Raw genomic sequence first — 72089 nt, forward strand, 5'->3', positions numbered from 1 at the left:
AGCATTTCCAATCAACCTTTCCTAGCTGTGAGTAATTAAAAGGAAAGTATACCACAACCACAGATTTGACCTTAATGATAGTCACTCAGTATTGACTTCCCTTTGCTAATTTTCTTCTTCTTCTTCTTCTTCTTCTTCTTCTTCTTCTTCTTCTTCTTCTTCTTCTTCTTCTTCTTCTTCCTCCTCTTCCTCTTCTTCCTCTTCCTCTTCCTGCTTTACCTTTGTCCCTCTCCTCCCCTCTTCTCCTCCCCTCATTCCTCCTTCTCCTCCTCTCCTACCCTCTCCTCCTCCCCTCATTCCTCCTTCTCCTCCTCTCCTCCCCTCTCCTCCTCCTCTCCCATCCTCCCCTCCCCTCCTCCACTTTCTTCCTCCTCCTCCCCTTCCCTTCTCCCCCTCCTCTCTTCTCCTCCTCCTCTCTCTTCCTCCCCTCTCCTCCTCCCCTCCCTTCCTCCCCCTCCTCTCTTCTCCTCCTCCTCTCTCTTCCTCCCCTCTCCTCCTCCCCTCCCCTCCTCCCCCTCCTCTCTTCTCCTCCTCCTCTCTCTTCCTCCCCTCTCCTCCTCCCCTCCTCCTTCTTGCCAGCCTCTTTCTACTCCTCCTCTCTCCATTCATCGTCCTTTAATGCTGGCTTTTCTCAGTACAATCACTTCTTGAGTCCATCAAGATGTGCTGACTGGAAGAGTTTGTAATCATGTACAACTGGAGGTTGAAAGTGCAGCTCCCCCTGGTTCTGGAAAGACTCGGTGCAGCAGTATAGGGGAATACCAGAACAGGGAGGTGGAAAGGGGTAGATGGAGGAACAGGGGGAGGGAAGAGGGCTTATGGGACTTGCGGAGAGTGGGGACCCAGAAAAGGGGAAATCATTTGAAATGTAAATAAAAATTTTTTTAAAAAAGAAAGTGCAGCTCTTTTGGGGAGTGCTCACAGCTTGCATTCATGTTCTTATTTAATACTGTATCTAGGGATTCAAAGGATGTTGTGTTAAGGGGCTCCATTTCCTGAAATATGGAATGACTTGATTATACAATTTTTTTTCATTGAGACAATAATAGTTTTCCCCCGAAATGGCATTAAGTGTGCCTCTTACATTTGTCAATCTATGTTACAATTTCACATTTCTAATTTCCATTCCGTTGGATGCTCTGGGGAAAAGATGAATTCTCATTGTTGTTGTTGTTGTTGTTGTTCCTCATGCAGTCAGCCTAAGGGTTTTGTTTGTTTGTTTGTTTTCATAACTTACTATTTGTTAAACCTTCTCTCTAAGCTACACAGATCACACGCTATGTACATACTCAGGATCCTCCTAAGTTGCTTTTCTATTGCCATGAAATAGCACTCTGACAAATCATTCTGGGGAAGGAAGGGTTTACTTGGCTGACAAATTCCCACCCATCATCCAGCATGAGCCCAGTGCCAGAAATTGAAGCAGAAATCAGTGAAGAATGTTTCATGCCGGCTTGGTGCCAGGCTCACATTGTACCACCTTTCTCATATAGCCTTGTTACCTATGCCCAAAGATGGCACTACCCATAAACATACCCATAGACCTGACCAATCAAGAAACTATCCAACTAGGGTGCCTATTTCTGGGTGTGTTAGGATAACAGCAATAATAACCAAAGCACATATTTTCACTGCACTAAATTATACAATCACTGGTATTAATCGCAAAATCAAACATATATAATATATAATGATTAAATGTAAAAGAAGGCACATGGTACCATAAAGTTAATTAAATCTAACTGGCGGTGGCAGTGTGGGGTGGCCAGAAACAAATTCTTTGAGCCAACTAGCTTCTGAGATAAAAAGCAACTCAAGAGTTCCTGGCTGGTGAGATGGCTCAGTGGGTGAAGGGCTGTAATCTGAGTTCCTACCATGCAACTCTCAGAAGGAGAGAATCAGCTGCACAAAATCCTCCAACCTATAACATGTGTGCCTCCTACACACATTCATGATGCACACACATACACACTCAGTAATAATGAATAATAGAAAAGGTGACAAAGATTTAATTAGCTAGTTAGCTAGTTCATCGGGTAGGGGTGGAGTTAGAAACTGGGCCTACCAGCAAACAAATCAGAATGCTCAAATTATTGTCAAGAGCTGGAGAAGACAAAGTCACTTTCCCTTGGCTGAAGAAGGATGAGGAAGAGAGTAACAGGGTTAAAGTCCCATAGAGAAGTATGGAATGAATTCATGTAAGGCAGAGAAGCCAGGAGGAGCATGCTAGCTCTTAATGTAGGAAGGAAAATCCAGTGAAGAGTTTTTATCATGGGACCCATGTAATCCTTTATTGGAAATTGTTCTGGCTCTAGCAAACAGAGTAAATCAGAAGATCCCACTGAATAAAATCCCACTTACGATTTCATAAGGTGGCTGCAGCAGCAAGGCAGGTGAGAAATGCTCTAGTTTAAGATGGGAAGGGGACATTCTGACTGGTGTAAGATGAAATCTCAGGGTTGTTTTGATTTGCATTTCCCTAATGACTAATGAAGTTGAGCATTTTTTAAGATGCTTCTCTGCCATCCGAAGTTCTTCAGGTGAGAATTCTTTGTTTAACTCTGTACCCCATTTTTTAATAGGGTTGTTCCGTTTTCTGGAGTCTAACTTCTTGAGTTCTTTATATATATAGGATATTAGCCCTCTATCTGATGTAGGATTGGTGAAGATCTTTTCCCAATTTGTTGGTTGCCAATTTGTCCTCTTGATGGTATCCTTTGCGTTACAGAAACTTTGTAATTTTATGAGGAACCATTTGTCAATTCTTGATCTTAAAGCATACGCTATTGGTGTTCTGTTCAGAAACTTTATCCCTATACCGATGTCCTCAAGGGTCTTCCCCAGTTTCTTTTCTATTAGCTTCAGAGTGTCTGGCTTTATGTGGAGGTCCTTGATCCATTTGGATTTGAGCTTAGTACAAGGAGACAAGGATGGATCAATTCAGGAGACAGCAGGTGTTGGAGAGGGTGTGGAGAAAGAGGAACACTCCTCCACTGCTGGTGGGGTTGCAAATTGGTACAACCACTCTGGAAATCAGTCTGGGGGTTCCTCCGAAAACTGGGCACCTCACTTCCAGAAGATCCTGCTATACCACTCCTGGGCATATACCCAGAGGATTCCCCACCATGTAATAAGGATACATGCTCTACTATGTTCATAGCAGCTCTATTTATAATTGCCAGATGCTGGAAAGAACCCAGGTATCCCTCAACAGAAGAGTGGATGCAAAAAATGTGGTATATATACACAATGGAGTACTATTCAGCCATTAGAAACAATGAATTCATGAAATTCTTAGGCAAATGGATGGAGCTAGAGAACATCATACTAAGTGAGGTAACCCAGACTCAAAAGGTGAATCATGGTATGCACTCACTAATAAGTGGATATTAACCTAGAAAACTGGAATACCCAAAACATAATCCACACATCAAATGAGGTACAAGAAGAACGGAGGAGTGGCCCCTGGTTCTGGAAAGACTCAGTGAAGCAGTATTCGGCAAAACCAGACCGGGGAAGTGGGAAGGGGTGGGTGGGAGGACAGGGGGAGAGAAGGGGGCTTGAGGGACTTTTGGGGAGTGGGGGGCTAGAAAAGGGGAAATCATTTGAAATGTAAATAAATTATATCGAATAAAAAAATTAAAAAAAAAAAAGATGGGAAGGGGACAATGGAGCTGGAGTAGGTCTTGCCAGCCTGACAAGATGGAGTTAGTTGCTTAGAATTCTTTCACTGTGTCATGGTCTCCATTGTCTTCAGAACGTGGTGCACACAGGGCACATTGTAAGTGCTTCATACAGATCTGTTCAAAGAGAACAAGAGAAATTGAGAAGCAAATTATTCTTTCCAGGTGTTAAGTTGGAAAGATATAAAATGTATTTGGAGGCTGGAGAGATTTCACAGAAGTTAAGAACACTCACTAATCTTAGAAGGGACCCCGTTTCGATTCCTTGCGCCCATGTGGCAACTCACAATGTTTTGTACCTCCAGTTCCATGGACTCTCATACCATCTTTTGGTTTCCATGGATACTGCACTCATGTGCTTCAGAGATATACATACAGCCAAGACTTATAAAATGAAAAAATAAACCAACCTTCTTTAAGGCCTATTTCAGTAGGGAGTATACACCACTGGTGAATTGAAATTCAAAGGCCCTCTGCTAATCTTTGAGAGAATGTAATATTAAAATTGAATGCGGTTTAATTGTTCATTTGTTTATTGCCTTACAGAGTAGCTACATCCAGTTGACAAGTTTTAAAAACATGCCGAGACCTGCTCTGGGCTCAATGGGGCGGAGAGTTCTGTCTCTTCAATTCATTTCGCATTGGTTACAGTTGAAAAAGGGAGTAGAATGAGCACTGCTGTGCAGATGCCCTTCACTGTGATGGAAATACTTTTCAGGTGTTTGCATAGTTTCGTACATATTTTTTCTTTTGTTAATACCAGCTTAGCCTTGCATTGTGTGTACTCAGACCACACACACTTTGTCTGAAGTGGAATCATAGTTAAGAAGTATGTAATGGTTTGGTCTATACAAGGGATCTTCTTTTGATGACCAATCTGTCAAATTCACTATTTGTAATGCACTTAAGAGACAAATGGTTAGCTCCCATGCCCGTGGAAATGATAGACTCAGAGGCCTCTGACCTTTGCTGCTCTCCAGATGTACCATTTTATGAATGAGATCAATGTCTATTTTTCTCATCTGTCTCCAACTATCGACCCCTCTGTCCCTTTCCAGCAGCTCTATATCTTTTAATTCTAGACCGATCAGAACTGTCTACTTCATCAATAATCTGACCTGCATTCTTTTCTCTTTAGTGTTCTGATTCTGAATTGAGGTTCAGATTCTGTAGCCGCCAGCAGCTACATGTAAACCGGGTTACCTGTTGAGAGAATTTTGGGGTCATAGGGAAGAGCGGCGAAAAGAACGTACGGCTAAGTCAATGTTCACTGATCAAAGCCGTAAACTTTAATGGCGCCGGACCTTTTAACAGTTTGGGCAAACCCTCCCCCCAGACTCCAGGCTGAGTTCCGGTGGAAGTTGTCTAGCTTCTCTTGGAGGTCTTCGTCTTGACTGCTCCGGCAGCTGGGTGGGTCACCTGTTTAATTCAGGAATCCCTATACCAGGAAGAACAATGAACTTAACCTTTACTACGTGCACTCCACCCTAGGTGGAGCAGGATCCTGGCTAACTGGGAGAAGTTAACCTTGACCAAAGTCAAACTCTGACCAAGTGCAAGACTGCCCCAATATGGCTCTGTACATGTCCTCCCTTTTTTTATTAATTTGAACACGAGGAGGTAGAAAACAAGTGGATAAATATCCTTCATAAGAAGGCGGGCCTTAACCAGGAGGGGAAGCATTGACCGTAATTCCTCTTAAATATTGTATAACGTCTTTTTCAGAGGAGGGGTAATAGGCTCCCTTATTATTTTAAGGACAGCCTCTCGACGTTAACCCCTATGCAATTAGGTGTACTTCCTGGGGACTCAGAAGCAGAAATTCACCTCCCCATGCAGTGCTTTGCCTCGCACGTCTCGCTGGTACCCATGTTTGTTCAAAAACAAACACACATAGATCTGAGTTCTATGTGGCTCCCTCTTTGGAGATCCACTTGTGTAAGTTTTGAAGCCAGGGGGGTCTGCAAGTGTCTTTAACAGACATGTAATCTCTCCATCCAGGTGAGCCTGGGTGGAGACAGCCAGTCTGCTTAACAGACAAGGTCAAGAGTTAAAGGTGGAATAGGATTAACTTGTCCCAGAAGTATCCAATTCAGTTGTAAATTAACAACTTTAAGGACCCAAGGCTTGGCCTCTGAGATGGGAGAGGTAGCCTTGTGAATCAAGAGATATGCTGTTACTTCTCAGGAAAAGTGGAGACTATATGTTAAATTAACACAGCTGGCTGAAGATTGTTAGCCATCTTCAAAATTGGAATCTTCAAAATTGGAATTATTTCTAGACCAGTCTATGGTTGAGTCAGCTGAGCACAATAAGGAGAAGAGTCATTTTAACTCTTCTAATTAATTTTTCCTAAGCTAGCATAACAGTCTCCATGTTCTGCCCCACAAAGTCTAAAAGCTTGAAGCTAGGCAATTTATCTAACCTGGGACATTTAACAATTGAGGTAAGTCAAGAACATATATCCAATATAGCTCTTATGTTACCATGGTCTGGGCATTCAGCAAGCACACAGTCAGCATATCTTCTGCAGCATTCTGTGGAAAAAACAGAGGACATGCCTTCTCCCCCAATATTAAATCAGGATCATGGCATATGTTAGTAAGTGAATTCCTTCATTTCACCTAGACATCAATATGTCTAATTACAAGATGTCATATACATTTAGCAAGGAGTTTCTTGGCATCTAAATTTTAAAATTTTAAAATTTTCTTAAAAACATGTAAGCATAATTTAAATTATATGCACAGGGACACAATTTCCCCTCTCTTCTTTCTTCCAAGAAGATATTGTTTTATTAATTTAAGTTGGAACACAAAGTATAAACCATAACATAGGCAATAACTATGTAATTATATAAAATATAGTTGCTTTTTCTGTTAGAGCAGTTGCAACTAGACAGCCTAAAAATGAATCATTAGTCACATGTACATATTTTTTTAATCTTTTAAATTAGAAATATGAATATCATTTATCTGTAATAACTAAGTCCTCTAGGATTAACACCATTACGTGGTAGAGGTAGAAATTGAGGACATCAAGAACAAATCTTTATAATTTGATGTGTACAAAATATAAAATTATTTCAAATACCTAAAGGACAGTCATTTAGAGAACATATCTTTTGTTCTTAGAAATTTGAATCACATTTGTACAAACTGAAGAAATTAAGAATTAGCAGTATTAAAAATGGACCAATTTTAAGCAATTATAAACCATGAGCTATGTATATCTACTATTATTAAAAGCTTGACCTTTAACATCTTAAAAATAGCTGCTATAGCACCCAATTCAGGTATCTGTGTTGAAGCAGGGAGAAACTTAAAGGAATAAACATGTGATCTGATAGTACAAATTATCTTTTGGATAACAATTATTAATTTTGCCTAAAAATGCTTGCCATGTAATAGATCAACCATTAATAATAAATTTGATTGTTGCTTGAAGCAAGGAACAAACGTTTCCTACCTTGAAAACAGAGGTTTAAGACCTTCTGTGGCAAGCTTAAAATGAGGTAAATATAAGATAAAGCCAATTAATATATCTTAACAACCTTTGAAAGCCATTTACCTAAAAATTCTAAAAGTCTATAGGAGCAAGGGCCTGTAACAAACATTCTATGAACATTATACACTGAAATTTTTAAGATCTTAACTTCTAGTATTGAAACAGAGACAAAACACTTTTTCTCACAAGACATAAGGCTGTTAGCCATTCCTTGAGGCAAAACTTTCTAATGAAATTGTTTTGTTGTCTCTTTAAAATTAGAAGCAAATGCTTTTATAATTATCAGAATGTAAAGCAAAAAACCAACCCTTTAAATTTACAATAATTTTATAGGGAGTAGACAGGCCAAATGTTAATGCTTTTATAGCCTCCTTGACCTTTCATAGATTTGAACTGCATTTTAACCCACACCTGGATAAGTCAAAAACTTTTTTTTTTTTTTAAGCCAAACACTCCCTAGGTGGGGCCGGTAAGGCAGAAACAATTTCTCAAAACTTCCTCACTAGCTTCCCCTGAGGCAGCTCTAAGCTTTGCATTAACTCAAATGTAAATTTTTTTATCTGCCCTAGGATCCACCTTGAGTCCTTGGCAAGGACATTGTATGAGATTCCTCAAATGTAAATATCTTCTAATCTGAGCCTTTTATCTAAGACCAGACCCAAACCTACAAGGACAATTTAAGGATTAAACAAAAGAAACCTGTAATTTCATGGTCAAAGGAACCTACTTGATATCAAATACATTTCTACAGAGATCTCCTTTTTAATCTTGGAGGGTTAAATTTTGCTCCTACCATTGTAGCCTATAAACTTGTGGAAAAGAGGCAATGGGCCTCTAAAACCCATAGCTGTATCACTCTCAAAATTATCTTAATTACAAAATGTTAACAATTACGAGCCTGCAAACTGAAAACTGTAGCCAATGACACACTGATTTTTATTGTAACTCAATGTTTTCTTGCAATATTAGAGCACAATTGTAATTTTGGAAGCAAATCTCAATTTTAAACAATCTATTTTCTTTAAAATTAATGGCAAACACATATTTACAGCACAAGGTTTGTATGCCAGTTCTTATGTTCAAGTGTATAACAGTGTAACTTATTAAAGAGACAATATTTTAAATCTTAATCTTCATTAAGTCTAATCTCCAGGCCAAGATTCACATGAAACACCATGCCAATTTAGGAGCGTCCCAAAGGCCTGTATTTCCTGGATTGCGTCATGCCACGTGGTGTTCTTCAAAATGGCGACTACCCTAAACTAAAAGCCTTAACCATCATGCCACGTGTTCAAAATGGCGACTACCCTAAACTACCAGCCTTAACCTAACTTTTGTTAATAACATTATACCTTTTAAATCATGTGCAGTGACTTAAGCCAATACTCTATAGTCAAGACATGCAAAATATACCTTTAAATCCAATTATAAACAAGAACAAAGCATGAGTGGCGTTAGGCCACGTGTAGTTAGTTAAGATAGCTCTAACACTGAATCACCAGTTTTTAAACTAACCTTTTCTTAATAACACTATACCTTTTACATAATAACCAATTAATTTATAACTCTTTAGTCAAGAAATGTAAAGCCTTATATCATTAAAACCAATTAGAAACATGTATAAAGCGACTACATGAATTTCACAAGCCAAACCAAGGTCTTCCCAAATCTCGAGGTTTCTGGGCTTTTAAGAGCGGCTTTTTCCCCAGCCATGTTTCTGTCTTGGGTGAGTGAGCTACGCTGCCGCGGCGTGGCTTTGAATCAATCCCCACACAAACTGTGGCTAGCTCAAGAGGTTACCAGCAGATGTAATCTTTACCAATTTTTTCTTTTTAACATGAAACAGTCATTCACACAAAGACACAGAGAGGACATAAACATACACATAGACAGACAGTCGGTGCACCGGGACAAACACGGAAAGATACACAGAAAGTTAAGCATGCTTGTTAAGCAATTGCATCCATTTTCCTCTTTAAACAGCTCTTAGAAGCTGTGGACATATGCCTATTTTTAAAAACCCCTTTCTTTTCGCCGAAATCAGCTCTTACGAGCTTTGGGCAAATGCCTACCAAATTCCTTCCCCATATTTCCCTATCTTATCAACCCAAGCAGTCCCTGCGCTGGGTCCACGCAGTATGCTTGAAAAACTGTATCCATTCCTTGCACTCACAACCATAGACACGAATTCACTAGCGCTAGTTTTGCCCTCTATGTTGCTTACCGTGCGGACACCATTAATTTTCACCTTTTCCGCGAAGCTTCGCTGGATAGGGCTACCTCAAGAAATTCTCTCGTGCCAGGTCGTCCCACGTTCAGGCGCCACTATGTAGCCGCCAGCAGCTACATGTAAACCGGGTTACCTGTTGAGAGAATTTTGGGGTCATAGGGAAGAGCGGCGAAAAGAACGTACGGCTAAGTCAATGTTCACTGATCAAAGCCGTAAACTTTAATGGCGCCGGACCTTTTAACAGTTTGGGCAAACCCTCCCCCCAGACTCCAGGCTGAGTTCCGGTGGAAGTTGTCTAGCTTCTCTTGGAGGTCTTCGTCTTGACTGCTCCGGCAGCTGGGTGGGTCACCTGTTTAATTCAGGAATCCCTATACCAGGAAGAACAATGAACTTAACCTTTACTACGTGCGCTCCACCCTAGGTGGAGCAGGATCCTGGCTAACTGGGAGAAGTTAACCTTGACCAAAGTCAAACTCTGACCAAGTGCAAGACTGCCCCAATATGGCTCTGTACAAGATTCATTTATTGTGATTGCAAAATTCTCCTCATCAGTGTTCACAAAGAGGTTTTTTAGAAACATTAATTGTATTAATTGTTAATGTGTGTGTGTGTGTGTGTGTGTGTGTGTGTGCATGTACATATGTATGTCTGTGTGTATGCAGGTACCTAGGTGGCCAGAAGACTTGGAGTTCATGGACTTGGAGTTACCCAATATATGTCCTGGGATTCAAAAGTTCTCAGCACATAGACTCTCTCTTGTTTCATGAAAAAGTATATTTGAAATCTTGAGCGCTAACCATGTATTTATTCTGATGGATAAATCCTATCAACATAGCTAAAATGGAGAGCTAATTCTTTCTGTTATTAAGAGATGACAGTAACTGCCTTCAGATTCCTCACTGCAAGAAGACTAAGAAGTGGCATGCAAAGCTAATCCCATTGGCCCCTGCATGCAGAAACTCACCAGGAAATCCCAAGACAAAGCATTAAGCCCTTGGCAGACTTAATTTGCTCTGCTACAACAATGCTGAGGGCCAAGTGATGAAATCTTCAGCAAGGATATGTCATCATATTGTTTCTGTCTAGTAATATAATTGGTGTCGCACAGTCTAGAAGAGTGAATTGCTGAAAATTTATTTGCATAAGAAATGGCAAAAAATATACAATGAAATATAAAATAAAATAATTGTATTAGTGACTTCTGGTACTTATTTATAGTGTGTTACTCTTTTCTTCATGCCACAGTGGGAGACATTATCCTTTCTGAACCTTACAATTAGGCTAGACTATGAAATCAGTCCCTGGAAAATATTGTGAGAAGTGATATTCTAACCTGCTCTTCCAGCCTACAGCATTTAATTACTGCTGTTCTGTGTTCTCTTTTCCTGATGCAATGAGAAAGTGCTCAGTACAAATGTTAGAGAAGGGTGAATACCAACCCATCTAAGACCACCATGACAGCATAAAAAACACCTGCTCTGGAAAAGAATCGACAGACATCTTTACCAAAACAAATATATATAGTATATATATATATATATAATATCATATAAATATACATATATGTATGTATATAACACTTTTTATATTTTATATAAAATATTTTATATTTTATAATTATATATATATATATATATATATATATATATGTTTTCTATAAAACCACTGAGTTTTGCAGTGTAGCACCATAGAGTCCCTGTTCCATCCTGATGTATATAATGACCTTGAGAATTTAATTTTCTTAAAATAAATTAATGATGACAATGCATGATTATGCCTCATATTAAAGATTAACTGGCAATAAAAAGAAGTGATTATAAAATCACATCTATTTCTCTAGTCATGGCTGTGTTTAGCCCAAATGAATTTGGGTTTTGAATAAGCTATATCCTGTGTGAGGATTCTTTTAAATACAGGCATTTATTATTTGATAGTCATTTATTCAGCATGTGTGCATGAATGTGCAGTTACCTATGCGGTAGTGTGTACACAAAGGTCAGAGAAAAACTGGCTGGGTCGGTTCTTTCCTTCTCACATAGGCTCTGGCGGTCAAACTTAGGTCATCAGGCTTGGAGGCTCACTTTTACCCTCTGATGTGATTCCTGCAACAGTTCTAAAACCAGAGAAGCTTAGTTGGAAATAAAACAGTGTTAAAAAATTGTAAGGCCTTTGACAAGTGTGTATTCCTCAACGTTTCTCGAGCTTTGAGCATAACAGTGGGCATTAAGAGTACACACAGCCCTGATGACTAAGGTTTCTTTAGGTGCTTCTCCATCATTTGATATTCCTCAGGTGAAAATTTTTTGTTTAGCTCTGTACCCCATTTTTAATAGGGTTATTTGGCTGTCTGGAGTGTACCTTCTTGAGTTCTTTGTATATCTTGGATATAAGCCCTCTGTTGTATGTAGGGTTGGTAAAGAACTTGTCCCAATTTGGTTGCCATTTTGTCCTTTTGACAATGTCCTTTGTCTTGCAGAAGCTATAAGGTAACCCAATCACAAAAGAACACTCATGGTATGCACTCACTGATAAGTGGATATTAGCCCAGAAGCTTGGAATACCCAAGAAACAATTCACATATCAAATAATGCCCAAGAAGAAGGAAGAAGATGCCCCTGGTCCTAGAGAAGTTCAATGCAGTGGTGTATGGGAATATCAGGACAGGGAAATGGGAAGGGGTGGATTGGAGAACAGGGGGAAGGAAGAGGGGCTTATGGGACTTTCAGGAAGGGGGGGGGGAATCCAGGAAAAGGAAATCATTTGAAATGCAAATGAAGAATATATGGAATAAAAAATATAAAAAAAAAGAGTACACATAGCCTCATGTACTTTTTTTGTACATAGAGCAGAACTTCTCATCAATGTAATCACGGGGACCTTCTCACGATATTCTCTCCTGTCTGCCTCCTCTCTACTTCAGTGGCCAACTTGCAACAGCTTGTAGCTGGAAGACTCAAACCAGTTACCGATTATTAGAAAGTATTTACATTTACTTCTTATTTAGAACACTTTTTAAATTTCCTCTTAAAATTTTGATACCCAACCTTTCTCCCTTAATTAATAAAACATGTTATCACAGGCCCTTTCTAGGTTTGACAATTGCTGCCTCACTTTGGTAAACAACCAACCAGAGTTCTGACTAATACTTCCATTGAAAATTTCATATGATGTTTGTGCTTTTGCTCATTCTTTCAAGAGTTAGAAGTAGATAAATTCAGATTCCTTTTCAATACATCACCAATAACATTTACAATAGAAATGTATTATATTTATTATTCATGAACACTTAACAATAAAAATAATTGCAATTGGAGTTGATAAGTTTAAGATGTTAATCATCAAACTCCATCCTAAAAGTACATTTAAGAATTAGTATTACATATGAAGATCAGAAGAAAATTTTATCTTGTAGAATTTACTATCTTTAAGTCTTTGTTATAAGCCTGCTTTTATGGGGGACATTTCTGTTTGTTAATAGTGTTTTTACACTAAAAAGGTACAAAATACTGTACTCAATCCTTTCTATTAACTGTATAGTGATACAATTAAATTCTTACTTGATGTCAACGTAATTTGTTTTGTCTATTGTCAATATGCTTTAACACATACTAATAGTAAATAATGATTCTGAGGAACAGAATACAATGATATTACACTGTGGGGAGCAGGCAATGCGGCCAGTCTAAAATGGTGCCTGGGCTGGTTGCCAAGTTACGTCACTCAGCAACGCTCCTCCCCCCCTTCCCCTTTAAGAGTCACGTATGCACTGGAGAAGTGCGCATGCGCCCTTTGACGTCATATTAGGCCACGCCCGGGCCATCATCTCGATCCTATCACGAGCCTCTACGTAGCGGTCGCTGATTGGTGCAGGCTGGGATATATAACTGGGGCACCGGGCTAGGATCAGAAGCTTCCTGAAGTAACGTTCCTGAATAAACTGCCTTGAGAAGAGTCTCCTGTGTGGTCTCCCTTATTCGGCTGGACTGATTTGGTAGCGACATTACACCCAAAGGCAATAATGACACACTAGGAGATAAAATGTGTTTCGTTGAGAGTCAATAAGATCTCCAAAGATCATGCATTTCCTTTCTGAACAGAGAAGAAGGAATTAGAGTCTATTTGGTTCAGGACATTGACATTAGGACATTGATGTCTTTAGGTATAAGATTAAAGAGGATGTGAAATGGAAGCCAGGACAGCAATAGTCTTCTTTATTGAGCACTTACAGTGTGATGAACTTGCTATTCAAGCTCCATATACATTAACTCTTGTATCCTTATAGCATCTAATCAGACTGAAACTAACAGGATTCCCATTGTAGCAGGGTCTCAGAGCCTGGAAATGGCAGGATCGGATTGGGGTTGTATTCTGGCCTAAAGAAACAACTTTTGATTACCTATGTTTGGGTGTTTTTTACTAAAACAGTATTAACAAAGACATATGCTTAACTGTTATTTTTAAGTTCCTAAGAATACTGAATATTTCTACATCAATAGCAGTATTGTTCTTTTTGTTTTCCATACAGAACCTAACAGTTGTAAGAATTCATAGCTGGTGTTTAAATTTTTAAGAATAAAGAACTTTCCTTGCAATTTTATTTCACACACATTATACATACACACACAAATGCACATACATGCAAACACACACACACACACAAACACACACATAAACATTACCCCATTCAGTCCTATTACAAAAGGAATTCATTTTGTCCTGTTTTCTTCTTTCCAAGTGAAATATGTGAAATGTGTAATTTTTTTTCTGTTCTTGAGCATGAAGACAGATAAATGGGAGACCTTGTTGTGAACTAAATGTTTTCCTTGTCACTTGGTGAGGGAATGTAGACTAGCCATCTAAAGCCATTACCTATAAGCTAAGAAAGTGCTCCATTTTCTATACTTCATGCCCGAGTAAAATAAAACATTTTTATCATGCTTCAAAGGCTTTAATCGTATCCAAATAAAAAACATATGTGAATGTTTTCACTTTTCACTCTTAAGGTAATTTCTAATAGTCCAGTTTCGGATAGTTAAGATGGATCTGTGAAGAGCACTCTGAACCTGGGGACATTTGGCAATGTTGGGAGGCCTTTTTGTTGACCAGTTAGAAGATGTGCTATTAGCATTTTGAGGTTGAGGCAAGAGATTTAACGAAACATGTTTAGTGACAAAGGTGATCTCCTAAATGAAAGCATTACCTAGACCTAAATGTCAACGTTGACTTGACTGAGAAACACAGGTCCACCTGAAGCACTAATTGACACAGTCACAACATAAAGTGACTGCTGAGACTATTGATACAAGTTAAGGTAAGAACATACTTCTCAAAATACGTTTTCAGAGCATTAAATGTCAAAAACAAAAAAAAAAGACTTACTTTTCAATTTTCTAGATGCCCAAGTTAAATTCAACTGCTTATAGAGCTAAAGAGTAGCCCGACTGACACAGACCTGCACTTGAAACCCATGGACTTGACCTGATGTCTAGAGATGCCTCTAGCAGAGACACCATTTAGCAGAGATAAAGAAGTCAAGGGTCTGGGGAGGAGATCAATATGAATCATTCAAACTTGTCCCTGAGTTCAATGGCAGAAATCATACTTAGAAAATATGAGACGCCATGTGAAGTCAGAAGAAGAAATTGGAATTATGAAGTCACAAGCCAAGGAACATGGAGAACTACCAAGAGTTGAGCAGCACAAGGAAAGATTCTCCATGAGAGTCTGTATCTGGAGCACTTTGCTGTCAGCACTCTGATTCACACGTTGGCCTCGGAACCATAAAAGGATGGTGTTCTATCATCGGCAGATACCAGTTTTCAGTCTTTTGTTATAAGAGTCCTAGGAAACTAGTAATCCACTGAAGTTGTCTGATTTAAAAAAAGAGAGAGAGAGAGAGAAGGATAAAGAAGTCTTCAGGGACTCAGTTCTGGAATAGCTGAGAAGAACAGAGTGGACCTGTCTGGCTGTTTGTCTCTGCCAACAGAGGGAGCCAAAAAGACCATCGGGCCAACTCAGTCTCCTGGGGAGCCCTCTACTGGACATAGTGTCCAGCCAGCCTGAACTGGCTGAGAGGGATAAGCCTTATATAGACAAGAACCCTAAAGCCAAAGCCAGAATTGAAATACACGTAGAAGGTCGATGTCAGGAAGGTGGCGTTAGCTATGACATTTGCTCCAAGGCTGTCTTCTCATCCAGAGGGGGACGATCACAGTAGGGAACAGAGTGCACTAAGACATACATGATCCCATGATGTGAGAACTCCTGAAGTGTTCTGCTTTCCTTTTCTTCATTGTTAAGAACACCAGAAACCTGAATCTGCTTGCAAAGCCTACTAAACCCAAGACTCGCTGGCTCAGCAAATATCTTTTGGGCTTCCTGTTTCAGATTGTCCATCAAACAACTACAAGGGTTACTTTACCTTTGGAACTGATGAAAATTAAATCAAAACAAAACAAACAAACAAAAATAAATGGATTTGTTGGTAGTGATTGCCTCAAACATGGGCTGTCAGAGTTCTGTAGAGCTTGGTGCAATTTCTTGAACATGATAAATGTTATATTAACACTCTCATTAGAATATGACTCTCTTGGGGTGAGAAGCTGATGGTTATCTTTAAGCAGTATATTTGAAGTAATGGTATTTTATAAAATGTACTCTTTGCCCTAACAACTTGACTCTGGCATGGACACTTTAAAAATTCCTCACTGGCATTGGAGAGCTGGCTCAGCAGGTAAGGGCAGAGGTCATGCAGAGAACCTGGATTTAATTATAACAGTCAAAAAAGGACTAACAAATATCTGTAACTCCAATTCAAGGGAATCTGGTTGCTGGGCAGTGGTGGTGCACGCCTTTAATGCCCGCATTTGGGAGGCAGAGGCAGGTGGATTTCTGAGTTTGAGGATAGCCTGGACTATAGAGTGAGTTCCAGGATGCCAGGGCTATACAGAGAAACCCTGTCTCAAAAAAAATAATAAAATAAAATAAAATAACCATAATTGCAATAGTGGTGTGGTTGAGCTGGAGATAACCAACCATTTTCTGATTGTATTTAAGTCTCAGTCTCCTGAAGGAAACATACACCTAGTAAATCTGGCCAGGAGCCCATGATTCCAAAGTTTACACTCCATTGGGATAAAACGTTTGCTAATGGACATAGTATCAAACTGCCATCTGAATTTTTTTATCTCTGTATTCATAAGTTAGTGCAGCTATCAGATATCAGCTGAGAAATCTCTTTGTACAGTAGGTAACAGTGAACTCAGAAGTTCATAACTTGTCAGAGTGTCTGTGGAGAGCTCTTCTACAAATGTGACATCTATCACACTCTCAGGGACCCTGAGAGAGGCAGGGTCAAAGATTGTAAGAGGCAGAAGGCTCACAGTATTGGAACAGAACAGCATCTTCTAGATATGACAGGACCACTACCCTCATGAACTCATAGGAGCCATGATTGCCCATACAAGACCTGCACAAAATCAATTCTGGTGTGAATTGACGAAGATACCACGAGCCCTTACACACAGATGACTCATTATTAAGAGTTGATGGCTTCTAGAGGAATTACAGTCAGTTTTACTTAGGGGTGTGGCCTTTGGGACGTTAAACATGCTTCATTGGATGGTCCCACACCACACCCATGAATATACTGGTCCATTAAACCCCACTAAAGTGAGAAAAGGAGAAGAGAACACAAAAAAACTGGAGGGCTGAGGGAAATGGGAGTAAGAGAGGTTAGAAGGGAGGAATCATGGTGAATGTGATCAAAATATAGTATATGAACGTAAGAGATTCTCGAAGGATTAATGAAATATATTTAATTGAAAAATTAAAACCCTATTCCAATCTTCTGTGAAGTTATTTGCCTTAATTTTTTTCTATGCCTTATATCCAAACACAGTAGGCTTGCTGCTCATAGGATGCTTTGCATTATTTGCAGAAATCGTGCCCACGTATTTAAATTATCGAGGAATGAATACTTTATCTGCTACCTTTCCACTTCTTTCCCTATTGCTTGCATTGGACTGAGTCTATTTCATTCTATTTCATGTCTATCCTTAGCCCTGTGTTAACTCCAGGAGGTAGGCAGGGAAAAGAACTAAGGGATAACTTGGGTAGCTTTACCACCAATTTAACGATATACACGTTGAAAGGGAACTAAATTCATTGGCTAACACAGAAAGCCATCTCTAGATGAATTTAGCCCATGGCTCATCTGCTCCAATACTTGACTGTAGTGAAAAAAAAAAGCCTTAATGTGCAGTTTAGTTTTGGAAAGCTGCCTCTTGGGGTTAAGGGACTGTCCTGGCAGGCCCTAGTGCATTTGTGGGCAAGCTAGGAAGCTGCTTCCCGGTAATACAATGGTGGGAAATCAACACTGTTGTCCCACTTCAAGAATTCCTTCCAAGTCTCTAAAATGTGTTTCAACCTCATTTGCAGGACGAAAATAATAGATGCTGAATCATAGTGCTCTGCTCAGACAACTCGGCCTGATGTCGATGTCTGCTGGGCAGTAATTCATTCTGTTTCCAAAGCCATAGTTCTAATACAAATAAGTATTACTCCAGCTCATTAGAAAGAGAGAGAGTTGGATTCTATTTGCAAATGTTAATTAGAAAAACCTGGAGTTCTAGGTCAGTCCTTGGACCTCCTTGTAGCAATGATCTCCTTGTAGCAGGGTCTCTGTATAAATTATTTATATGGACCAGAGGAGATTATAGAGACAAACAAGTATGATCAACTATGCTCTGTGTGTGTGTGTGTGTGTGTGCGTCTCTGTGTGTGTGTTGGTGTGTGTGTTGGTGTGTTTGTTTGTGTGTGTGTGTTGGTGTGTGTGTTGGTGTGTTTGTTTGTGTGTGTGTGTTAGTGTGTGTGTGTATGTGTGTGTGTGTGTGTGTGTGTGTGTTTCTGAAAGTTCAAAATAAAATCCTTTATTTGATATGTTACTCAAAAATTAAAAAGTATGGTTTGGCTATTTCACACTTTTATACTTACTTGTAAAGATGAATATGGATCATAACAGCCAAATAAATCATTACATGTTGAGGCTGTAGTTTCTTCTAGCGCACAGATAAGATCCTCCTCAACCATTGCAGGCAGCTTTTATCTGTTCAGCTGTGAGGGTTGGTGTACTATCCAGATCTTCACTTTAGTTGGCCTCTGAGAAAATGGAGGATTTCATGTGAGATCAATGTAAGGTGATTTTGTCTAATACAATACTGAGGACAAATTCATAGCAAAGATTCATCTGAAACTCAACTCTAAATGGGATTTTCTGTATCCTTATCCCTAAACTTAGCTGTCATCATGCTCTACATATTGAGTCAACTTAATTCCAAACTTCTGTTTTCTGTGTCTGCTTGTCTGTGTATGTGCACGTGTCCATGTGTGCATCTGTACATGTATGTGAGTTTTACAGATTGCCTTTCATGTGGTTCATCCATACTCCACCGAGCCATTCTGGCTAGTTGGTAATTTCCTTTTCTTCTATCTCTGGCGATTGCAAACCCGTTATTCTAAAAGTAACTTTTAAGGGATGAATGACTCTCTTCTGTGCTTTTGCCAAGCATAGAATGCAAGTTTGGTGATAATTTGATTCACAAATTCAGAATATACTTTGATAACAATGATCAAAGCAGACTGAAGTGCACCCTTGGCCTGACATGACAGGGTCATAGAGAGTAGGACATTTCTCTTCCCAGCTGCATGTAGGGGTTCTTTGCATTTTGACTTCCATCAACTTTTCAACTAATATCCACTCAGCAATAGCTTTCTACATATTGCAAAACTTCCTAGTGGCTCAAGGCTTCAAATCCATTAATCTCGATCTCATTGAGTTTATCATCCAGTAGGAGAAAACAGCAGAAACAGCAAAGCTTTTAATCTTAATGCTTGGGGAGGTAGACACAGGCAGATTTCTGGGCCTCACTAGCCAGGCCATGGCCTAAGTGGTGAGCCCCAGAACCCTGTGAGAAAACCTGTCTCAAAACACCAAGGTGAATGGTCCCTGAGGGTAACACCTTGGCTCCACTGGTGTGTGTGTGCACTCAAGAGAGAATGTATGCACACACACACACACACACACACACATTAAAAAAGAAATAAGTAAGGACTGATATCACTTAAAGTGAAGTAAGGATCTTCAACACTTATCTGAAGACTACTTTGTAAAGTGTGTATTTGGAGGGCCTGGGGTGGGGTGGGGTGGGGTGAGTGGGGGCTGTGTTTCAGATTTTCTTCCATGTAGCTCATCTGTCCTGTGCCTAGCCATTCTGCCGAGTTGCTAATTTCTTTCTGTCTCTGTGGGTTCCATATCACCCAACGAAATGGATTCAGATGATGACTTACTAAGAGCAAAAATTAGCCTGTGTGCAGGTCTAAGGGACTCTTCTCTAAGAAAAGAACCTGAGCTTTTGCATGTGATTTCTATTTTGAGCTCTCAGAGGCCTTTCCCCACCTTGCTTCCTTGGTTCAGCTGTGTTCCCGGTACTTGAGGTTATGGGAGAGACAAACCTCACTGTAAGCAAGTGGTTTTTTTCTAAATGTAGTTCCTGACTTTTGGAAACTAATGAGAATTTGGCAATGCCTGGCTATCAATAGCTTGTCAGTACTAAGCAGTGAGCAAAAGCGGCCTCAATTTTAATCATCGCCTTCAGCTCAGGAGGAACTGGCCAGTTTATTCAGGGAGGACATGTGGCCATTGCCATCCAATGTAGGTTACAGTTCTCCCACGGGAGCCCTCCTTTAGGATTGCCCAATAAAATATAGAACAAGCCATTACTTTGAATTTATATAAGCAATGGCTAAGTTTTAGTGTGGATATATCTAATGTAACATTGTGGATACATTTAACTTAAAAATTGTGCTTTATTTATCTGAAATTCAAGTTTAATTGTGCATTCTATATTTTTAATTACCTAAACTTAGTGAAAATAGCTCTGATTTTCCTAGGTGTTCAGTGACTTCGATTAAGCCTTCTGTTCGCCTCCCTTTCCTTCATTTCTCCTAAGCCACATGCTGGCCAGACCGGCTTAGTTAAGTTGAATTGGCTTCATCTCCTGCTTGGGCTTAGTCCAATGTTCTATACAATAAGGCATGTTTATGTGGTGTGAAAATTAATTTGAAATAAATGTCTTACGATAGAAATAGCACCCTATTCTGTACCAACTTAACTGATGCTAACATATGTGTGTATAGTGTATTTTCATGAGATAGTGGTATATTTGGATGAGAGACTGAATATATGATAATGGTGCTTTAAAATTATGTTGCTGAATGGTATCAGAGCCCTTAGGTTTTGTGGAGGCACTCCGTGATGTACACACAATGGCAGAACTCCCCAACAGCACATTTCTCACAATATATTTTTGTTTAAAAGTGATCACAACCACACTAACACATAGTTTCATATATACATACATATATATATATATATATATATATATATATATATATATATATATATATATATATATAATGTAGCAGCTGCAACTAAAAATCAACTTCCCTTAATTTTAATGCTCTTCCCTAAATTTTTTAGCAAGAAACTATTTATAAAGTTTCCAGTAAATGATTTTGTTTCTGAATCATGGCGGAGATTACCTAAAGCATAATTTTTACTGCTTTAAAGCTGTGGCCAATAACATTAATCTCTTAATTCTCTTCAAGCTGCCACTGAAAGGGCCAAGAACATCATGGTCCCCCATCTCCTTTTCCCCATGATAATGCCAATGACGATGCATTTTAGAAGCTTCTATATTATTATTGGATGATTTAGGTTTTTTCTTTGCTATAGATGTTATTTCCGACTTATTCTCATAAGACTTTTAAAAAGTACACACTCTAGAGTTTATCTAAAATTACAATTCTACCCACAACCCCACTATTTTAGGACTTGGGGAAATCCCTTAAATGTTCTAAGCATCAGCTCAAGTATCAGAGTAAACGTTAGAAGGTAACTCACACTTTATGAAGATGAACTGAAGGAGTACAGATGAAGAATCAGGCCTTAAGCAACACCTACCTTATAAATGTCATTATGATGTGTAGTTGGATTAGTCATCAAATTATTTGACAATTGACCTTAGCTTCTTGTATTAAAGTCTGGACTTTGGCGTATAAGCCTTTTTCTTTTCTTCTACATATTATAGGGTGTCTTAAATAATTCATCAATCCTCAAAATATAGTATATTCTTTATTTGTTACTAAAAGCTCATAGCCATTTATGGAGAAAATGATCCCCCCTTTGGTCTCCATCTAACAGGTTAATTATCAAACAATAGAAAACATTTGCATCCCTAGATGTTTCCTTTGAAAATAATAGCTACTAATTTTTCTTCATTACTTTTAGGATAACATTCATGTAATACTCTGTTGAGTATAGTTCTTCTGTGGAGAATGGGGAACAATTTAGTAAAAAACTTGTATAGAGATTTTTTGTGTCCTTCTGCTTGAGATTTCATTGCTAATTATTAGGAATTAATTTTTCCCACTGTTAAAATTGTTTGATGGTTTCATGCATTTATGTAAAGGATTTTTAGCCATCTCTCAATTCTTTCAAGCTGCATTGAAACTCCTTCACCCTCCTCCATCACCAGTCTGGCTCCCACTAGCACCTCTCTTCCCTGTAAGATCCTCTCCTACCTCTACATTTTCTTTTTGTGTATGGCCCATTGGGTATAATTAGATACTAGATAGGGTGGCTTTGCTAAACACCAAACTTTACTCAACTTTACAAACATTACTTAGATCCAAGATAAAATGTTTAAATTAGCTAAGGTTCCCTATGATTGTTAAATAAATAAAACATCACATTTACATAGACCAAGAGGAAGTAAAAATAATAATTTCCAATGCAGAAAAACAAAAACAAACCCCACCCAAAAAACCCCCTAAACATACAATGTCTTACTTTTTATGGTAATAATAAAATGCCATGATCAAAAGCAACTTGGGAAGAAAAGGTTTACCTCATCCTACATTCCTACATCAATGTCCATAACAGAAGGAAATCAGGGCAGGAAGTCAGGGCAGGGACCTGGAGGCAGGAATTGAAGTGGCCCTGAATGAATCCTGCCCAGTGGCTTGTTCCTCATGGCTTGTCAGCCAGCACTCATTTTGGTTTTTTGTTTGTTTGTCTGTTTGTTTTGAGGGAGTGGTCCTTTCCTGTTTTTGATGTCGTTGATTTGGGTTGGTTTGGTTTACTGAGACATGGTTTGTCTGTGTAGCTCTACTTGTCCTGGAACTCACTCTGCAGACCAGGCTGGCTTCTAACCCAGAGTTCTACCTGCCTCTGCCTCCCAAGTACTGGGACCACAGGTGTGCACTACCACCCTCCCAACCTCCCCCACTAAGCTCACCCCCACATTGAGGCTGCTTTCTTATACGAAAGACCACCTGTCTAAGGGTGGCAACACACATACTGAGCCAGGCCCTCTCCTACAATCATTGATGAAAAATGTTCATTCCTACATTCTTGACATAGACCAATCTGGTGGGGCCACTTTCTCCACTGAATGTCCCTCATGTCACATGGTTGTAATGCATACCCACTAGAGAAAGAAAAACAAAAAAAGAAAAGAAAGGAAAAGGAAGAAATGAAAAAAATAAAACCAGCATAAACATTTATTTGGCAGAAAAGAATGCTAGATACGACTAATAGCCTTATGTAAAAAATTCTAGGTTTAATAAATTAATATTGAACTAACATTCTTTTAATTCACATTATATAAACTCAAATATAAAAGCATTACTTTAAAAGTATTTTAAAGAGAAAATGAATCAGTCTATCTACAGCAACAGTACTTTGTCCCCACAATACAGAAGCCAGTGCTAACAGTGAACTATATGCCCTGGTGCTAATGCTCTCACCTGCAATACTTTTTTAAGTCTTAATTCATGGATTTCAATATCCCCAAATGTTTTGTGAGTTTTGTTTCATGTTGAGATTGAAGATATCACAACTCCAACATTTTAAAATAGGTACTTGTCTTAGTTTATATGTGCTCCTGTAAATCTGAGCCTTAGAAGTTCATGAACAAGACTTGACTACCTCGACACTGAAAAAGTTAAGAAGTTCACAACAGGGGCTGGAGAGATGGATCAGTGGTTAAGAGCACTTCCAGAGGTCCTGAGTTCAATTCCCAGCAACCATCTATAATAGGATCCAATGCCCTCTACTGGGGGTGTCTGAGGTCAGCTACAGTGTACTCACATATATAAAATAAATAAATAAACCAATTTAAAAAAAAAAAAGCCGGGCAGTGGTGATGCATACCTGTAATCCCAGCACTTGGGAGGCAGAGGCAGGCAGATTTCTGAGTTCGAGACCAGCCTGGTCTACAGAGTGAGTTCCAGGACAGCCAGGGCTACACTGGGAAACTCTGTCTCAAAAAACCAAAAAACAAACCAAACCAACAACCAAACAGCAACAAAAAAAGAAGTTCGCAACCAAAGAGCCAGCATGCTAACTGGTTGAGGAGAGCCTGTTCCATTTGGGACTGTCTTTCCTTTGTGATATTCTCACATGGTGGAAGGGGGAAAGCTCAAAAGAAATACTCATTGGCTCCTCCCATGAAGGAAAAGGTAGATAATAAAGTACAACATGAAGCCACTTCATGAGACTGTTGATCTTCTAGTTTAGTCGCCTCCTAAATATTCCACTTCTTACTACTATGACAATGAGGTTGAAGTTCCAATGTAACTGTTAGAAGCCATACACACATGGGCCGTAATGTGTCTTTTACTAATATTAGGGATCATAGTGGGCAGTTGTTTACATAAACAACAATGTCCGGCCGCAATCCATCTCACATAGTAGTTCAGCCATTCTGATGTGCTGCAGGTAGGACAGCATATTGCCAAACACAGAAGGAGCAGGAGAGACAGGAGAATACTGGCCTAAAGAGAAGTCTTTCCCAATCCAGTAGTCCAGAGCGATCAGGAGTGTCTAGTGGGGGAAAAGGTTAGTAGGTATGTGTGCACTGTGCTACTAACTAAGGAAAGAAAAGCAAATAGCCCTAATTGACAGATAAATTAAATGACCCATTAAACAAGGTGGTATATTATAAACCTAACCAAAATTGCTCTAGGATCCCTGGTCAAGTATCCCAGAGAAGGAGCAGTGTTTGAATCACAGCGAAGCATGGCAGATTCTCCAGAGAGGGAGACGAAATGTCTTACATTTTAGGTAGCACCAGTATCAGCAGGAATGATCGGAAGCTACTATTTCCCATGTGGCATAAAAGCAAAAAGGATGGTGATGAAAATAGACCCTCACATGTAAGTTGCCATGGTGATAGACCCTGGACTAACAAGATCTCAGGCCTCCAGCTTCTAGAGGTGACTCAGGATGTGAGATAGTCACTACTCTAACCATCGGCACTTGGGCAGCATTGACACTGGGAGGATTAGTCAAGCCTGACAGAGACAGGGCATCCTTCCTACTCCCCAGTGACCTTGCACCTTTGGTCACCCAGGCATCTTTCACTAACACATTACATGGGAGAGTTTCCTTGTGGTCATGACAGCAGTGGCCATGGAAACAGTATTTTAACTCTTGAACATTTCCTCTGTGGATCCAAGGTTCAAGACAGGAGAGTCTTGGCTCACTAGTCATGGCAGCCAGATGAAGAAGTAGCCCCTGCAGATGTCAGAAACATTAGGTAGAAAAACTGAAAATCACTTCTGTCAGTTAAACTATAAAGTGGCTCCAAAATAAAATAAAATAAAATAAAGGCACTAATGTAAACAGGTGAATCTCTGTCCTCACTGGTGGATGGAATTCACAACACTCAGGTTTTACTTAAATTTGCAATCTCACATACATATTTATTAATGTGACTGAGAGGCATTCACTGAACATTCTCAAGGTGTGAGACATTCTGGGATTTGCTGTGCACACATTAGAGACAAAACAGACATGGTCTCTAATTTCCCTTTGTGGAATTTTGAGTTTGGTTACTGCATCTCTTCAAAGAAATTTGAGTTGAAAAAAAAACATGTTTTTTTAAAAATCTGAAACATTTAAACCAAGTTATATATATAAAAATGTAGAAATGTGTATGTACAATAATTATGTAAAAATGAAATCCTGGAAAACGGGAATAATGGTTAGACATAGAAATAATTTTGTGTATGCAGAAATAATGATTGTAGCAATTGCATTCTAACATTTGTCAGGAACATCTGTATGTATGTATATATATATGTGTGTGTGTGTGTGATATATGTGTATATATGATATGTGTATATATGATATGTGTATATACATGTGATATATATGTGTGTGTGTGTGTGTGTGTGTGTGTGTGCTTGCATACCACAAGGGGGATAGTTGCATCACACACATACACACACATACACACACACACCCTATGTGTGTATGTGTGTGTATGTGTAAAGTTTACGTATCTGTGTGTGTATTATATATATAATTTATATGTAGAGAATATATGTATTCTATAAATTTTCTTCACTACAGAATGGATTTTTCCTCTGAATGAGGCTCTCATCCTCTCATTTGCATTCCATAATTTCAGCATCCAGTAATGAAAGTGCCTCATGTCTGTACCATCTAGATGAAATAAATCCATCCCACCAATCAGGTAGAGGGTAGATATTGCAGCTGTCCGATCATTCTCAAAAACTGACACATATTTTTAATTCAGAGAAGTGAGGTAAAATAGTTATATATGTTCTGACATAATAAAAATGGCCATCATGTTGTTATGATAAATATATTTTCTCAGAATATCAACATTCAGCCTGAAATCCAGCTTGGTCATTTGGTTGTGGTGTCATTGGTATTACGGACATAGCAACACCTGCCACGATAGGCAGATGTAATGAGTCAAATAAGATAAATGGTTGTTTGTACTTAAGAATTGTTAATTTTCTTTTGTCCCATCAAAAAGAAAAATAGTGTGTCTATAGATTATGGTTCCGGCTTTAGGACAAACGGTTGCAATCTTTTAAGGAAAGTAAAATTAAATACTACAAGGATGTGGTTGATAATATGCTGAAGGCTGGAAGTGCTGCTAAGGGCGTCCATCGGGAGAAGTAGGTTTCACTTGTCCCTAACCCGAGTGACGGTGGGTGCTTAACACCTACTAGTTAACTCAGGAAATCCCAGGCAGGAGGAAGTGCAGAACTTGTTATGAACTTGAGGGATTTGCAGAGAACTAAGTAGGCTCCACGGGATTCAAATGAAATAAAATCATTCAAAGAGTAGATACTTTAGGGAAGCTTTAAACGTGAGTGAGAGCTATTTTGTGGGCAGCGCGGAATAAGCCGTGACCTGCTTCTGTATAGGAAAGCATGCGCTTTAATCAACAGCTGTAGAGGAATTAATCTGACAGCTGTGCAAAGATTTGAGGTAAGAAGGACAAGACAGGGAGACCATTAAGACAGCTAGGCGCTGGTCAATGGTGAATCATTGCACCATACATAAAACTGCGGGATTACCTGGAGGAGATTTATTGTGGTGAGTGGATTAGAGTGCAGGTAGGGAAAACATAATTAAATGAAAAGACTCCAGGAGACTGAGCAGGCTTGAGGAGAGTGAGGAGTTTGGGAAGTTTAAGTGAAGAAGATAAAAGCCTGTTGTAAGATCCTGGGCAACACAATGTTTTGTGTTGAGAAAAAAAAAATGCTTTTGGAAACGTGGTTAATATGTTATAATTAGAGGGACTTAAGAGAAATTATTAGCAGTGCCCTGACTCTCACTGACCTATAGCACACTGGAAAAATATACACATTATGAAGCAATGTTTAGAGAAAATGGAGTATGAGGTCACTGTAAGTCCCTATATCCACAAACAGGTCATTATCAGAGATCATCTCTAGATCAAAATGTGAAAAATGTACTATGTCCAAATTAGCATGCAAAATAAAACATCATTGCCAAGCAAATGATGTGATTATGCCATGAATAATTCATCAGCGCTGGCAATACAATTAGCTGCTTATAATATAATGAAATAACTATTACATTCATGTACAGTAAGTCTGACCCAAATTGTACTAATAGTAAGACCAATCCCAACATGCAAAAGAAAGCCTCCACTGTCTCTAACTAAATGCCACACAATGGTATTTCTTGTTTGTAGGACAAAGACATAGTAAGTGGGCAAAGCTCATTCATGGTTAAAATCGGTTACATAAAAATGGGATAATTTCATATTATAGGCATTTTATAAGATCTTGAATAAAGTTACTTATGCCAGTATTGTGATCTAGTTGATCTGTTTAAATATATATATATATATATATATATATATATATATATATACATGTGTATATGTACACATATATGTATATATGTACATATATAAATAATATATATAAATATATATATATTTCTTGGCCAACAGTAAGATTTTTACATAAAAAGCACATAGACAAAAAAGGTGTCTAGAATTTTTTTTGTGTTTTATTTTGTGTACAGATCTTTAGCTTGCATAGGTATCTTATGTGTATGTGGTGCCTATGCAGGTCAGAAGAGAGTCTGGATGCTTGGCCCTGGAGGCAGAGAAAAATGAGTGCCAGCCCGTGGGTGCTCTGGATAGAGTGGAGGCCCTCGGGAAAGGCAACCAGTTCTCTCTTCCTTTTAAGTTAGATATTTTCTTTATGTACATTTCAAGTGTTATCCCCTTTCCTCATTTCCCTTCTGGAATCCCCCTAAACCATCCGCCCTCTACCTGCTCACCAACCCACCCACTCCTGCTTCCCTGTCTTGTTAATCTCCTACACTGGAGCATTGAGCCTTCACAGGACCAAGGGCCTCTCCTCTCATGATGTCTGACAAGGCCATCCTTTGCTATATATGTGGCTGGAGCCATGGGTCCCTCCATGTGTACTTTTTGTTTGGTGGTTTAGTCCCTGGGAGCTCTGGGGGTACTGGTTGGTTCATATTGTTGTTCCTAAAACCCACAGCAACCAGTTCTCTTCAGCACCAAAACATTGCTCCAGCACCTACTCTTTTTTTTTTAATATTTTTATTTTCTATATTCTTTGTTTACATTCCAAGTGATTTCCCCTTTCCTGGATCCCCCCTCTCCATATGTCCCATAAACCTTCTTTTCTCCATCCCTTCTCCAATCACCTCCCTCCATTTTCTCTGTCCTTATATTCCCTTCCCATGCTAGATCAATCCTTTCCAAGATCAGGACCCTCTCCATACTTCTTCTCATTTAATTTCATTTATCAGTCTATCTGTTCATCTGTCTGTCTGTCTGTGTGTGTGCTCGTGCATACAATACAATGCACATGTACAAGTGTGGGCACACGTGTGTGAAAGTCCAAGCATGGCTTAGTTTTTTATTTTTTGACATTCTAGCCCTTTTAATGTGCTAGAATCTCACTGACTGTTCTGAATGAGAAGCATTTTCGCTATAATGAATCAACCCTTAGCCTTTCTATAGAGCAAAATCACAAGGTCGAGCAGACATTTCAGATGGTCAATGCTTGGCCTGGATCAATAAAGAAATGGTGTCTATGGTCAACTTGCATAAAAACTTTCTGGAGATTCTATCCACTTAGCTTACTTCGGTAGTCTTCGTGATGAAATTTGTTCTCTCTTGGCCTGCGATTCTGTTGGCTTAAGGCCGAGTTTACCCATGACTAGTCACTATGGGGTTTTACTTGGAATTTAAATTCCATGGTCTTTAAGTGCTGCCAACTCTTACAACAAAGGCCCCACCTGGGCACAGCGGTTCCAGGTTACTGCTAGTAAGGTTTGCTTTACTACCAATTAAAGGGCAGCAGTGGCATACAGCCAAGCAGAATGCTCCCTTCTAAAACCCATGATCCTATCACCTGATTGTTGTCATGCCAGCGAGGACCCTATATGAGAGATACCAATATGGTTCTGCATCATGGGCAGGATTTCTTTTTTACAGAGCATCCCTACAAGAACAGTTCAGAATCTGTCACCACACTTCTTGATTATGTTACCTGTGTGTACATGAATGTACATTATTGATTGTTACCTTGAATGTACATATTGATTATGTTACCTGTATGTGCATGAATGTACATTATTATGTTACCTTGTATGTACATATTGATTATTTACTTGTATGTACATGAATGTACATTATTGATTATGTTACCTTGTATGTACATTATTATGTTACCTTGTATGTACATATTGATTGTTACCTTGTATGTACATATTGATTGTTACCTTGTATGTACATATTGATTATGTTACCTGTATGTACATTATTGATTGTTACCTTGTATGTACATATTGATTATGTTACCTGTATTTATATGAATGTACATTTCTTTCACATCCCATCTGTGTATGTATATGACACCTGTTATGTCAAAATATGTTCATAGGAAAAAAAAGCCTTATCTTATGATTTTCCTATGCATGAACTCTTTTTAATGCACACACCCTTCCACACACGAAACCAACTTACAAGTGCAACTACCTGTTGTGGATAGACATCGAAATCCTGCAAAACCTGTTACAGATTGAGAAACATTTGAAACGACGAATAAAATATGCGAGCACATGCAGACATGCCCGCACTTACATTGCTGGGTCAGCTTGATTAAGCCCAAGCGTAAATCCAGGACGAGGAGGGTGGTCAGAGATGCATGTGTATTCTAGAACTGTGTGAAGTGGAGGTCTGAGACCTACAGACCACATGTAGCTTGAGAACATAAACTGTGGGCTTCCTAATGTGTCCCCAACCCACACATAAAACTACAATTTCAAAATGTTCCTCTATGAAAGGCTTGGGAACAAAATCAGTGGCTGACATACAAAGGTTGTCATGGAGGGAAGCAGACACTTCCCTGCTTGATGTAGGGTGAAAGCAAAACTAAACAGTAAACAAAATAATAAAGCAATATAGCAAGACATGGCTCAATATGTCCAAATCAAAGATCCCTCTACACAGTAACAAAGGGCAATACACAAAGAAAATGACACCCCCTCTTTTATTTTTATACGAAACATTAAAAAGAACAAAATACTTAGGAAGACATTTAAGCAAAGAGACAACAAACATTACACTACAAAAATGCCAATGAAAAAGTACATAAGGTATCAATCCTCAGAGAAACCTATTTTGTTTCTGAATTAGAAGATACTATTGGGAAGATGACAATGATACCCTAAGTCATCTGTGAGTTCTATCAAAAACGTGTGCTTGAATGTTTATGACAGCCTTCTTTCCAATAGTTGCAAAGTACAAAGATGAGGATCTGGCTCAGTGTAGATTAATTGCCTCACACATATAAGGGTTTGATCTCTACTACCCTACCTGGAAGCAGAAATTAGATTGTAACAGTAAATGCTGTGTGATTTCATTTTATAGACAACATCCAGAACAGGCAATTCTATAGGTGTAGAAGGTGCTTTAGGGTAGATAGGTGCAGAAGGGACTAGAGAGAGTGGATAGTGGGAAAAAAACCTCTGCCACTCTGCAAAGGGTTTCCGTTTACAGTTGGGAAGAGATCCTGGAAGTGTATTCAGATGGTGGTGACACTTCCATATGGCTGACTTACAAAATTCCACTGAGTGTATTCTTAAGTGGTTAATTTCCTATTACAGAAAATTTACCTTGATTTAGAAAAAACACGAAACAGAATACAAAACAAACTAACATGTCAAAAAAACCCTATTTCTCCAAAGGGATTTCGAACCCATGTTGACCCTGATTTGGGTCTGTACTCTGAATTTATTTTGCCAGCTGATTGGCTGTGCCAGCTGGTGGGTGACATTCTCTGGAGAAGGACTCTCTCAGTCTAGGACTCAGAATAGCCCCCATAGAAGTCTCATCAAGCCTAACCTCAGAAGAACAAGAAAAAGTTTAAAATGCATCAGGAAATAAAACCACCAAGCCCAATAAAAAGCACACATTCCAAAAGGAAGCACATACTCGCAAGGACTATAGATAGAAGAATTACTGAATTTAGCATGTAATAAGAATGCCCCATATAGAGAGCTTCTTTTTAAAGAAAGGCATCTAGTAATGAATATGGGCTGCAAAAATTGACCAGACATAATTTATTTTAAATTTAAAAATTGCAAGCACAGTTGGTCTGGGAGTTCTGTGTCAACTTGGCACAAGCCAGAGTCATTTGGGAAGAAGAAAAGTCAACGGAGATTATGCCACCACTGGAGACTGGTTTGTGGGGAAGCCTCTGCAACATGCTCTTGATTGATGACAAATGTGGGTGGCCCCAGCCCTCTGTGCGCAGTGTCACCTCGGGGCTGGTGGTCCTGAATGCTGTAAGAATGGCGGCAGAGCGAGTGGTGAACAACACGCTGGTAGCACTTCTCCATGGCCTCAGCATGAATTTCTGCCTCTAGGTTTTTGACATGAGTTCTGTCCCGACTTCCCTCGGTAATGGAGTATGGCCTGGAAGCTGTAAGCTAAACTAATCCCTTTACTTCCCAAGTTGCTTTTTGCCTTGGTGTTTCATCATGACAACAGAAATCTTAATAAACACAATACTTAAAATGGAAAGATGGGACTTTTGAAATTTGCTAGTAGAAGTTAAAACAACAAACACAGCTAAGGAGACAATCCACAACTGGAAAATACAGTGGAAGAAATGACTCAGAATTCAATCTGAGTAGAGGTTAGGAAATATTAAACTTACAGGGTCTGGCTTATGTCTTATTACTGTATCATAAGAAAATTCAGATGCTAGAGAAAGACATAATGGGTGAGAAGTTTTCAGAATTGATGATAGTATAGAAGCAAGTTATGCAAGAAAAGCTGTGACCTTTATAGAAACCTGTGATGTAGAAACTATTGTACATACCCTCTAAACCAGATAATGTTAAGTGAGAAAGTAACCCTTAATATCTAGGCCTGTATGTCACAAAGCCCAGCATGTCTTCTGTGTATGCTTCTGTAGTAAAAACATCCGCACTAGGAATTCTATCTTTTTTTCTAGCTCTGAAGGTTGGAAAGTCTAACGTAACTTGATGCCAGACAAGGCCATCCTCTGCTACATATGTAGCTGGAGCCCTGGGTTGCTCCATGTGTACTCTTTGATTGGTAGTTTAGTCCCTGGGAGCTCTAGGGTCTTCTGGTTGGTTGATATTGTCCTTCCTATGGGATTGCAAAGCCCTTCAGCTCCTTCAGTCCTTCCCCTTACTTCTCCATTGGGAACTCCCTGCTCAGTCCAATGGTTGGTGACAAGATACAGATCGGTGAGGTTCCGGCTGTGCCTCTCATGAGCCGTCCATATGAGGCTCCTGTAAGCAAGCGCTTCTGGCATCAGCAATAGTGTCTGGGATTGCTGTCTGCATGAGGGATAGATCTCCAGGTGGGGAAGCCTCTGGATGGCCTTTCCTTGAGTCCCTGCTCCACTCTTTGCCCCTGTATTTTCTTTAGACATGAGTAATTCTGGGTTAAAATTTTGAGAAGGGTGGGTGGCCTCATCCCTCACTGGGGGCTGTGCCTAACTTCTGGATATGGTCTCTACAGGTTCTCTCTTCCCTCAGCTAATGTCGTCCCCATGGGGATTCTGGGATCCTCTGGCTCTCCTGACATCTGTGACTTTCTGCTGGATACTCCCAGTTCTCCATGCCCCATTACTACACACCTCTGTTCAATTTTCTGACCCTCTGTACAACCACTCTGGAAATCAATCTGGCAGTTCCTCAGAATATTGGACATAGTACTACCTGAGGACCCAGCTATACCACTCCTGTGCATACTACACCCAAAAGATACTCCAACATATAACAAGGACACATGCTCCACTATGTTCATAGCAGCCTTATTTATAACTACCAGAAGCTGGAAAGAACCCAGAAGTTCCTCAACAGAGGAATGGATACAGAAAATGTGGTACATTTACACAATGGAGTACTACTTCGCTATTAAAAACAATGACTTCATGAAATTCTTAGGCAAGTGAATGGAACTAGAAAATATCATCCTGAGTGAGGTAATCCAGTCACAAAAGAACACACATGGTATGAGCTCGGAATACCCAAGAAGCAATTCACAGACCACATGAAGCTCAAGAAAAAGGAAGACCAAAGTGTGGATGCTTCAGCACTTCTTAGAAGGGGGAACAAAATAATCACGGGGAGTAGTAGGTGGGTGGGACTTGGGAGGGGGAGAGGAAAAAAGATAGGAGTCAGCATCAGGTGTGGGAGGAGACAGGGAAGATGTTCCCTCTTCTTTCAAAATCATCAATATTGAATTATGACGACTCCATCCTGATAATATTTTCTGTTCATAGTTAATCCCTGGATTCCACCTCCAAACAACATGGCACAATTAGGTTTCAATCAACTTAATAGCTCACAAGAATAAAATCCACAACATGGATTTCAGAAACAACACGCTATTCCTCACATCCTAGTAAACCTCATCTCCAGGGGGCAGTCACATTCAGTGTAGGAGCTGAGGCCAAGAGCATTGGGTCTACTGTCCCTGTCTGTCCCAAGGCAGGTTTGTGTACAGACGCTATGGATGAGTTCATCCTATTTATTCCTCAATTAAAGAGGAAGTTTGATGCTGGGTATGCCTCTCTCTCCGCTCCAAATTCTCCCTCAGCGGTTGCATCTTCTCAGTTCTGTGCCTCAAAGAGCAAGCCTCAGCAATTGCTCTCTGGCCAGAGGTTACTGATTACTTTTGGCCCCGGGGATAAATTGGCAGATGATCAATGGACTGGAGGTACGAGAAGCCACGATATTAATTTTCTGTTCCTCCTCTGTGTTAGTTCCTGCTCCGTGTGGCTGCTTTAAACCTCCAAAGCTGCACCTGGAAATTCCTTTCTCCATCACACTTCTAACAATGTTCCAACACCGGTAATGTTCCCTCCTTGCCTCCTCGCCCCTTCATCTAAGAGGTGGCCGATGTCGCTAGAGTCAGGGTAAGTCTTGAAACTGTACGCAGGACTCTGTCAAGAGTGTTGCCGTTAAGAGTTCTTCATTTAAAGCTTACAAAGAGTGAATTCCATTTCTTTGAGTCAAGGGATTTGGCTAGCTTTACTTAAATTTTGCTTTCATTTTAAATTTCAGTTGTGTGGGCACTCCAGTCTCCATTTATATTTAGTGGGGGAGGGTAGTTCATAGACAATCATCAGAACTAGCAGTGAAACAAGAAAAGGAGGAGAAATGCGAGAAGAATTAGTTACAGATCTGCATTAAGACATTGTCCCTTACACCTTTCGAACCCCTCTCAATTGTCAAGGGATCTCATAGGAGCACTACATAGACAAGTTGAACGTCATTACCCAAGATCTTCCCCTTGCTTTAATGGAGAGGTTATGGGGAGATTAGTCCTTTTCTTCCCCATGACTCTCTTTTTCAGCTTCCCTACTTTGGAATGAGAAGTGGCCATTTTCAGAACTTGGGTTTAAAATAGTTCATTTCCCTCTTGTCTTGTCCGAGAAGCCTGACTTCCTTAAAACTGGGTGACTAGGTTTATTCGCAGAGTCGCTTTAAGCAATGTGACTGAGTTCCAACTCAGTCCTGTCCTCATAGCTTTAGAAACAAATCCTGAAGTTGTGAAGGCAGCAGGTCACACTGAGTCACACATATCTGGAGGTCCAGATGCTCTAATAGAAGGAGCCAAGAAGGAAGAGCGGAGACAGGAGGTAAGTGGACAGAACAGTGTTCTCAGCATACAGAGTGAAATTTGTCCTCAGAGAAGTGTAACACTGAAAGTTTATTGACTGCAAAAGCATCCCCATGTTGGATTTGTTGGGTCCCTTCATTCACAAGACTTACCTTAGAAAAGGTAGCCACAAGGACATCAAACCAGGCCATGCTGGAGTCTGTCACAGTGTGTGTTGGTAAAGTTTGGCTTGAAGATGAGACAAAAGCTCTTTTAGAAGGAAGAGGAAGAAGAGATGGAGAAGAGGAGAAGGAGGAATAGGAAGATGAGAAAGAAAGAGGGAGAAGGGAAGAGAGAAGAGGGAGGAGGAAAACTAGCTATGTTTCATAGCTATAATCTGTCCTGAGAAAATATGTCTAAACTCACCCTGCAAAATGCTGACTATAACACCATTGGAGTCAAATGGGCTCTTTTCTTTCTTTCTTTCTTTCTTTCTTTCTTTCTTTCTTTCTTTCTTTCTTTCTTTCTTTCTTTCTTTCTTTCTTTCTTTCTTCTCTCTCTCTCTCTCTCTCTCTCTCTCTCTCTCTCTCTCTTTCTTTCTTTCTTTCTTTTTTACCCCTGTTACTTTTATTTTTAAATAGGGAAATTCACAGAGGCTAGTTGTGGTATGCAGGGCAGGCAGCCAGGTACACCTAAGAGGAAGCTTGCCTTGTGCTCTGCTCACCAAGAATGATGATATGGGAATGACAAAGGGAGATACTGGAGAATGTCAAGTCAAACAAATCATAGCTCTTCTCTGGTGGCTCCTTTGACCTTGTTCTGAGGTAAGGCACACAGGCAGGAGGGACATTCAGGATAAGCAATGTTTGTCATCAGAGGTTTCTATCTGCTCCAAAAGGAACTCTAAATCTCTCTTATGGAGGCATTGACATTTAGTTTGGCACATTTTCAGATACTAGGAAAAAAAAACATGACTTGACAAGAAAAAAATTCTAGTTACTACATAGCAGGAGGCCATTATTTCAATAGTTCTGAAGCTAATTTACATAAAAGCACCGAACACGCAGGCTTACAGATACCAGAATTTGCTTTGTTTTTGTTTTTTTCTGTCACTGAGTCAAGAAAGATAACTGTCGCTTGTACAAATCCCAAAGCAAGTAAAATGGGGCACCCTTGTCACATCCAGAATCCTTTGTTTCTTTGTTTCTTTCTTTGTTTCTTTGCTTCTTTTGTTCTTTCTTTTTTCTTCCTTCCTCCCTTCCTTTCTTCCTTCCATCCTTCCTTTCCCTTCCTTTCTTTCCCTCCCTCCCCCCTTTCTTCCTTCCTTCCTCTCTCTCTCTCTCTCTCTCTCTCTCTCTCTCTCTCACTCTCTCTCTCTCTCTCTCTGTCTCTTTCTTTCTTCCTGTGCTTATTTTCAGTCATATGAGGTTTGGTTTAAAAAGTCTCTGAGTTGTTCTGTCTTACATTAAGCTTTATTTAATGCAGAGATGAAGGAGGCGGTCTTCCAGAAAAGCATCAACATTCATTGTAGGGTGGTTATAAATCTTAAGTCTGGCACGTGCTTATCTGATGAACCTCACTATACATGGTCCAAGTTTCAATTAAATCCCTCGTGGGGTAGGGTAAAAAATTGTAGATTAGAGGGATATTATTTTATACGATAAACTGACCCAGTTGTTTTCCCAAATTAAAACCTAAGGACTCCTGAGGGACTATGTTCACACACATGCCTTCAAAGATAGAGATAGACTTTATACTCCATATGCTTGCTTAAAAGTTTATTTTTGTCCCACTGTTTCATGGAAAGCCTAATTCTGCCCCACCCACCCAACACACACACACACACACACACACACACACACACACACACACACTGCTCTGCTTTTCTCCAGCTTGGACATCCTGTGACTTCAGTCATCCTGACATTTTAAGGTGGTATTTGATCCTTGCAAATCTTTGAAGATCATTTTCTGCAGACTCTTCACCGTGCCACCTTTAAAGATAAAAGGCCAGTCTGTGAAGGAGATCGGGTCGAGAAAGTTCAGTTTTGTAATCCAGCCACAGGACACTTCCCCCACTGACTGCCTCCCACACATCAGTTATTTGAGACAGATTTTTTTTTTCTTTTTTAGAAGAAAAAGAGGCCTGGTGTCAAAAGTGCTCCCACAGCATGCCCAAATCACACAGTCTCCTCAACTCCAACAGGTTAAGAAAAGACAGCCTGCCTTCTAACTTCAGCTTTCCTTATTAACTGTGACCTCAGCCCTTTCTCAGTCAGCTGCTTACACGTGCATTTCATACCGGAGAGGTGAAGAAAATTCCAGAAGAAAAGCAAGCAGCACGAAAATGACTTTTTACAGAAAGTTCAACAACCTCCAGAGAGATGGAGTATGGCATGCTGAAGCAGCTGACTTCATGTATTAAATGCACTTCCCGATGTGTTAAGTAACTCTTTCTTCTAAGTGCACAGGGTTTGTGAGGCTGTCCCTCTCAGCTGCCCCCTTCCCCTCTGCACAATTTATGACGTTCTCCTGACAGGCTCCATATGCCTGAGGCCCATTAGGTAGGACAGAGGTTTGCCTCTTCTGAGTCCTGAAGTCATCCTGAGGAAGTGCTTTTACTTAACAGTGTCCCTGCAAAACTGCCAAACAAGCACAGACGGTGTCACTTGGAACAGAAACTCTTTCTGTCAAGGGTTGCTCTTCCTCCAGAGTTTTCTTCTCTGCAGACTTATTATTACTATTGTTATTATTATTATTATTATTATTATTACTACTACTACTACTACTATTACTACTAGTAGTTTTAGTTTTAGTTTAGTTTTAGTTTTGCTGATTTGACTATGCTCAACGGAAGGTTGTAACCAACTGATATGAAATAGGAAATATTGTTACTTGCAAAATAGTGTCAAAGACCGACAGAAAAACCTTCAAATTCATCTGCACCACATGTCAATTAGATGCTGTCCAGAAAACAGTCCAATCAGCACAATCTCTTCCTTGGTTCAAACTGCCAGACCACTTTAGTTTAGTCCCAGAATGTGTTTCAGGTCTGAGGTACCAGCCCTACTTCATTTCTTTCACAGATTCTTCTGGAGAAGAGCAGCTGACTGGATCCACTTCAGCTCTGGAGGTCACTAGATGCCACCACACACTAGATTGTTGACCATGAATGACACTGAGAAGCATGCAGTTTCACACACCCTCATGCCCCAAACTTCCCACAGCTAAATCTAGACTTTTTGGCAAAGAATACAGGCCTGCAATTGCCCTAATGGCTTCAAAGCTTAACTTCACAAGTAATTGGTGTCACTTGGAACACCAAAGCTTAACTTCACAAGAAAGCTAGTTATGTTCTCTATGCACAACTTAACTCATTCACACTAAAACAATTAGTGTAACAGTGTCATGAGTCTGTGAGGATTATAGAGTTCACACGAAGCTACTTAGGAACATATACGCATTCATGTATGCATAATTATGTATTAATGTTCTTTGTATTCTCATTATTCTTATTGTACAAATGTAACTTTCTCTCTTCATATCATGCAGAATTGACACAGCAACATTAACATGATTTAATTGATTTATAAAACCTGGCCCTGCCCGTGTGATAAACTGAGGCCACTTTTGGGAACCCAGAGAAAGAAGATATCTTGCTGTGAAATATGGTTTCCTGAATGGGGATAGAGAGATGTTGGTAGAAGTGGAAGTTTCTGGCATTGTCTGAGAATAGTTCCCACTGTCATATCAAGTTGTGTATAAAACAGACCCCAGGAAACCAGAGCTGCTATAGGACTGGGCATAAGCCAAGTGTCTGAATAATTTCCGGTGCCTGAACTTCTTTCCTGTTGAGCTTGGTGACTGTACTCACTTAGGGACACCACTGCCACTCCTAGGAGCATGGTCATGAAGCACGGTTCCTGCTAGCACAGACATTTAACAAGGAGTGGTTGATTTGAAAGCAGGATTGGTACTTAGATTTAGTCTACCAGCGTTTTGCTCAAATGCCTTTAAAATGAGACTATAAGTCCATCTACTCTTTTTCTTTCCTTGAATAGATTTTTTTTAAATAGATCAAAAACTACCAAAAGCCAGGTCAAGTATGACACAAGATAATTTATGACTTTAGTGCCTATAAAAGACAGAGACATCTGAGGATCTCCTACTTAAAAGGAGTAACTATAGTTCTTAAAGGTATGAAAGCACTAGTTACTGATCCCTACCTATCCTGAGACCTCATTGCTACCACATGAGCTCAGATGAAATCTAAATTTGCTATTACCAGCCCTTTGCTGTGTTGATCATGTGAGATAAAAATGGCATAGTTTTGAGTCTTTGGAAACTGCCGCACTTAACTCCCAAACTGTTGCTTTTTTAAAAAGGCTAATTTGGGGTTGGGTACATTGGTGTCTCTGTCTTATAAAACAGCAAGCTAAAAAGAAAATAAAAAGAAAAAGAAAAGAAAGAGAAAATGGCAGCAGAGACATTTTTTCTGGTCGATGTCAGCACAGAAGAGTGACTCGGTTGTTTCATCTCCCAACAGCTGCATGCTTTCATTGACATTTGGTGACCTTTCTTTGTGCACCCAGCCTAACCTCTTAGGTTATTTCCTGGCCTCCCTTCTGTGACCTATGACCGAGACTGACCTTTAGCTGGAGAATGTGACATTTTGTTCTCCTCTAGCTGACATGTGATGCTCTCATTATTCAAAGGTATGTGAAAATAACGACCCGGAGTGACCTGTGAGTTTCTTTCCATTTATTGGTTGTTTTTGGTGCTTGTTCAGCATGTAGTGGCCTTGGATGAAAGGGGGTGAGGCTGAGAGGTGGAGGAGGAGAGGGAAGTCAATGTCTTTTTGTAAAACTCACAATTCTATCTGCTTTCCTGCCAGACCGACCACTCTAACATGCAAGGGCACGTTAGTATTTCCTGTTTCTGGATTTAGGAACAAGGTTGGCCTTCAAACAACAGGTCTTCTTGTGGGATGTAAACACTTTAAAGTAGTGAATAGAGCTACTTGTTTATTTATTTCCTTCCAACTAATGAGTTCCCTACATCTCCGTAGGGAATTTTTATACATTCGTTTTTTGTAGATGCAGGAGGAATAATATACACACAAAAGTAATATATGTCAAAATTAATAATTGAGAAACTTGTCATTTACTTTCTATATATATGCTCCAGGTGGGTTTTGAAAGTGTCTTCTCTCTATAGACAACATTTTTGTTTCCATCATATACTCCAATAAATTTGATTATGCATATGGCATTAACTCAATTAGTCTAAGACCACATGTATAGTAGTATGTAAATGTACATACATAGCAGGTACATAATATAAAAAATAAAATTAAATCTGGGTACTGGTGAAGTAATTGTCATAAATTACTTATGTATTTTAGAATCAACATAGAAGGTATTTACCCATAAGAATTAGATATTGAGAATAATATTTATCTCAAAGTATCCCATTAAATAATTTATGACTTCTGATATTATACTTTTAACAAGGTAAAGTAGAATCCACTTTAAGAAACATATAGGTCAGGAACCCCAATTCCTTTTATGAGGTGTGTATCTGTTTCTGTTTGCTCACCATCAGTTCTGTCTCAGGCAACCATCTCTGGAACAGTTCCAACCAGAGCAGAAGATGGAAGACAGAAGTTTAGATTGCTTCACCAAGATGTAAATGTTGTCATCTATTTGGAGATTTCATAACTTTACAAAGAAAGATGCTGAGGTCTCACTGGGGTCACCAGTGGTCCTCTTAATTGCAGCAACTCTTCATTTCAGCAAAAACATTGGGCCTCTTAATGCAGGTTCAGATACGGTTCCTCTTTCTGAAGCCATCATTTTTTCTCCTCCTCCTGATTCTTGAAAAACAGTAGTTTCGCCATTATAGTGTTTTGTTATTTTTTAGTATAGTTGAAAAATAAAATAACATCTTGGTTCCTGGGGATCTTTTCTCATGTATGACTTAGTCAACTGTTTAAGCTTGCGACAAGCTGATATCCTCCAAATTTGTTGAAATAACTATGAGCTCATCATGTCTGTGAGTAATTTCAAAGGGGCTGGGGCAGATGTTGGTGATGTACAAAATGTGTCGTTTATGAACCAAGGAGCTGTGTGTGACTCCTCCTAGGTGCTGCCTTCCTGGGGGGGAGGGGTCATTGGTAAAACATAGCCATACGGGGTATAGGTTCAACAAATATTTGAATGGAAGTTTTATATGGGAAACTCCAGCAATGATAAAACAAATTGTGTCCCACCCATGGCCTTCAAGGAAGATGTGTTCTTCCTTCAACCACTCTACAGTGTCTAACTCCTACATGAAAGTCTTAGAGTTTGACAAGATATGGTGGCTTGCTGGGCAGTGGTGGTGCACACCTTTAATCTTAGCGCTTAGAAGGCAAGGCAGGCAGATTTCTGAGTTCAAGACCAGCCTGGTCTACAAAGTGAGTTCCAAGACAGCCAGGGCTACACAGAGAAACCCTGTCTCGGAGAGGGGGGCGGGGGGAAGGTGGCTTTCGTGTGCAATGCCAGGTCTTAGGAGGCTGAGGCAAAAGGATAGTTTTAAGTTCAGGGCTGACTTGAGCTAGATAGTGGGGTTCTAACTCAAAACAAAATCTGTGTGGTTCAGAACAAAATATGAAGAGCTTCAGTATCAATATATGTTTTCATAATTTTAATAGATCTGCCCAATAAATTCTCATGTTCAGTTCACAGAAAAGTTTTTGGCTTATAGGCAAAATATATTTCATGTACCATTTTTATGACTAATTGGTATATAATATCCATTGAACAACAAAACAAACTTAACAAGTCATTAAATATAGGCCCATTAACTCCAGTAGCATGAAAGATACTGTGAAAGCCAGAGCCCTGGTACCCAAACAACAACAGGAAGTCATAATTGAAGGTTTCCTTGCATCAAACACACTAAAGAGGCAATGAAATGAGAGATTTAGTCCACTTAATTAATGTGACCAAGAATCACAACAGAAAAAAATGTAGCATATGTTCAGAATAGCTTTGGTCTTACTATCCACATTTAGCATAAGTGTTTGCTTCTTGATGTAACTCTTCATTCTAACACTGAAAATGTACTCTTTAGACAACAAACCAAAACAGAAACCCAATGCAAACTAAAGTGGTTACTTTAGCCTGCTTGGGGTTTAGCCTTAATAAACAGAAGATAAAAATAATAATAATAAAATAAAATATAAAATAAAACAAACAAAAAAAGAGTAATGCAGCCAGTGGATTTGATGCAAATGACACTGGATGGATAATTTTGGTCATTACAGTTTCTAAAGGGAAGAGCCGTCTTGCGCTATTTTTAGGTCTTTACATCGGAATTGCTACATAGACCTGAAAGACATCTCGAGCTTCCTGGCTCAGGACTGCCCTGTGCTCTCATCCCTCCTAGGCATTTGGGCTTTATTTTTGGGAGCAAGAGTAGAAAGCTGTTTTTGCACTTAGCTCATTCTGTTCTCTGTAAAGATCCTGATTTGTCAGGCATTTAATCATGGTTAAAAACAAATGTTTTCACTTGTTTAAAAAAAGTTTTCCATGATTATGATATAAGACTTTCTGCATGGGACTCCTTTCATAGACAAAGAGTCTTTATGTGTCTTGTGTCTACTAGTAACGGTGTTATACATGAAGGAGGAGTTAAAGCTCCTTCTCCAGACCCTAATAACCTCATGTGGAGGAGATCCAAGGTCTAGTTGCTACTTTCTGGCGTTCCCTGACTGTTGCTTAAAGGTCTTCAGCTATAAAGACCCTGTGTTTTATAGATAGACTCCTAATAGCCACAAATCTATGCCTCCTTGGCCAAACAGGGCTTTTCCACGTATGTTTTCTTAAGCGCCAGTGATATGCACATAAGAAGAGTAAGAATTATTTTTGCCTGGTTTGCTGCTAATTCCCATGTCTTTATAGAGCTATTACCTAATTTTGCCCATGATTCCACATCAGTACAAATTCAAAAAGGAAAAGCATTGCAAGTGGGGAAGCCAAAGTCCTCATAGCTCAAAAAAGAAAGGGAAATTTTCGTTTGTGCATGTGTTGAGTTATTGCACATGGGTCCTTTCATTGCATACGACAAAATAATTTCCCCTATGATTCTTTATAGAATCATAACTTTGTTTGTTACCTCCATGGTGAGATCCATCATAACGCTTGCTAGCGTCACTGAATTCTCAGATGCTTCTTGAGAAACAGTCTGGAAATAGTTTTGTGTGATGATTGACTCTACTGCGCATACATTTTTTCTCTCCTTGAAGGATCATTTTCTCTAATTCTTAATATACAAACTTAAAACTCTTTTTATCTTAGATCCATTAATTTCGAGGTTGATTATTTGTTTACTTCAGAGCAAGGGAAAAGATGATAAATAAAGGAAGCTGGAGAGGACCCTGTAGATGGGATTTCTATTTTGTGTAGTAAAAAAGAAACCAAGGGTCTATCACATTCACCACATCACTCCAATGAACTATCTCACTGGGAAAGAAAGAATAAGAATGTGTTTTAGGTATCAGATTTTTAACCTCTCAAGTCCAATTGACTTGAGAAATTATATTTTACTTATGTAATTGAACATGAATTCCTTTAGGTCAAGGACATATTTTAAAATATTATTTTTAAGCTAATAATAAAGTCTTGGGTCTTAGATATCACAAACCAATAAATTACCTCACAAGACACACAAATGCAATATCTATTTTTAAATAAAATTGAAACACCCTCCATATACATAAAATCTGCAAAGAAATTTATTTCAGCAGGACACTAGTTAATTTATAGTGTTAAGTTCAAAAAGGCAGAAGATGATAACAACCCAATTTAGGCAAAGGCATAGCACATGCACGCCGGAGAAAAATAAATGTCACATAGAAACCATATCTGGAATTCAGATCACATTCTGATGCACCCAAGAACATTAAGAGCTGTGTAGGGTGCTATTGTGTTCCAATTAAATGTCCTTTGCTCACATCCATCAGCCCTGGCTTGAAAGTTAATCATAAGATTTACAGGGCTGTTAGAGGAGGACAAGGCAGGGCAGCCATGACAGGGACACGGGACAGCTAATATAACATTCTAAGAAAACCATGCATTATAAAGTTTAGTGTGGGGTGGAGTAAGGGTAGGTTAAAGGAAAGTCATTTAAAAAATGAACGTGTTTACATTTTCTCTTACATGAGAGAGGGAGAGAGACAGAGACAGAGACAGCAAAGGAGGGAGACAGGGAGATCAGAAAGCTAGAGAAAGAATCCCAAATCCTCACAGAATCCATAAAGTGACACCATAGGTTTCTTAAGGGTTGGGGCTGTTTGTCAGGAGTTTCTTCCTGGGGACAGTTTGGTGCTGGACACACCAGTGTTGCATTTGTGGTAGGTTAGTCCAGATCCCAGCAGATCCATTTCCATTGTGGAAAACTCAGAGATGGTGGCATCCTTTTGTTCTAAGCACTAACTGTGGGAACATGAAGGGCTGGTAAAATCCCTTAAACATAGACCAGAAAGAGCATCTCATATGATGAGTGAGACCCTTCCAAAGGAAAATAATGTAAGTCTGAAGTGCAATATATAAATTAGATTTTTTTGAAGCAGAATCACATGTGTTCTTTGTCCTCCTCCAAGGCCTTCCATATGTGTGCAGTGCTGATGAACCCAGTCTTATAAAATCATGATGGATTATAGTTGACTCTGTAAATGTTGAAAAGGACACAGAAAACTTACATATGTATAGATATGAGGATGATAACTAGAGACAGCTATGTGAGCTATGTGACAGACATTCAAGACACTAGTAATGCCTTTTCTAAAACATTCATGTTTCTTTTGGAGTTTTCTTTATGTTGCATATACAACTTGGTCCACTAGAGTAAGGACTAAGAAAATATCATGAAAAGAAATTCAGGAGACTTAGGTGACTGTGTTTATTGGAATGGTGCTGTCACAGCCTTAGTGTTTACTATCTGTTCATGCCAATGCTACTGCATATTCTAGCCCTGTGGATCTTAAGATAATGAATATAATAATGAGAGATCATAAGATGTTATTGGCAACAAAAACAGAAAGGAATATCTAGACCACATGATGTAAATACACATGTAATTATGCATCTTTTCATAATGCAGATGACCTAGATTTAAATTGAGTTATGTTAGAAAATTGATCACTGATATGATAAACTATTATCAGTGTTTGGATCTGCTGTGAAAAGAAAAAATTTTGAAATGCACACTGCTCTACAATAAAAAAAAATCTTAGGAAAAATACAACTTTCTGCATGCTGAATAACTACTATTCAACATTATATATCTTGGCCAAAAAATACATTTTAAAATTAGGAAACATTTAAACTCTACAGGATTTGTGCGTGTGTTTGTAGTAGTAGATATTGACACCAGGGCCCTACACATGCTAAGTAAGTGCTGTACCACTGAGATATATCCTTCAACTTAAACAATTAAAAAAAGACAAAGTTTGCTGAGGTGACCATGCTCTTCTATTTGATTTGTACCTAGTCAGGTCTTCCACTTATTGTCCTTCTGCCTCAACCACTGAGATTACAGACCTGTACCATGAGTCCTACCTGGTCCTGATTCCTTAAAGAGCTCTATAACATTTATATATGAAAGCCAAAATTAGAAAATGTCCTCTCATTATCAATGACTGGTGAGGGATCTTGATCTACAGGACCCATTTTTGAGTGTACTGTAAATGCCTTGAGTACAGGAACTGGAATATATTTTAGAACACTGGAATGCTTTTCTTGGTGAATGAGGAATGAGTGAAAACTTCTCAACCCAAACAAAAAGACTTCGTACAGGCATAACTTCTTAGACTCTTGACTTCCCTGAAATAAGGACCCCCAGTAAGGCCCAAATGAGAGGCGGTTGTTAGTCACATTCCATTCTTTAACCATGCCACAGCTAACCTCTAGCAATGACCAAATGACAGTCTAAAAATAAAAATTTTAAATCTCCTTTCCACTGCACTTCCTCTGAAACCCATTAGCAAAGGACTCCTACTCTTCCACGTGAGCCAGATCTCTCCTGCTCTCTCCATACTGCCATCTATGTATATGTCTGTGGTGTTCATATTTCTTCTAATAAATGTCTTATAACCATTACAATGCTCTCAGTGCTTCCCCTAAGTCCCACACCTGAAATGTTTCAGAGTGTCTGAGAATCATAAACATTTTAAAAGTTGGAAGATAGCACTTAAAATTAAAGTGACTATACTCTGAAATCAATGTTATGTTCGCTCAAGTTTAATAGAATTGAAAGAGTTTGGAGATTATTTTTGCTGTGGTATACACATGCCACAGGTCCTTATCCTTGCATACACTAGACAAGCACTGTCTTGCTTATTTCTACCCTCAACCCCTGTCTCTGATTTTATTACTATTATTTATTTTGCATTATTGCTAATGTAATTATATAATGCATTATTACTATTATTTATTTTGATGCAAAGTTTACCTAAGTTGCTAAGGCTGACATTGAGTTTGTAATTCCCTTATCTTAATGCCTCCCCACTACTGGGTATGTACTGCCAATCTTAGTGAAGAAGTTGAGATAACTATTTCTTTAAACTGATTCTCTTTCTTCTAATTCAGTCTTTCAGTTCTCCTTTATAGGTGCATCACTCTTTATCCTTATATATTCCTTATATGTCTGATAAATTGAACAGATTCCCTTACTGCAGAGGGCAATTGTTCCTGTCGATCATGTTCTTGCTTTGGTTAAAGTTCCACGGTAATGAGACCATAGAAATTGATTCTCTCTTATCCTGCCACAGTCTCTAAGGACTCCAGTGGAGACACTGGAAAAAGTTAGGAGAATCTAAAGTTCAGGAAGAAAAGAGACTTGAGTGATCCTATATAGAAGTCACTGTTTCACAGAAAGACTGTTTGGGTGATGATCCCTTGCCAGTCAGTCAGAATAACATGATATTTTTATTATTATTAAGGAATGCATAAAGGCCAGGCTGCCCTGAGAGAGCTGTTCCTCCTCTGCACCCTCCTCCTTACCCACCAAATGCAGTGAGGGAATAGAGGTTAAAGTTGTGACATTCTCTATCAGTAAAAACAAACAAACAAAAAAACCTCTGAATCATCACAAATAGATCTCTATGAGTTCATTTCAACAGGTCAATATCCTAAGTTCAAACCTGTTTTTAAGGGTAGGTGAACTCCAAAAGATGCCTGTGCTTCTCTGGAGCCAAGATAAATACCTTGTGCTGGGTAAATGTTTGCACTAGTCTAAGATTCTCTCACTAGTGTTTAAAGCAGCCCTGGGCCCCCAGCTGGCATGAGTACCAGGGTGGGAAGCATGACTGAGCTATCTTTCTCAGGTCACTGAACTCCGTAATTACTGAAGGATCAACATCCGTGCCAGCAGTCATGACCTCTCTTGGGGTCCCATGGCCATGTGCTGTTTTACTGCCATTTTTCTTGCCACCTGCTCTACACATAATCAGCTGCCTTTGTGTTCGTGTGTGTGTGTGTGTGTGTGTGTGTGTGTGTGTATTGCTCTCTTTGTCAGAATATCGTTTTGTGTTTTGAATGTTAATAAGCCAATAAAATTATTTTAAGCCTACAAGCATCTCAAGCATTTCAGATGGTCAAGATAAAAAAGAATTTGACCTGATATAGCTGTCACCTGGGAGGTTCTGCCAGTGCATGGCAAACCATGCATAGAGGGGGACGCTTTCAGCCAACAAGGGTCCTCAATAGAGGAGCTACAGAAAGGACCCAAGGAGCTGAAGGGGTTTGCAGCATCATAGGAGGAAAAGCAATATGAGCCATCCAGTAGTCCCTGAGCTTCCAGGTACAAAACCATCAACCAAAGAGTACACATGGAGTTACCCATGGCTCCAGACGCATAGGCAGCAGAGGATGGCCTTGTTAGACATCAAAGGGAGGAGAGGCTCTTGGTCCTGGAAAGGCTCGATGTCGCAGTGTAGAGGAATACCAGGACAGGGAAGTGGGAGTGGGTGAATTTATGAGCAGGGGGAGAGGAGATGGGTTAGGGGATTTTGCGGGGTGGGGGTGGGGGGACCCAGGAAAGGTGATAACATTTGAAATGTAAATAAAGAACCCCAGGGAACCAAATAACCCTATTAAAAATGGGGTACAGATCTTAACAAAGAATTTTCACCTGAAGAAATTCGGATGGCCGAGAGGCACCTTAAGAAGTGTTCAACATCATTAGTCATTAGGGAAATGCAGATCAAAACAACCCTGAGAATTCACCTTACACCAGTCAGAATGGCTAAGGTCAAAAACTCAGGAGACAGCAGGTGTTGGCGAGGATGTGGAGAAAGAGGAACACTCCTCCACGGCTGGTGGGGCTGTAAGATGGTACAACCACTGTGGAAATCAGTCTGGAGGTTCCTCAGAAAACTGGACATGAGACTTCCAGAGGACCCTGCTATACCTCTCCTGAGCATATACCCAAAGGATTCCCCGGCATGCAATAAAGACACATGCTCCATTATGTTCATAGCAGCCTTATTTTTAATAGCCAGAAGCTGGAAAGAACCCAGATGCCCCTCAGAGGAGGAATGGATTCAGAAAATGTGGTATATTTACACAATGGAATACTACTCAGCAATTAGAAACAATGAATTCACAAAATTTTTAGGCAAATGGTTTGATCTGGAAAATATCATCCTAAGTGAGGTAACCCAATCACAAAAGAATACACATGGAATGCAATCTCTGATAAGTGGATATTAATTAGCCCAGAAGCCCTGAATACCCAAGGCACAAATTGCATAACAAATGACTCCCATGAAGAAGTATGGAGAGGTTCCTGATCCTGGAAAGGATCGATCTAGCATTGGAAGGGAATATAAGGACAAAGAAAAAGGAGGGAGGTGATTGGAGAAGGCATGGAGAGAAGAAGGTTTATGGGACATATAGGGAGGGGGGATCCGGGAAAGGGGAAATCATTTGGAATGTAAACAAAGAATATAGAAAATAAAAATATTAAAAAAAGAATATAATTGAAAAATAAGTTAGATATTTTTTAATATAATGAAGATGTTCTTCTATGTGTGAAAATTGAGGCTTAATTGAATAGATGATAAAAAAATAGAATTTGACAGGAAACTATATCATTTATTAAGACTCCTAAGGACAGTATGTGTCCTTAGCAAAGTGACCCTAACAGAAACCCTAAAGCATTGCTACACAGTTGTACAAATTAATCTCTTTGCCTGGTAGACTTCATGTGGATGGTTTCCCAGTGAAGATCATGTTGACAAAGGTGTATTTGTAGGTGCCTGGCCTCTTCTCCCTAAAGGCTGGTGTTGCCCTAACTAGACTCTGAGGATTTGTCTGAATAAAGGTTTATAGTTGGTTTTCACTAACACTGAATAGAACTTAGAGTCATATTAGTTCTTTAATATTTTAAGCATCTGAAGAGGTCTTTAAAACAAATGCCTGTCAGTTACTTAATAGTAATACAAGGTTTGCTCAGTACACCTTCCTTCAGGTTTCACAGCCTCTGTGTGACAGCATCCCCACCTGAATGGTGACAGGGTACAACGTAAAGAGTTGTAGAATTCCTGCCTTTGTTTCTCCCACACCAGTCAGCCATTGCTTCTCATGAGCATCATCGCTCCTCACACGCAGTGCTTTCGCTCTCAGTTTTGCAGGGAAGAGATTCTGTCTAAAGGTGAGGCCCAAACAATCCTATCAGGAAAGGATACCATTCTGCACATGAAAGAGAAATACTCAACCTGTGCTTACAAAGTCACTACGACTCCTAGTGTAATGGGACAAGAGGAAGGACCAGGGGAAAAAGACCATAAAGAGTGTGGCACCATCAGCTGCAAGTTCTGCCTTGGTGTCCGTCATCCTGTGCCTTTGGTCTGGGGGGGGAGGGGGAAGAGTATGTGGTTAGGTTATTTCATCATAGTTTCTGTGGTGATGTTTGTTTTTAAGATAATCCTTGCCAAAAAAAAATTAGGGTGCTTTTTTTCAAAGGTTCATAAATTGAAGGTTTAGTCCCCAGCTGGTGGTGTTACTTCTGGAGTGTCTGGAAACTCTAGGTATAGCTGCAGGAAGTATCCTGCACCCACTCTGACCCACTCCGTTCTCATTTCTTGCATCCCTGTTTGCCATGAAATGAGAGGCTTCTGGTAGCGTTCCCTCTCGGTGGAGCCTCAGTGAAGTCAAAGACCGTGGACTGAACTCCGTGAAATGATCAGCCAAAATATAACCTTTAATTCGATTTGTTTAAGTATTTTTTAATCACAGGAAGGAAATTCTAATTCACAACCAACAAACAAACATTTAAAATTATGTTTCACATAGACATTAATAGCAGGCAATAATGTGAAGTGTTAGTCTCAAATAGGCTTGCATCATAATTTGCTTCTGCAAAGTGAAGCTTTGTTTGACATCAATTAGAATATAGTAGGGAAGAACATTATTTTGAAGAGACAAGAAAGGTAGCGTGATTACTTAGATGTGCTACCCAAATTTACTTACATGGAAAAGCACACTACCAAGCTTCTGAGGTGGATGGTAAGGAGACAGCCCACCGTGAAAACATCCCTCAGCATCACATCAACTGTAGAGCATGGTCTCTCTCAACAATGGCCCCTCCCTCTGTTTTCAAGCCACCTGTATCCTAATGAGCAAAAGGCACTAAAGGAGCACTGGGTTCCTTGACGGGAAAGCCACTGATGGAAGCTCTCTTCCTCAGGGGCTCAGGCTTGGATAATTGCAGGTCTACGTCTTCCTTGCCTATGATTGACAGAAGCCTGATATAAGCTGTGACAGAAGAGAACTGAGCAGAGGAGAGACTCCAGAGAAATACGAGAGGCGCCAGATGCTCTGTTTTCCAAAACCTCACTTGACAGAGATGAATGAAGAACACACGTAAAATGGGCCCCAGCCAGAAACAAAGAGATCAGAAAAACATTTACACGTAGATGTTTGGGGAGGAAAAGAACCTAAATGTGGAGATCTCAAGAGATGAGGATGGTGTAATGGCTGGGATGCTTCTGCAAGGTCATCAGGAAGCACGGTGCTCAAAATAGTCTCTGGTTCACTTCCTGTCATTGCAAGTTTCTATTTGGAACTCTGGAGGAAGAAGGAGGTGCTTACTTCTATGAATGATGTAATACACTTGCAATCAAACTTTGCAAACTTAACTATTAAATTACTACCAGCTTTAAACTTTTCTTTTTTTTTCAGACATAATCTAGTAGAGCTCAAGTCAGCCTTCATTCAATTTGTTATATACCCTTCACTGTCTCTGAACTCTAGATCTTCCTATTTCAATTTCCCAAGAGCTGGGATAATAGGCACATGCTACTATAACTCCCAAAGGTTTTACATAGTAAAATCTTAATGAAAATAAACCCAAGGTTTGTTTTTATGTCATTGTCCAAGCATTTATCATGTGAAAAAATACATTGTGTCAAATATCAAAAACAAAATACTTTGATCTCTTAGGTTTGTACAACTGTTGTCATATTCTTTATCTTACTTACTTTTCACATTGCTGCAACCAAGCACCCCAAAAAAGGCAACTTGAGAGTGGAGTCATTTATTTCTGCCTTGAGCTGAAGGAGATGCAGTCCATTATGTCATGAGAGGCCTGGGGAAAGGAATATGAAACCACAAGTCACATTGCATGTGCAGGTAAGGAGCAGAACAGGATGAACTTTACTGTCTAGCCCACTCCTTTTTAAAAGTTCCATTTAGGATCCAAGTGACATAGAACACTCCTGCCCATAGATAGAGTAGGCATCCTCACTCCAATTAGCCCAGTCTATACTCCCTCACACAGATATCCCAGAGATTTTCTTTGTCTTGGTGGTAGCACATTCCATTGATTTGGTAATCAAGGAATCCCACTACCTTTCCATGTTTAAGAGCTACAGAAAGTAGAACAGCAACACAAAAGAACACTAGACATTAGTGTAGGTATATCTTGGATGATTCCAAGGAAAGGCCATGCCTTTCCTGGAACTGTGGTATCAGACATCACAGGAGTCATAACAAGCTTCAAAAGGGATGCAGGATGGAGTGTTTACCCTGGGAAGCACCGGCAATCAGCCCAGGACTTCGCATTGTATCAATTCTTACTGTTTAAGTGAAGACCCACTTGCAATGATTATACCAGTATCATCCCCAAATGGTACTTTGAGTTCACTTCAGGCCTTGATAAAATGATTGCTACTGAACATGATTAAAGTTTGAAGGTAAGAATAGAGCATTTTAATGCAACATTTTCTAGCTAGAGGGAGCTTCAATCCAGATCTAAAGTGAGGAGTGGTAAGCAAAGGGGGACAGGTGTTCAGAGTAGCCTCTTCCCAAAGCGTGGTCAACGAGACATGATCTCAACCTGAAACTCATTGTCACCTGTCAAGCTCTAAAATGGGAACAGCATATACAAACACCCTGAATCCCTGAACTTCCTCATCTGTATACAGGGGATAATAATTACCGCCTTGAGGATCATTGTGAAGTGTATTAGATCAGGTGTGCTATGAGGGATATTCATATTCTCATATGGGATAATCATATTCTCAATCTTTAAGATTCCTTGCTTGTGTTTTGCATTTTTATATGTTGTGATTCATGTACCACTATATTTTCAAATGCAAATGCCATTAGCATAAAATCTTCTTTTACCATTAAATTTTAGCTCTAGAAGAATGTTTCTAATTGTCACAGTTTCTTTCTGTCTGTTGTAAATGTCACCATACTCTTAATGATCTGTTTTGTCTATGTGCTTAATTCTATGATGTGAATACTATGCCAAGAAGTTGCACGGTGACACACCTTCTGTTTGGACATCCTTATAAAAATGCACATAGATAGAAGTTGTATATCTTGCAGGATAACTGTGTAGCATGTCTGAGGCCCTAGATTTAATCCATGACATCAAATGAACACATGGACCCAAAGGCAACATTCATGTGGTTTTCTTGACAATTTCTCACTGTGTCTCTTGACATGCTGTTATTGCTAATGTGTATTATCACACAGATATTGTTGAGACTAGAACAATATAACACAGCAAAGTGAAGAGCTACTATCCTTTCTTCAGAATCACTGCCGAATGGGTGAACCATGTCTATAGTGGGGAAAGGCCATGAAACTGGAAAGAAGAGCTTGAGATGGGAGATAAGGAGATCTGATGGAAAGGAGCTAGGCCAGACATTAATGTTCATGATTCTTAAAGTGCAAGGGGCGAACATTGGGTGCATCAAGAAACTGGACCCTGGACCCATCAGGGAACAGGGCAAGGAAGTAGGGGAGAAGGTGAGATTAAAGAAACAATAATAACAAAGTGTCTTTAAAAGTGGGATACAAAAACTAGCTACTTTGTAAGCTAAGGTTTAAAATAAATTAGTTGAAAAGGTAAATAAAATTATCCCCTGGTTGATAACACATTGTAAGTATAGTAAGTGGCTCCAGGATGCTTCCTGGTGCTAGAGGTAGACCCAAATTCAGGTTCAAATTCACAAGAATGACTGTATGAACCTGAAGGATGGATTACGTTTTAGGAGTCTGAGTTTTTAATGCCTGCTAAAATAGGTTAATTGATAATGTGACTTCCACATGATGTTGTAAAGTGGTGAAAGAATGCAGATAGGGCATGTGGTTCTCCTCCTCAAACATAGGGATTGTAGTCAGAACATCTGTAGTTCCATTTCCTCGTCTTTATAGCTGATCATGCCACTGAGCAGGTGTAAGGAGAGAATGCTGGTGATGATCAGGTCAAAGAGAGGACTCAAAAGAATGCCATCCTTAAGGAGAGGGCATGCAAGAGAAATGGTGTCCCATTGAATCAATCCTTGAAGCCACATGCGAGGTTAGCCAAACCAAACAGGGTGGGGAACATGGTTCAAATGAAAGTACTTGAAAATTACATACTTTATGTTTTTATCCTACCAGCATATTTGCTCTTTACAAGTACACATATGTCAAAAACTACATTTGTTTAGCATGGACTATCCTCTGAAGAACATCACAGGGATAAACAACAAGAGAAAAATCAGATAGTTTGGATGATGTCATAAATAAAACATTCCTGCTACAAATGAGACTCTCAAGAGAATAAATGATAAGTGATAAATCCCATGATATTTGCAAACCAGCCTGTATAAAACTTCCTATAACTCAAAAACAAATAGCAGAGTTTTTAAAAAATAGCAAAGACTTTGAGTAGATGATTTTTCAGAAGATGTGAAATGGACAATTTGCACGTGGAGAAAACCATGGAACATGGTTAATCATTAGGGAATTTATCACTAAAACCATGATAACACACAAGTTTATGTGTACTAAAATGGCTATCATGCAAACCAACACAATAGTAAAAACAAAACAAATAAACACGGAAGAAAAAATAGCAAATGGCAGTGAGGTTGTTGAATATTTTAGACACTTCCATTTCTGGCGAAAACAGAAAATGCGGCAACCATTTTGCAAAATAGTTTGGACCTTCCTGACAAAACTAATTCTTCTTTGGTTCAGCAATTCCAATTCTAGATGTATTCTCAAAAAAATAATGAAGCAAACAAACATAAAAATCAAAACAGGTGCCCAACATAAACTTTAGGATACTGTACATAGTATCCTAAAGGAGAAATAATGTGAATGCTCATCTACTGGAAAACAAACATTTACTAAGAGAATATTAATCAGTTACAAATATGGACACATGCTATACCAGAGTAAAATCTTGGATATACTATATTGACTGAAAGCAATCCATCACCAAAAATGACATATTGTGTAGTTACACTATAGAATATAAAATCTGACATGGTCCAATGACAGAACATAGCATGGAACACTGAGTTTTTGCAGGTTTGGAATCAGGAACAATAATGGGCAGACATTTTCTTCAGGGACTGAGGAGATGTTCTGAACATGAATGTTTGTAGAGGAATTTTAATCCAGCAACATGGCTGCTTTGACAAGAGATTACATCCAAAGACATTCTAGGTCTATGTGATGGGGCTGGAATACAGAGATGCTCCAGATTAAAGTATGATCTGACTGGAATACAGACAGGCCTTAGTACAAATTGTTAATCCCACGCAATGTGGGTAAAGTCGTTGGTAGAAGGAAATAGCAGTGTTTAAAAGTGATGTCTTATTGGAGGGCAGTTCAGTGAGTGGAGTTCACATAGTTCAGTGCAGGTCAGCAGAGGCAGCTGAAGACAGAGAATAAGAAGCCAAAAGATTAGAACAAATTGCCAGTGAGTTTGAGGCCAAGCAGAGCAATTCAGTGAGACACCCATAAAAGCCAGATTGAGTCAGTCAGCTTGGAGAAGAATTTGAGCCAGAACAGCTGAGTTGAACTAATGTGGCCAGAATTCAGAAAGAGCTAGGAAGGGTGAGCATATTCAGCAGTAAGCCTCCAAGATGACAATTACATCTGAGGATATAAAAGTTACATTTACAGATGTTGGCAATGTTTACAGAACTCTCAGAGTATATTAAAACCCTGGTGAATTTTGTGCTACATAAATTATGTTTTAATGAAGAACACATTTAAAAAAAAAGTCAAACCACGCAGGAACTAAAGGCATTGCAGTTAGAAGCTGATAGAGATGTCATTATTCCATGCATCTCTCAGGTGATTTTGAAACTAAAGAAGGTCTAAATAATATGAGCGTGCATGTCTTCAAAATATACTAATGTTTACTTAGTATTTACTAATTATTTATATATACTAATACAAGTACTTCAATGTAGATGACATTGGATTGAATAAACAGAAAATGATGTGTCAGCATGATATTATACCTAACAAAAGTATGTAACATTCTCTATTTCTCTATGAGTCACACTGAATTTTTATAGTTGTTTTTGAACTGTTCTTCTGATATTTAGGGCTGTGAGACTATTAATCTAGACAATACATAAGTGTGAAGATAAACTATCTCAAAATATAAAAACAGAAAATATCTAATTTATTTCTTCTTTTTCTAACATATGTTAACAAACAGACCTCCATAGAAGCTATAACTTTTTTCAGTACTACAAATTACAGTTTACTTTCCCCAGGTCAATGCAATGTTGACTCTAAGGCTTAAAAGTAGTAGATAATCACTGTAGAAGGATGTTTTGACGCAGTATCTCACCTTCTAGCCTAAATTGACTTGGAACCCACTATGTAGCCTACTTTGCTTCAAACCTGTAAAGATTCTTGTTTTTCAGTTTCCAAAGTACTAGGATTACAGGCATGTGCCACCCTACCTGACTTTGTCTCATAAGGATTCTAATACACCAGTTTGACACAGAAAACTCTCTTGATTTTATGTTCAGTGCATAAAAAAAAAAAAAACCAACAACATGACCCTCATTTTACATTTCTACTGATTCAGCTAAATCTCTAGGGTTTCAGTTCCCCTATAGCTGAGCTACAGGTGTTTGTGAACTGCCCTATGAAAGCTAAGAGTTGAATATTGACCTCTGCAAGAGAAGAAAATTGCCCTAAAATCTCCCCAGTCTCTACGATGAAAGAAAATGGGAAGGTCTGAACTTGACACGATTACTACTCTTGAAATAAAAATCAAATCTTCTTGAGGCTATCTTCTTGCTTCAAGAAGACATTACTCCATGTATTCTCGGAGTCCTTAAACACATCTGTGGATTTTATTGTCATGTCTTTGCCTTGTGGGTAAAGAAGCCCTTCCTTCCACAGTTTCCTCCCAAGTCTAAACAGTACCAACTCTGGTCTTTCCCTTCCATCTTGACAGTGTGCCTATTGCCCTGAAATTGTCTGATTTCATCCTTAGCAAATCCCAAAGGCTCTAGACCAGTTCTTTTGATGTTTCCCTGATTTGCCACCCTCCATTTCTCCTCTCTTCCCTTTCCCCCTCCTGATTCCTCACTCCTTGTTGACTCATTCATAATCTAAGTTTGATTTTGAGTCATGTGCCTGGTTTAAAAGAGCATGCTGCAACTTGCAACTTAAAGAGTAGTACCTAGGCCCTGCTTCCCACTGCTGTCCCTCTGCCTCAGAGCAATTGCTTGTTACGGCTTTCAATTTACCTCCATATTTCTAAATCACACAAGCTAACACTGCTATTTCTACACTCTTGTCAGTTTTATAAGTTGTCTACTTACTTCCTTCAAGACAAGACTAATTTTAGCATTTTTAGATCAGTGCTAACACACATATTTATGTTTCCATAAAAATTCTGTAAGACTTTTTTTAAAAAAAATCCATATTTGCATTTTTATGTTTGCTACATTTTTCTTCATATTTATTCATATATATTTCTAACATAAGATTTCATTTGTTTCTGGACTTTAAAATTACATTATTTATTTGCTTATGTGTATCATTACTATACAAAAAACACTGTCCGATGGAATTATCAGCCCCTACATAGTTGAACATACTAATTTTATGTTTTGATGTCACTTGTTAATGAGACCACTCCTACAGTTTCTGCAATTGTCCATTCTATCTGGACTAGTTGCTTAGTTAATACTGAGAAATTATTTTTCTAGACTATCCTTGATTTTTGTCTTGGGACTTTGCTTAGGTTCTCTGGCTGTGGGATTTGACCTGTTTGATCACATTTCTTGGTTTGGTTCTCACATGCAAGTATCTTCCCAGGAAAGTGGTTTATCCAGAGGTGAGAGGAAACAGGCAGAGATGGGTAACTCCTTCAACATTTTCGTTGTTACATGTCTGAAAATATCTTTGTTTTGCTCTCAAAGCTGATTGCTAATTTTGTTTGGTAGAGAATCTATGTTGCTAGTTTTTCCCTCCAACAATTTAAAGGAATCTTCTCTTAGACTATAGCTTCTAGATGCTCTTGGGATGCTCAAATCATAGTTCATGCAGATGCTTCTTGGCAAGATATCATGGTACTGTCTGCCTTGGATTTTCCTAAGGCTGGTTCTTTTCACTCATGGCAATGTACGCAAAAGAATTATTTAGGATTTGTGCTCCAAATATTTACAAAGTTCTCCCACAATACAGGAACTTTCTTAGAACTTATACCTGGAGTTCTATGAAATTTTCTCTATTATTTCTTAATAACTCTGACCCTTCCATCCCTATTTGCTAAATGTAGGTTATTCCTTCTTTCTGTATATGGATACTCTGATTTGCAGTCTCCAATTTTCTCAACTATTTAATGACTTATTTTTAATTCCGTTTCTAGTCACTCTTCTTCCCAAGCACTGTCTGAACTTCAAATCTTATTTTTCAAACATGCAACTTTTTCCTACCTGATTAGTGTTAAGTAGAGAAATGTGAATAATGAAATTTAAATTTTTCTCCTTCATTTCTTGTTCCCTTTAAAGTCATTTCTTCTGTACATTAGGTTCCATATTAAATAGCTGTAGCCTTCCTTAAATAATTGGTCATTTCATATTGATAGCTTATCAACTAACCACTTAGCTAAGCAAATGCTTCTCTAGGAAGAATAAAGCTTATCGTTTCTCCTTTCTGCCAACAGGCATATCTACCTGACAGCCCCAGATCTGTGTCTACTAGGAGAAGGGCAAGGGATGGCTCTGGATTCTCACCATTTAGAATGCCCATGATCTCCCAATGCCTCCATTTTCCAGGCTTGTTTCTTATACTATCCATGGTCAGAGTATCTGGGGCTTTCCTGTCTAAAACATCACTATATGGCAGTCTTGTAGGTAACCTTGTCTCTCCCAGAGTCAGAGAAGGCCAGCAGGCCAGCAATGGAGGAAAGAGGCACTGTGGGATATGCCTACTGTCTACAGCGGTTCATTTGACCCATCTGGGTTCAGCCATCTTTTCATGTCTCTCAGTTTTATACTCTGTCTAGGAACTCCTTCTGTCCGGTGTGAGTTCCCAGAAGGCTCAAATCCGCATGAGTTACCAGTAGTGATTATTGTGGTCTCTTGCTTGCCTCTTTTATCATTATTGTCACTGGGTCTAGAGAGAAAAGTAACATATGTTAGCTATCCATGTTCAGTTTACTGCTTCCATGCACCCATTGTTTAATACACTGAAATTGCTTGCTTTACCATACTAAGTCTTCCAGATATCCCAAGTTAATGGCTCTTAACTCGCCACCAGTCTGTGAACTAAAGATTGATGTCATAGCTTCTAAGATTGCTCGAGTAGAGAGAGTTAGTGACAGAGGTGGCCTGGCTCAGCCTGGGTTGTAGGTACAAATGCATCCAAGAGTGACACTGGCTAGCTCAGGGCTTGGAGGCAGCTGGTGACTAATGATTCCTTTAGAACAAGAGGCTGCTTCTTGCAGCCTAAAAGAAGGCAGACCTTCGAGCAATTGGCAGAGCCGATCAAAGGGAATTGCTAGAAGCCCAGTGTGGATCCTGAGGTAATATGGTCACTGGCTAATAGGTAGCCATAAACTCTTTCTGCTTCCTTCTTGAGTCAGCCGTGTGACTTTCCAACTATGAGGCCTCTAGAAACTTAACATCCCATTCAGTACCTCAAAGTGAGGGGTAATCTTGATTGCCAACTTGATAAGAACTAAAACTCACCTAGAAGACACAACTCAGGAATGTCTGAGGACACCCATACAGATCTGACTGAAGAGAGATGACACACTATGGATGTGAAATCATTTTCCCACAGATTAGGATCCAAAATCTGAATAAAAATGAAGAGAGGGAACCAAAAAGTAACAGCATCTCTCTCTGCCTCCCTGTCTGCAGATACACTGTGACCAGATTCCTCATACTCACATTGTCCTGTCTTTCGTGACCAGGTGATGGACTGTAAGCCCTTCAACCAGTGAACTACAATAAATTCTTTTATCCTTAAGCAGCTTCCGTCAGGTATTTTACTATGACAAGAAATGTAATACACTTAATTTCTTCAACTGTAAAATGGGACCATGAGTCATAACTTCCTCCCCAGGGTTGTTATGAAGATTAAATCTATTAGTATCCTGTAGAGTTCAATATAGTATCAAATGCATTGAACAAATGAGGACACTGTCGTGCACATACGAAGGACTCAGTAACCCCTTTTTAAATAGGTGAATTAAATACATCATATCAGTCCATCTGTCTCTTTGAAATTTATCTTTATTTTCTGGCGTTCATCAAAACAACAAAATAAATAAATAAATAAATAAATAACCAAAGAACTGTTTGAATGCTTGCTTTTAGTTACAATAATTAGCCACATGACTCTGCAGTGGAAGAGACAAACACTTCCAAATCTCTTCCAATCATACCATCAGGTAGAAAAATGATGACTGATTAACCAAGAGCTATGCTTTGTTTGGTCCAATAACAATTCTGCCCCAGGCATGTTTGCACAGTCTTCCAGGGACTCTGACTGATCAGCAAGGAACCAAAAGGCTGGTAATTTCTAATTTATAAACACTGCTTGACGTAGGCAGTTGGGCATTCTGCCACCCCCACTATGGCCTGAAATAGCCCAACCACTTCGCAGTGTGATGAAAGCAGTTTCAAATGCCTTAATGACTCTTTACCTACATCTCCACTGGGGTCCACAGATACCATTGGATGAAGAAGGCCATCAAATGGCCTCAGGATAAGAGGTTCAAGTTACAGATTCATGGGGTTTCCAGCTGAACAATGAGTATATTGTGAGAGTCCCATCTGTCAAAGTCATCAAGAGATAAAGAGGGAAATAATACAATTAAACCTTTAAGACACATTCATTTATCTTTGGTTTTTTTTCAAAACCGATCTCAATTTGGCAACGTTTTCTTCTGGCAAAGAAGTTAGAGATTGGCGTGCTTTGATACAAATTGAGGTCTTACAGAAAATGAATCTTTGTTTACAAAATGAGAACAAAATGAAGCAACTGGTACTATAGATGTGGGTAGGGAGAACCTGGCTATAAAATGTGTGTCCTAATAAGACAGATAATTAACTAGCTTAAGTTAAGGACAGAGTGTGTGTATTCCTCACTAATCTGCACATTTCCCATTTATGTTAACTGATTGGTCAAGGAGCCTTAGGGATCCAACTGCCTCCATTAAACACACACACACACACACACACACACACACACACACCCCACATGCATGCACAGGAATGTATGTAGGTACATATGTGTGCACAAGTTCACATGTGCATGGAGGTCAGTGGTCAGTCTTAGATGTTCCTCAGAAAGAGTCTATTCTCTTTCGAAAACAGGGTTCCTCACTAATCCGGGCATTTCCTATTTAGTTCAGCTGGTTGGCCAAGGAGTCTTTGGGATTCACCCTACTCCACCATCACAAAACTGAGATCACAAGAATTCCCAGTTTTATAAATATGGGGTTAGGTCTTCATGTTTGTATAATAATATGCCCTTTCTTGATTGAGCCATCTCCCACTGCTTTTGTTTCTATGTTTGTTTTATCTCTTAACAATAAAACTCTTTACCTTACAATAGCATGAGAATACCACATATGGAAAAAGGAAAGAGCTGAAGTTGTCCTTCATGGTGAAGGGACATTGACCTCCCTTGTTGCTGTGACTTCATTTTGATGGAATCCTGTTCACCTCAGCAAGCCCTACCTTCTCTGAGGAGCTCATGACTCCAGAACTCTCTCCCTCAGAGTCATTGACAACTACCAGCACTTTCTACACTCAAGCTGCCTTGGGATTTTTCTCTCTCTGTTTCATATTTTGTCTATGAACACTTCAAAGTCATTTCTTACCTTCAGCCATACAGAGCAACCAGCCATGGGTAAACTACAAAGTGATTTTGTGTCTGTGTAGGCTTTCTTCCCAGGCTACTCAGCCTAGGATGCCACATTCTATGAGCTGCCTCTGGACCAGGCCTAGTTCTCACACTGTGGCGCCACATGATATTGGCTGAGATTTCTCCACCTTTGGTTGTCAGTGCAGTGGCAGAAATCATTATACTTTCAGAAGGGGAATTTTCCTTTCTCCTCCACTTTCTTACATCAACCTGGGCAAGACACCATTTCAGGGTCCAACAGCTTCTTCCCACACTGACAGATTCACTATTGGATATTCTGGGCATCTACAACCTTGTCTGTGTCTAGAGGGCATGAAAGGAAAGGCAGACACACAGACATCCCTTATCAGCTCTAAATGCCATTAGGCTACTGTTCTTCCTCCACCATAATGACTTAGGTCCAAGGCTCTGCATAAGGACAAAACCTAAAGGCTTTTCTCACAAAATCAGCCTTATGAGACTTCCAGACCTAAGTAAGACTTCACAACAGAAGCAACTCAACTCAATGTGTTTTCAAGAACCCAAGTGAAATCTCTAAGCCATGTTTTGCCTGGTCAACATGATAGCATAATGTGGCATGTGTTACACCTATGGGTCATTATGGAACTCGATTGATGAGGACAATTCATTTGTTCATTATTTTTCTTACTTTAAGCACTGAAACAACTTCCCTGGGAAGGGAAATATTTTTCCAGATGCTAACCTCACATGTCACACCCTGATATTTAATTGTATTAACAATTAGAACAAACCTGGTCTTCATAAAATGCATTATAGAAATATCAAGCCTTCTGGCTATTACAGAGCTAAGAGATTTTTTTTCCCTCAGTACTGATCTTGAGGAATCAGCATGGGAAAAGTCAGTTCCCCTATTTTTCAGCTGAACTGGCAATAATCAACACCACCTTTGACCACTTAGACTGCCAAAATAGCTAAAGTAGCACACTCAAGATATCAATTCTGGATTCAAGGTATTTCACATCTCTTAGGAGAATGGGAAGCAGAAAAGTAGGAGAATATCTTAATCTGTCAAGGTTGGAACACCTGGGCAATGTGCTTGGTTCAGCTCCATAAATTCTCTGTCGTAGTTACTGTACATGAAATGATGCAGTGAAGAAAATGAGGATCGGTCTGTGTGCTGAGATGGTACCCAGTCCAGTCACTCCACATACTGGAAAGGCCATAGAATCGTCACCTCCAGTACTTGCACACACCCTCAGGCTTTGGTATGTGATCTGTTACTCCCCAGTCTGTCCGGGCTCTTTTGGTTCACAAACCTTATATCCTTTTGCAGCTTTAGATTTCTACTTGAATCTCTTCAGTGTTTCTTAACCTCAAAAATCTGCTAGACCCTTGAGATCTCAGGAAAGATGTTTCTTCTTCCTTCTAGCCCCCTTCCTTTCATTTCATTCATTCCTTGTTTCTTTCATCATTCTTCTCTTCCTTCCTTTCCTTTCATTTCCTTTTTTTCCTTTCTTTCTTAAAACTAATCTATACCTGTTGAGCTTTCTTGAGATTTTTCAACTACTTTCTTCTTTCTTTCTTTCTTTCTTTCTTTCTTTCTTTCTTTCTTTCTTTCTTTCTTTCTTTCTTTCTTTCTTTCTTTCTTTCTTTCTTTCTTTCTTTCTTTCTTTCTTTCTTTCTTTCTTCCTTTCTTCTTTCCTGCATAGATAGTTGTCTGCTTATGTGTCTGTTCACACTGTTTAGGCTCAAAGCCCATATTGACTAGAAGAGGGTATCAGCTTCCCTCTGAACAAGAGTTGCATCAGTTGTGAGCCACCTTGTGGTGCTGGGAATCAAACCAAAGTCTCTGGAAGAGCAGGCAGTGCTCCAAACCACTAAGCCATCTCCAATCCCAGGAGGGATGTTTTTCAACAAAGCCTAGATCCCAGCACACCTGTCATGATCCTGGTGTCACCATCATGGCTACATCAGCTTTTATGATATAGAGTTTTTCTTTCTCCTCACCTGGTAAAGATTTTGAATGAACTACCAAAGGAAACATTTCAGTCCAAACTATTTTAAGTTAGAATTGTTTGTTTTTTTATATGCAGCCCAAGCTGACTCTCTGAAGCATTTTTTGTCTACCAGAAGTTATAAGTTATGGAAAATGGCTCTCTTTATAGAAATACATAGTATTTTGCTTTATTTGTTCTTCATTAAAACATTCATATTTGAAATAAATATACACCTATTTAACAGTTCTCTTTACTCCCCACATTTTAAATAATTGCTTGGGTGTGTATGTGTGCACAAGTATGCAAATGTGTGTGGTGTGTGTGTGTGTGTGTTATGAGCATATATAGAAGCATTTTACTTATGCTTTTAGGTTTAATGGTTGAAAATGTAGATACAGATATAGACTTTAAAATGTCCTTTAGTTTTGCTTAACTTAGGCCACTTCTTTTTTTTTTAATCCAAGAAAATCAATATTCATTTTCTTGTTTCATGTTAAATAGTTCAGATAAAATACAAAAGCAGGAAAATACACCTGGCACAACGTGAAAGCTACTATTCCTGACAACACTTCATCTTTTTTTGAGTCCCATATTGGCTTTTCTCCCAGCCCATCCATTCTCTAATGTAAGTGTTATAAATTGCACTAAAGTGCCATAAAGCATAATAAACATAAATCAATATTTCTTGGTTAAAAACTTGGACTTGCTGATGGGGGCTCAGCTGATCAGAGGCATCCTGCATCTATCATGTCCCTCTGATATTTCTTCTTCCCAGCAGTCATTTCTGGTCTCACGAATAAGTCTTTGTTCTTCTCTCTGATCCGCGTTCCCTGGACACTCACAGTGACACACCACGATAGATGGGAGGAAGATCTCTTCCAGCCATCTTAGAAAAGCCCCATTCTTTTTTCTTTTGGCCTCTGAACCTGGCGACTTTGGAAGAAAGGAGTGACATTCTCAGACAGAGTTAGACCACAGACCAGCAGTATGTCAAGCTGGTCTGCCAGTTTGTCATGGGAGATTAAAAAACAGAAAAGAAAGAAGTGATTCATTTTTTTTTTTGTCTAAGATTCAATGAATTGAGCAAAATTCCACCTCTTGCCTTCTGCTTTTTTTTTTGCAAATGTGTTAAGTGATCTGTCTGAAGCACCTGCAGGCAGCTTAATGGCAAAGCCCACCTGTCTGGATTCTGCCATCTTGATCATTTGTTGTACCGTTGGAGAGACAACCACATCACTCTCCTAGAATGACAGCTTACTCCCTCCGCCAGCTCGGGATATTTATGTGGCATTCGTGTTATTTATTCTCATCTCAGAAGGAATGATGGAATAGCTTCATGGGCTTTCCCCACAAGGAATGGTAGAGCCATATCATGTTATATTTGCAAGCTCGAGTGGTCCTTGATTAAGCTTTTCAAAGACGGCCTTTAGGGAACTCATGAATTCTTGGTAGAGCAATACATAAAGAGCTTTTGAGAAGATTGACCCACTGTCTACCTTTCATGCTAATTGGGATACAACAAGGACGAAGCAGACTGCCTTCTCCCTATATCTTCACCAGGCTCCAACTCAAAACATACTCTATAAGACATTGAGAAGTGACATTTGCCCTGAGAAGATCCAGTGGCCCAGTGTGTTCTTGGGAATGGAAGTAGAAATGTTAAACTCTGTTTTATTCAATTATATTACCATCGCAAGCCCAGTCCGACGCAATGCTGTTAACTGCCTGTTTCTTTAAGCTCCTTAAATTGTGGATGCTTTCACATCGGTAGAAAAGGCAGGGCAAGTTACATTTAAACAAATCTACCTGTGCTCAACTATGTTTATAATCAGGGTGATTTCAATGGAAAGGCAGTAAGTGATGTCTCTTCACACTAGCAAAACAAAATCTCACAGTTCTCTTGAAAATTTTTAGCAGATAGAAACGTTCACAACCCGGTGGAGTGTGTGACTGCTCTTTGGTTTCAGCCACCCTCATCTGGGGAGATTAAACCTGCAGAAGAAATTATGCACATATTACAGACCATATGAAGCTCAAAAAAAAGGAAGACCAAAGAATGAAGAGCAAAGTGTGGATGCTTCACTGCTTCCTAGAAAGGGGAACAAAATACTCACAAGAGGAAATATGGAGACAAAGTGAGGAGCAGAGACTGAAGGAAAGAAAGTCCATCCAGAGACTGCCCCACCTGGGGATCCATCCCGTATACAGTTGCCAAACCCGGATGCTATTGCAGATGCCAGGAAGTGCTTGCAGACAGGATCCTGATGTAGTTGTCTCCTGAGAGGCTCTGCTAGAGCCTGATAAATACAGAGGTGGATGGATGCTCACAGCCAACCCTTGGACTGAGCGTGGGTTCCCCAATGGAGACATTGGAGAAGGGACTCAAGGAGCTGAAGGGGTTTGCAGCCTCGTGGTGGGAGCAATAGTGACTATTATTCCCTGAACACTAGCATATAAATATCTACATAACCTTCTTTTTAATTATTTGGGTCTTATATGCAAGAGGCATATTGGTGGGTCATAAGTACTTCCATGTTTTACATTATGAGGAAATATGCTACCTTCTTCAATAGCTGTACCGACTTGTAAATATAGCGATCCTAGGGAGACATGAAGCAGCATAACCTCTAAAATGTACATGAATGCTATTCGAAATTATAGCTACCAGTGTTGTCTGGCTTCCATGGGCTGTTCTCCTTACATCATGATTTCTTCCTCTAGAGTTCTTCTATCTGTGCTAGGGATACAACTTTAGGCCTCATTTATGCCAGGCAAGTCTTTCGTCACTGAGCTATAGCTCGAGACTCTGAGGTTGGATATTTTATCTCTATTTTATAGATTAAGTCCAGGGTCTTCTAGAATAAAGGACATAGTCAATGTAAAACTGTTAATAAGTGGCAATGCTGAGATTCAAACCCATCACATGGCCCTTTGGACATGTTTTCTTCTCACCTTGGCACACTTTAAGTGAGGTCTTTCTTTTTTATTTCCTATAATGGAATCTGGGCTATTTCCTAACCCATACTATGAAATACAGTATTTCACAGATATTGTGCCAAAGAACATGGGCTTTCTCATCAGTCTGGACCCTAGGATTTGTCCCCCTTGCTATGGGAACTGTGTAAGTTCCTATTCACACACCAATGTTATAAATACACACAGTCGAGGAACAGGTGCTCCGCAGAATGGAGCTACAATGAGGAAGACATGCCTGTCCAGACAGTCTTAAATGGAAGTTTATAATAGGAGAAAAAATGTGCTTGTCAATGAAAAGACTGTCTACATGTGATCTCACAAATGCAATAAATATTAGGCCTTCTTGTCCTGGTAGAGGCAAAGTATCTTCTTTGCTTCAACAATGACAGTTTTTAAATTTTCACGGTTTATCGCCATGTACTTCCTGGACATAACGTTAGGACTCACACAGCATTTTCATGCAAGTATATTATTTCCTTTGAGTGTATTCCCATCCCACCACTTTCTGCCCCTCCTCAGCCAATTAATGCCATTCATTCTACGGTCTTGTTTCTATTACATCTCATACTCACACAAGGTTTGGCATATATATGTCTGTATATGTATACACACACACACACACACACACACACACATATATATATATAATCCAGTACTCACAAAATGAGAAAAAAGATACATTATTTGTTTCTCTAAGCATAAATTGTTTTGTTCAATATTATCTCTAATAGCATACATTTTTGCAAAATATATAATTTTATTCTTTATGACACTGTTATACATATAAAATATCGTGTGTGTGTGTGTGTGTGTGTGTGTGTGTGTGTGTGCCAAATTATTTTAATCCATTCACTCCATTCGTACATTGATGGATACCTAGGCTGACTCTATAGCTTGGCTACTGTAAATGCTAAGGCAATAAAACACCCTGTGCAAATGGCTGTGTAGTCCATTATCACACACTCGTCTGTATGCCTGGACATGTTACAGCTAGCTGGCTCAGATGATACTTCTGTTTTCAGATGTCTTAGCAGCCTCCATACTGTGGTTTCCATAGTGGCAGGACTAATTTACAGTCTCACCAGCAGTGTATTTGCCTTCTTTTATTCTGCTTCCATGACCGAGCTTGTTACTGTTTTGGTAATAGCTGTTCCCACTGGAGTGGGATGAACCCCCAAGTGCTGTTTTCATTTGTTCTTCTCTGATGCCTCAGGATGGAGAAGGAGTTTCTATGGGTTTATATGGTACTACCCCTCCTGGCAACTTTTAATTTTATCAGCATATATATTGGTTCAATTGTTTAGAATATTTATTTTCTTTTGTGGTCTTTATATAGTCTAGATATTAGTCCTCTGTCAGCCTGTTAGATGTAGATCTCACAAAGATTTCCTCTCATTTCACTAATTGATTCCTTTGCTGTGGAAAGCTTCTTAATTTTAATGTAACCCCATTTATTGTTTTTAATTCCTGAACAAATGAATTCATTTACAGGAAATGTTTGTGTTTAAACCTTGAAATATTTTCCTTGTGAATTCCTGTAGCAGTTCCCAAGGCTCAGTCCTTAAATTGCATTATTTTTATTTAAATTAAATTTACTAGTTTTATTTATTCTTTATGTTTTTCATATATAAATTTTATATTAAGTTAATAGCATTAATGGCTTTGATTTATTTGAGTTGACTTTAGTAAACAACAATAGATACACATCCAGTATCTTCTTTGTGTAGATACACAGCTACCTAACACCATTTTTGAAGAGGTTGGATTTTCTCCAATATATATTTCTGACACTTTTGTCAAAAACACATGACTATAGAATTATGTGATTATTTTTGTGCTTTCTATCCTATTGCTTGACATGGCTGTTTTTATGTCTCTGTTTTGGGTTTCTATTACTATCGTTTCCTAGGATAACGAATTCAGATATGATGAAACTTCTACTATTGTTGTTTTTTTGTCAAAATGATTGGCCATCTGAGGTCTTTCATGCATTTATATGAAATTTAAGATTTGTTTTCTGATTCTGCTTTATTAATGAATCGAGACCCTTGAATGGAATACTTTAAAATAGAAATAACTAGAGATCAGTAGGTCGCGATTGAGATAATCCATCCTGTTGGAGCTGTGTCCCTTAGATCAGTGTTACAACACTGATTTTCTTTATTTGGTTCAATATATTATAAAAACTCAAATACATTAAAAACTACTTGTGGTGGTTTGAATATGTGCGATCCCTGGGAAGTAGCACTATTAAGAAGCATGTCCTTGTGAGAGGAAGTATGTCACTGTAGAGGAGGGACTTTGAGATCTCAGATATGCTCAAGCCTGACGAGTGTGACAAGATGCCTTCTGGCTGTTTGTGGATCATGATGTAGAACTCTTGGCTTCTCCAGCACCATATCTGCCTGCACAGTGCCATGCTTCTCACCATGGTGACAATGGACTAAACCTCTGAAACTGTAAGCCAACTCCAATTAAATGTTTATTCTTATAAGAGTTGCCTTGGTCACCTTGTCTCTTCACAGCAATAAAACCCAAATTAATACACTACTCATTAGGGAAAAACTGGTTTTGGTAAGCTTTATACATATTTGTTTCAATAGGAAGGGAATGTGATTTAGAGACTATTGGAAAGATCTAAGATATATAAACCACCCTGATTCCTCTTTCCTGTGACCTGTATCAGTCAGAATGCTCAGAGAGTTGAGATTTCTACAAGACCTTGTGGAAGATTGCTTTTCTAATAGTTTAATATATTTTAAATACAAAAATGATATGAAAATTTTCACTGCAACCTTTAAATATAGAAAAGAAAATCCTCTTAACTCTGCCAAATCCCACTTTCCAGGGGCATTTTCTGCTACCAAGTTAGTGTTTCTTCCAAGGTATTTTATAAACATTTTAAGTCATATTAGTTCATTGTAAGCCCGATCTTCAATCAATGAACACATATGGAATGAAAAATTGAGCAATGTTCCCAAGGCCACAGTATGGAAAGACTAAGTCACAATGTACTTAACAAAGTGAAGATGACTTATGTCAGAAATGGTACTGAGGGGTCCACTTCTGATATTCTTGATATTCTGATATTCTTGATTGTAGTGGCAACCCTAAAACAATATCTCATTTTAATTTTGCAGATGAGAAGACTGAATTCCAGAGATGGTAAACAGTTAATCCAAAGTCCCCAAGATGAGCTGGAGAAAAGCTCAGATCCAAATGAAGGGCAGATTCTCTAGAGCCCAGGAACTCAATGGCATCACGTGGCCCTGACCTAAGAAAACAGCTTTCCTATAGCTTGTCACTCACCTCAAGGTTTTACATGGATTGGCTCAGTTAATATATATTTTTTGCAACACAGTGAAAACAGGTAGCAATTTGCCCCATTTCAGAGATAGGGAAGACTAGGCCCAGGTGCAGAGGTGAATGAAGAATGTAGACAATCGAGGTCTATGGATTGAAATGCCATGCTGAGTCCCATTAGTATGCCCATAGATGCACATCCCATGCTAAAACACCATTCAAGTCCTAATTGTGTTTGCTTACAGTCTTCAATAGCATTAACCATTGATTAGTTATAATGTAAATAAGATAAGAAATTGAGAATGTCACTTTGAGTGTAATCCTAAGTACATAAAGTGGCAAAAATGTTTCATTAGAAATTCATTTATTTTGGTCCTGATTGCTAGGAGGTAGTTTTTCTCACTATTTAAAAAGGTTACACAAGTATTTGCGTTCTTTTATCTAAATGAAGTTTGGCGGGGGAGAAGGGCTTGAAACAGAAGTGGCCAGAGCCTGAGGTACTAAATTGAGGTAGAGAAGAGTGGGGAGGTATGTATTTGGAGTGGAGGTGAGTACAGAATCCATGGGAGGTGAGGAAGTCCCTTCACTGTCTTGGGTTCCTTGCATCAGAGAGACCAATTTATGCATTCACAGTGATAAGAACCTTATCAGGACATGGGGGAGACACTCAAATACCTCCATAATCTCACACGATTCCTCTAAATATAAATGATTAATAACTAAGCCCACAGCACTCCCATATTTGAAGTTTCATTCCCATCATTGAAAAGTCACACACTTGATGTAACCGGTATGTGCTGAAGGGGGAAAAAAATCCCTTTCTAGAATGTTTTAGATTGCAAAAGAATCCCATGGAACTTATTGGAAGCTATCCTCTATACTCAACTTCCACCCAATAGATGTGTTATAGTGAGCGAGGTTTCCCTCCAACCCTGCTGGTGGGGATTAACATTAGTCCAATTTGAAGGTGAAAGGAACGCAGATTTCCACAAAGACAAAGGGCAGAGGCAAGCTGCGACAGCTGTTTTAAGATGCAAGAATTGGGGGTGGCTTTCCTGTGCATTTTTCAAGTTTTCTGCGATTCTCATTCTGTTACTTACAGAATCAGAAAACCAATTACTTTATTTAAAATCCCTATTAGCCGTGTCTCTTTACCGTCCATCTGGCTTAGTTCATGCTTTATTTTCATCCGGACAATTTTATTCTGCACATGTTTGTTACAAGTAGGACAGCTAGGATTTTTCTCCAGAATCTAATCCTAGAATTTGCATTTAGATATATGTAAATTAAAACAATTTAGGCCAACAACATTCTATATCCTACTTTGAAAGAATCTTTGAAGTGCTGAGGAAAACTGGGGCTTATTCAGTGCATGCCATGCCATGCTCTTAAGTCTCAGATCGGAAACAAAAATGGCGACAGGGTCCAGACCCCTGCAGAAATGAAGGAACCAGAGAACCAGCATTTTGATGAGTGTTCCTTAGTGGTGATTTTTTTCTTTCTTTTTTTTTTTTAGAGCCCCATTCAAACTTTTTGAAGAAATAGAATGTGGGTCAAATGTTAAGTCCTAAGAGAAAATCTACACACTACTTGCAAAGTAAGAGTATTGGTTTTCAGTGTGTGATTGAGTCAGTCTCACAGTTGTAGTCACATCCATTGGATTCGAACTGATATCAAAACAGAAGCATGGTGTTAGTATTTATACCAAAGTATTGCATAATACTGGAACTTTACCTCAAAAGTAGTGCTCTTAAAAGTTCATCTCAGTCCATCTCTATCCTTAAGCAGACTCCTAACGCTCAAGTCTCCCAAGTCAGTCCCTGGGAGCTCCTATATTTGTGACATGCATACAAGACTCCATGAGGACTTCTGTTCAGGTGACACCAATTCCATCTTTCATGTCCTATAATCTCACCTGTAACATTTTTTGTAGTGTTTACACCAAGTTTTCTTTACAGAGCACTATTTTCCCTAAAACATTCTGCCATGTTTCTGAGCTTATAATATTTCAATATAAATTAGCTTAATAAATCGAATCTAGGGCACCTGTTGCCTTCTGAAGATGACAGGCCTGCTGCCCCTTGAACTGTCACAAGCAGCACCAGACCTGCACAATATTTCAACCTATTTCCATCATTCAGCCAGAGGGACTCACAATACCTAACAACCTCCCTGTGGATTTGGAAG

At 39.2% G+C, this 72089-nt stretch overlaps 2 long non-coding RNA genes across 2 annotated transcripts; one reads left to right on the forward strand and one right to left on the reverse strand.

Moving 5' to 3' along the window:
- Positions 1 to 3717: 3717 nt before the first annotated feature.
- On the reverse strand, positions 3718 to 35403 carry LOC127666147 (uncharacterized). The gene is made up of 3 exons (XR_007973549.1): positions 35144 to 35403; positions 18415 to 18579; positions 3718 to 3800 (listed from the first exon to the last, which is right to left on the reverse strand). It is a non-coding gene; the product is annotated as an uncharacterized LOC127666147 (long non-coding RNA).
- On the forward strand, positions 34874 to 40921 carry LOC127666146 (uncharacterized). The gene is made up of 3 exons (XR_007973548.1): positions 34874 to 35010; positions 39562 to 39684; positions 40585 to 40921. It is a non-coding gene; the product is annotated as an uncharacterized LOC127666146 (long non-coding RNA).
- The last annotated feature ends 31168 nt before the right edge of the window (positions 40922 to 72089 follow it).

This window comes from Apodemus sylvaticus, chromosome 15, assembly GCF_947179515.1.
Source record: "Apodemus sylvaticus chromosome 15, mApoSyl1.1, whole genome shotgun sequence".
NCBI classification, from domain to species: domain Eukaryota; kingdom Metazoa; phylum Chordata; class Mammalia; order Rodentia; family Muridae; genus Apodemus; species Apodemus sylvaticus.